The sequence below is a fragment of the Scyliorhinus torazame genome, chromosome 27, assembly GCF_047496885.1.
Source record: "Scyliorhinus torazame isolate Kashiwa2021f chromosome 27, sScyTor2.1, whole genome shotgun sequence".
Lineage (NCBI taxonomy): Eukaryota > Metazoa > Chordata > Chondrichthyes > Carcharhiniformes > Scyliorhinidae > Scyliorhinus > Scyliorhinus torazame.
In genome coordinates this window covers 5416192-5487349 of record NC_092733.1, presented here as the reverse complement: position 1 = coordinate 5487349, position 71158 = coordinate 5416192, and the positions used below count along the sequence as shown (strand labels likewise).

Sequence of the window (71158 nt, the reverse complement as noted above, 5' to 3'; positions counted from 1 at the left end):
TTTTCAGTTGTCACAAAGGTGAAGACATCACAAAGGAACTGACTGAACTCTGCACCTGATGTGTGCTTAGACCTCTCCTGTGAATCTGATTGGAGTGAGGTCATGAGGACCAAGCAGGCTCACCAGTCGTATTAAAGGCAAGATAAAATGGTGGGTCGCAAAGGTTGGCTGATGTGGGTCGCGAAGGCCAGTTGGCATGTGTCGCGAAGGTTGGCCGGCATGGGTCGCGAAGGTTGGCTGGCATGGATCGCAAAGGTCAGCCAGCGTGGGTCCCGAAGGTTGGCCGCTTGGTAAAAATGGGTCCCAGGCAAAAAAGTTTGAAAAACACTGCTGCACGCAGTTGTAGTCCTTTCCCATGATGAGTCGGTGTGAGTCTATGACGGGGATTTCCGCCATGGTTTTCTTCATGAATTCCTTGTTATCCTAGTTGGGAGCATACATGTTTACAAGGGTCACTGGTGCCCCTTCCAGGACACCATTAACCATTAACCATCCTCGTTGATGTAAATGCTGTCCTCTTATTAAGCAGTATGGCCTCACCTCTAGCCCTCGTCCCATAGCATGATTGCTAAGTCTGTCCCACCCAACTCTTTCTTATCCGCATTAGGTCCTTCTCCCTTGGGTGAGTCACCTGGTGGAAGACTATGTCGGCTCTCAGACTTTTCAGATGGGTTAAGACTCTGGATCTTTTCTCCGGGCTGTTAAATCCCCTGACGTTCCAGGTGACTATTCTAATGGGTGGTTTCTGCCCCCACCCCCACTCCTGCGCCCTTGCACTCTGTGGTTTCTCTTCGTTTGGGGGACATCCAATATGACCGTGGCCACCGTACTCACCATGTGACTGTGCCCCACGGTTTCCCTCTCTCCAGGGGCCACCCAAGATGGCCACCATGGTTGTGTATGCTATGTGGATGCTCCTCTGCACTCCAGGATTTCCCTTTGTCCTTTGTAAGGGGGCCTCTAAGATGGGTGTTTGTGATGTCCTTGTTTTTGTTGTTGCCATGTGTGAACTGTCATAGCCAGTCTTCTACCATGCCCCCCCAGCTTTTGACTTTCCCCCTGGGTTGTCCACCTGCCCTTTGCCCCAGCCAGTGTTTTCCTCCATTTCCCCCCCACTATTTTCGCTCATCTAGCATTCTCTTCTCCCCCTCCTTCCATTGCCAGGTACTTGCTCCCCATTGGGGGCTGTGCCACAGCCCTCCCCTCGCTTGCACTTCCCTGCGCTAGCTCATCCACGAGTGTGGTGCCCCCCACCCCGGGAGCGGTCTTTACCTTCCTCGACCCATTGTGTTTCTCTTTCCCCCTTTCTCTCTCCTCACCCCTTTCTGTGTTCTCATGCTCTCACTCCCTCCTTCCCAAGACTCATAGTCAGATCAAAGACGAAGCAGAGCTGTCCCACGCAAATAGTCTCTTCCTTTTAGACTGATGAAACTAGAGTTCTGCTTCACTGCTGGTGTTGTTACCTTCCAGCCCGTGTTTGTGCACAAATTTGTCTGCTTCTGCTGGTGTGTTGGAGTAGTATTCTCTACTCTGGAAAGTCACCCAGAGTTTGTGGCCTCTGTCCACTTCTGGGAGCTCGGGGCAGCTTTCCCCTCCAACAAGTTTGCCTCGCTTCTGAGCCATGTACTCTTTAGAGTTCCTGCCTCTGGTATCCTTCAATGGGGCCACAATGTTGAGGTTTTGGTGGCGCGACCAGTTCACTTGGTCTTCGACCTTCCCCCTTAGTGTCCCATGTGTTGCCGCCAACCTTGCCCTCTGTGTGTCCAGTGAGGCGATTTAGTTGCTCTGCTTGGTCGCGGCCCACTCCAGCTCTCTGATCGACACCTCCTGTGTCTCCAGTCGCCGCTCCGTCTTATCCAGCACCGCTTGAAGGGAAACGAGCGCCTACACTACTGCCGTCTTCACCATCACCATCATTTTACCTTGATGGCATCTCTGAGCGCTTGGAGCTCCTTTGTTAGGAGGTCCCTCCATTTACTTATTGGGGGGTTATTGAGGGGATGGGGCAGCCTGTGTCCTGGTGGCCTTTCCCATTTGGGTGTGGCCAAATCGTCGTTGCCACCCATGTTCGCCATCGCCTTAGCCTTTCTAAGCTTTTGCTGATTCTGCCGTCCTTTTGGCTCCTCAGATTGTTGCCTAGCATACCTCGTTCGTTGTAGTGGTGTTGGAGGAGGGCGGAGTCTTTTCACCTGGGTTTAGGGACCTATTTTTGCTTCCCCTTTGGATTCCCCCTCCAGTTATTTGCTGTTCTGAGAGCGATAGCTAGTGGTTCGATCACTAGGGCGAACAGCAGTGGTGATAGCGGGCATCCCTGCCTGGTACCCCTGTGCAGCTGGAAGTTGGTGTTGTTTGGCTAAATGCTCGCCATGGGAACGTTGTATAGGAGCTTCACTCAGGCGGTCAACCCTGATCCGAGCCTGAACCACACTAGTACCTCTATGAAGTACTGCCACTCGACTCTGTCGAAGGCCTTTTCTGCGTCCAGGGAGACTATCACCTCTGGTGTTCTCTCCGTGGATGGGGTCATTATCACGTTCTGCAGGTGCTTGATGTTCGATGTTAGCTGTCTACCTTTGACAAAGCCCATCTGGTCCTCTGCGACCAGATCTGGAAAGCAGTCCTCCAGTGCTATCGCAAATGTTTTGTAGAAGTCCGCCAGGAACCCGTCCGGTCCCGACGCCTTCCCTGCCTACATGGAGCTAATACTCCCCATGATCTCTCCTAGTTCTAGTGGTGCTTTCAAGCCCCGTTTTCTGTCCTCCCCCACAACTGGCATGTCCAGTCCATCGAGGAACCATTTAATCTCCGATTCCCCTGCTGGGTGTTCCGAGGAGTACGAAGGTAAAAGCCCTTTTCTCGGTCTGTTTCTAATGTGTCTCTGTTGTCTCTGATTTGTGCAATCTCTCTAGTGGCTGCCTGCTTTCTCAGCTGGTGTGCCAGCAGGCGGTTGGCTTTGTCTCCGTGTTCGTATTGTGTCCCCAATGCCTGGCGGAGTTGGTGCACTGCCTTCCTCGTGGAGAGTAGGTCAAAGTCCATTTGTAGTTTTTTCCTCTCCGCCAGGAACTCTACGGTCGGGGCCTTGGAGTATTTATGGTCTACCTCCAGTATGGAGTCGACCAGCGGCTGCCTAGCCATCCTTTGCTCCATGTCTCTTTGCACTTTGAAGGCGATAATTTCCCCTCTAATCACGGCCTTTAGCGCCTCCCAGAAGGTGGAGGGTGAGACCTTCTGATGCACAATCAATACTCTTGAGATCACGAGGAGTCATATCGATTCAGCTTTAATCAGATAGAACTGTACCCAGCAGCGATGTTACAGAAGTGAAGGCTGCAGGGACGGCATCGGTTCTTATACACCGCCTCTCAGGGCGGGGCTATGTACATTACCCAATAGTAGACCCCGCGGTCTAGCCAATGGTCATTCACCTCTCAGGTACTGCAATACCTGGTATTACCACATTCACCCCCTGTTAAAAAAGGAGCCAGCGGGGTGATGGCCAGTGTCACTGTCGTCTTTGCATGGTAGGACCAGGTATTGCAGGTACCATGGTGTCGAGGGTAATGGAGAAAGTTCTTGTGTTTTTTTTCATGGTGCTGCAATCAGACGATCGGGTGGCCTGGTCGTCCTACTGGAGCGTCTAAGTTTCGGCGGCGATCCTGGTGAGGGCCCCGGCGGTTCTGACTCCGGGAACGTGGTGTCTTCCTCCCAGGCAGTTTCGTCACCCCTAGACGACGCTGTAGGGGCGAAAAATGGGCAGGCAGGGGGGCGCCTGTAGGGGGCGTCGGTGCCTGTTCGGCGCAGGGTCGGGGTTCCGGCGGCAGTACTGACCCTCCGGCCAGGTGCTGCGGGGGGGGGGGGGGGGCAGTGGCGCGGGCGCGCGTGGGGCTCCGGCGGGCGCCAGGTCCCGAAGGGAGACCGTATCTTGGCGTCCGTCGGGGAATGCCTACGTAGGCGTACTGGGTGTTGGCATGCAGCAGGTGGACCCTCTCGACCAACGGGTCCGACTTGTGCGCCCTCGCATGTTTCCGCAGCAGGACGGGTCCAGGTGTCGTAGCCAGGTTGGGAGCGAGGTCCCAGAGGAGGACTTCCTGGGGAAAACGAGACGTTCGTGAGGTGTCTGGTTTGTGGTAGTACATAGCAGGGACCGAATGGAGTGAAGGGCCACTGGGAGGACTTCGTGCCAGCGGGAGACTGGGAGATTCCTGGACCGAAGGGCCAGCAGGACGGTCTTCCAGACCGTTCCATTCTCCCTTTCTACCTGCCCGTTACCCCGGGGGTTGTAGCTGGTCGTCCTGCTCGAGGCGATGCCTTTGCTAAGCAGGAACTGGCGCAGCTCGCCGCTCATAAAGGAGGACCCCCTATCACTGTGGATGTATGCGGGGAAACCGAACAGTGTAAAAATACTTTGGAGGGCCTTGATGACGGTGGTTGTGGTCATGTCTGGGCAGGGGATGGCGATTGGGAACCAGGAGTACTCGTCAATCACATTAAGGAAGTATGTGTTGCGGTCGGTGGAGGGGAAGGGGCCTTTGAAGTCCATGCTGAGGCGTTCAAAGGGATGGGAAGCCTTTATCAGGTGCGCCCTCTCTGGCCGGTAGAAGTGCGGTTTGCACTCCGCGCAGATTCGGCAGTCCCTGGTGACTGTCCTGACCTCCTCGATGGAGTAAGGCAGGTTTCGGGACTTAACGAAATGGAAGAACCGGGTGACTCCGGGTGGCAGAGGTCCTTGTGGAGGGCTCGGAGCTGGCCTACTTGTGCGGTGGCACAAGTGCCGCGGGATAGGGCATCAGGAGGCTCGTTCAGCTTCCCGGGACGGTACAAGATCTCGTAATTGTAGGTGGAGAGTTCGATCCTCCACCGCAAGATCTTGTCGTTTTCTATCTTGCCCCGCTGCGCATTATCGAATATGAAGGCCACCGACCGTTGGTCCGTGAGGAGAGTGTATCTCCTGCCGGCCAGTTAATGCCTCCAGTGCGCACAGCTTCTACTATGGCCTGGGCCTCCTTTTCGACCGAGGAGTGGCGAATTTCGGAGGCATGGAGAGTGCGGGAGAAGAAAGCCACGGGCCTGCCCACTTGGTTGAGGGTGGCGGCCAGAGCTACGTTGGACGCGTCGCTCTCGACCTGGAAGGGGAGGGACTCGTCGATGGCGCGCATCGTGGCTTTTGCGATGTCCGCTTTGATGCGGCAGAAGGCCTGGCGGGCCTCCGTCGACAGGGGGAAGGTTGTGGATTGGATCAGGGGTCGAGCCTTGTCGGCATAATTAGGGACCCATTGTGCATAGTAGCTAAAGATGCCTAGGCAGCGCTTTCGGGCCTTGGGGCAGTGAGGGAGGGGGAACTCCATGAAGGGGCGCATGCGTTCAGGGTCGGGGCCTATGACTCCATTTCGCACTACGTAGCCTAGGATGGCTAGACGGTCGGTGCTAAACATGCACGTCTCCTTATTGTAGGTCAGATTTAGGAGATGCGCGGTCTGGAGAAATTTATGGAGGTTGGTGTCGTGGTCCTGCTGGTCATGGCCGCAGATGGTGACGTTGTCAAGATACGGGAACATTGCGTGTAAGCCGTACCGGTCAACCATTCGGTCCATCTCACGCTGGAAGACTGAGACCCCGTTTGTGACACCGAAGGGAACCCTTAAAAAGTGGGAGAGCCGCCCATCTGCTTCGAAGGCAGTGTACTGGCGGTCACTATTACGGAGGGGTAGCTGGTGGTAGGCAGACTTGAGATCCACCGTGGAGAAGACCTTGTATTGCGCAATCCTGTTTACCAGGTCGGCAATACGGGGGAGAGGGTACGCGTCCAGTTGCGTAAACCGGTTGATGGCCTGGCTATAGTCGATGACCATCCTATGTCTCTCCCCGGTCTCTACCACCACGACTTGAGCCCTCCAGGGGCTGTTGCTTGCTTCGATGACTCAGCAGCCTTTGGACCTCGGACTTGGTGAAGGTCCGGTCCTGGGCGCTGTACTGTCTGCTCCTGGTGGCGACGGGTTTGCAATCCGGGGTGAGGTTCGCAAACAGGGAAGGCGGGTCGACCTTAAGGGTCGCGAGGCCGCAAACAGTAAGGGGGGTATAGGGCCGACAAATTTAAAGGTCAGGCTTTGTAGGTGGCACTGGAAATCCAGCCCGAGAAGGGTGGCTGCGCAGAGATGCGGCAACATGTATAGGCGGAAATTGCGGAATTGCCTGCCTTGGACGGTGAGGTTCGCGAGGCAGAACCCTTTTATCTGCACTGCGTGTGACCCGGAGGCCAGGGAGATCCTTTGTTGGATGGGATAGGTGACCAGAGAACAGCGCCTTACCGTGTCGGGGTGGACGAAGCTCTCCATGCTCCCGGAGGCGATGAGGCACGACGTCACGTGGCCGTTGATGGCGATCGTAGTGGTGGCCTTCGCTAGCGTTCGGGGCCGACTCTGGTCCAGGGTAATGGAGGCCAGCTGCAGCAAGGAGTTTAGGTCGGGCAGCGCGTAGTCAGCCGTGCTGGGGGCTTGAGGCCCCATCCATGATGGCGCCGGCCATGGATCGCGCATGGAGTCCGGGGACGGGGACTCCGAAGATTGGACCGGCGAGGGACAAAATGGCGCGCGCACTCCTCCAGCGTGGTTGCCGGGGGGCAAAATGGCCGCGGCTGTGACGCTGCCTGGAGGGACAAAGGCTGTGGTGTACGTTGGGCCGGCGGGGCTGGGAAAAAGGAGTGCGGTGGGCCTTGGACAGTTGGGACTTGAAAAAACGGCTGTGGTTGAACAGCAGGGGCCTGGAAAAACAGCTGTGGGTACTCGCTGGATACCGTGGCCACCGCGCGGGCTAGGCAGACCGCACCCTTTGCAGGTGACGGTGCGGGCCGGGCAGCGCGCGCGCAGGTGATTCGCCTGGCCGCAGAAGAAGCAGCGTTGGCCGGCGGCAGTAGCAGGGCGCCTTGCCGCGCAGGCCTGCGGAGTTAGCGGGTAAGTCTGGGGGTTAAGCGGGTAAGTCTGGGGGGCCCAGGGGGGCACGGTGCGCGCGGGGGTGTACGCAAGGGCGTTTTTGTACGCCACGTCCATGGACCCTGCCAGGGCCCGGGCCTCGGTGAGGCCCAGTGTGTCCATTTCGAGGAGCCTTTGGTGGATGTCGGGGGAAACCATACCTGCCACGAAAGCGCCTCGGATTAAAAGTTCAGTGTGCTCGCTCCTCGTCACTGCTGGGCAGCCGCAGTTTTGGCCCAGCACTATCAGTGCCCGGTAGAAGTCTTTGAGTGTCTCATCTGGGCTCTGCCGTCTCGTTGCCAGCAGGTGACGGGCGTAGACCTGGTTCAGTGGACGAATGTAATGTCCTTCCAGCAGCTCCATGGCTTTATCATAGTTTGCCGTCCCTTCGATCAGGGGGTAGATCGCCGGGCTGACCCGCGAGCGTAGGAGGTGCATCTTCTGCCTTTCCGTGGGGGTGTCGGCAGCCGTATCGAGGTAGCTCTGAAAGCATGCCAGCCAATGCTTAAAAATCGCGGTGGAGTTTTCTGCGTGCGGGCTGAGCTGAAGGCACGCCGGCTTGATGCGGAGATCCATCCTTCAAAAGTACTTATCTGATTAAATTGATGCACAATCAATACGCTTGAGTCCACGTGGAGTCATATCGATTCAGCTTTAATCAGATAGAACTGTACCCAGCAGCGATGTTACAGAACTGAAGGCTGCGGGGACGGCATCGGTTCTTATACCCCGCCTCTCAGGGCGGGGCTATGTACATTACCCAATGGTAGACCCCGCGGTGTAGCCAATGGTCATTCACCTCTCAGGTACTGCAATACCTGGTATTACCACACCTCACTGTTTTGGTTGTTCGCCGTGTACGCAGCTATGGCCTGTGATACCCTTTCGCTGAAAGCCTTGTCGGCTAGAAGGGCAGTGTCCAACCTGTATATGGGGCATTGGGCCCTGCCTGTCTCCAACCTCACATCTATATAATGTGGAGCGTGGTCGGAGATTCCAATTGCAGAGTATTCCATTTTGACCAGCCCTGGAAGCACCGCTTTACCCACCACAAAGAAGTCAATCCTGGTATATATGTTGTGTACTGGGGAAGAGAACTCCTTCTCCCCTGGGTGGGTGGACCTCCAAATGTCCACCGCCCCTATCTTCTCCATAAAACGACCGAGTTCCTTCGCCATGTTTGAGGTCTTCCCTGTTTTGGGGTTTGACTTGTCTGTCCTTGGGTCCTGTACACCGAGAAAGTCCACCCCAATGATCAGTCGGTGCGCCGCTATGTCGCCCAGAAACCGTACTGGGTGGTTGCTTGCAGTGCTTCTTTGCTCCGGGCCCTTGGTTGTGGCCCTTTGTAGCCTTATTGCTGCTCTTGTTCTAGTCCTATTTTTCCCTCCCTCCCTGTGCCCCCCCGATTCCTCCCCTCCCCACCTTATCTCCCCCCTTCCATGTTCCCCTCTTTTGTCCCCATTTCACCAGCTCCTATCCCCGTTTGCTCTCCCGTCCTTGTGTGTTCCCCCCGCCAGGCATCGCGGCCCTGCTCTGCTGCATAACCCCGGAGCTAGCTTTCCTGCATAATCCGATCACTCTGGCCGTTTGCAGCCTTTTTCAACTCTTTGTTAGTCGCCTCTTGGTATTCCAGTCTCTTCTCTCCGGTCTCTTCTCTGCTCTGCTTAGGGCAAGCTGTATTGGAGCCTGCCTTCACTGCGGCCTCAATGTCCGCTTTTACCTCCGCCTTTATCTCCTGCTGGTGCTCCCTCAGTGCCTTGGTGAAGGATGCCTTCCAGTTCCCCCTGGATGCAGGAGGCATTTGTTCCTGTCTGTCCTGCTCTTTTCGTTTCAGAGAAACTTGCTGCCTCGTGTGCCATTTGGATCATCTGAGTGTGGCCGCCACTGCGCTTGCGTGGGAAGCTGTCAGCGGCCGCTGACGCTCCTGCGCATGCGCCGCCCGGAGATGTCATTTCCACGCCAGCTGGCGGGGCACCAAAGGCCTTTTCCGCCAGCTGGCGGGGCGGAAATTCGTCCGGCGCCGACCTAGTCCCTCAAGGTTGAGGCTCGGCCCCCAAAGATGCGGAGCATTCCACACCTTTGGGGCGGCGCGATGCCCGTCTGATTTGCGCCGTTTTGGGCGCCAGTCGGCGGACATCGCGCCGTTTCCGGAGAATTTCGCCCCAGGTGTCTGTTCTGCCTCGAGCTTGGTTTCCTTCAGGCATTTTTGCTTCAGGGGCGAGATTCTCCGACCCCCCGCCGGGCCGGAGAATCGCCGGGGGCTGGCGTGAATCCCGTCCCCGCCGGTTGCCGAAGTCTCCGGCACCAGAGATTCGGCGGGGGCGGGAATCGCGCCGCGCCGGTTGGCGGGCCCCCCCGCGCGATTCTCCGGCCCGGATGGGCCGAAGTCCTGCCGCTAAAATGCCTGTCCCGCCGGCGTAAATTAAACCACCTACCTTACCGGCGGGACAAGGCGGCGCGGTCGGGCTCCGGGGTCCTGGGGGGGGCGCGGGGCGATCTGGCCCCGGGGGGTGCCCCCACGGTGGCCTGGCCCGCGATCGGGGCCCACCGATCCGCGGGCGGGCCTGTGCCGTGGGGGCACTCTTTCCCTTCCGCCTCCGCCACGGTCTCCATCATGGCGGAGGCAGAAGAGACTCCCTCCACTGCGCTTGCGTGGGAAGCTGTCAGCGGCCGCTGACGCTCCTGCGCATGCGCCGCCCGGAGATGTCATTTCCACGCCAGCTGGCGGGGCACCAAAGGCCTTTTCCGCCAGCTGGCGGGGCGGAAATTCGTCCGGCGCCGACCTAGTCCCTCAAGGTTGAGGCTCGGCCCCCAAAGATGCGGAGCATTCCGCACCTTTGGGGCGGCGCGATGCCCGTCTGATTTGCGCCGTTTTGGGCGCCAGTCGGCGGACATCGCGCCGTTTCCGGAGAATTTCACCCCAGGTGTCTGTTCTGCCTCGAGCTTGGTTTCCTTCAGGCATTTTTGCTTATAATCCCTCGCTTTCTTCCTTCCTCTGAACTTTAAAGGTTGGCGAATGGTTGCTGCGTCTTTTCGGCAAATTATGTTGAGAAGTGGCTGTTTTTCGGGTCCATGGGAGGAGGGCCACCTAATGTGCGACTGCTCAGCATATCGTTGTCACTGGACGTTTTGCTGGGCCACTATTGACTTTAATAGTCCTTACTGGCTAGTCACAGCACATTGCCAGAAGACATGAAAATGTTTGCGTTCGCATAGATATTATTTCAGCAGCTGTCTGTGGGGTAAATGAAGGGATGCATTACTTAGAAATTGTGGCGGCCATGCCTTGTCCTGTTTTGTGACCCAGTCATAACATGAAATCCATGGTACAAAGTTGCAAAGCAGTAATAATGACTGTAACATGTCTTTATTAGAGACAGTTTGAACCCTGGTTAACATTGAGTAGTTATTGTCATGACACAATTGCACGTTCATGCTCAATGCTTCCCTCAGCTCGTCCGCTAAGCAGAAAGCAGAACCGGATAGAAACTACCAGCCTGTAACGTTGAAGCCTGAGTTAGTTGGCTATGAACCCTTAGATATGACATTTTTCCAAAAGTAAAGTATAGGGTAAGAATATTTCACTGAATTATACAGCTGTTTACTTAGCAGTAACGCTGAGTGGTCTGGCTCATCCAGCAACCATAGCTGTTAGTTTATTACAAGGTTAAAATTATCTTTAAAATAACTCGCTAAGTCCTCCGCCCTAACCACTTTCTGATACAAGTTTTCATAAACTGATCAAAATCAACTTTCCTGTTCTAGCGCAAGCCCACAGTAAACAAGCCTCACCCTTGCAATGTATGAATTCTAGTTTCAGTTCCCTCAGGTGAAAAGAGCATACACTCAGAGTTTTACAGCACAGAAAGAGGCCCTTTGGCCCATCTATCTGTGGAGGCCATCAAGCACCTATCTATTCTAATCTCATTTTACAGCACTTGGTCAGTCGCCTTGTTTGCTGTGGCATTTCAAGTTCTCATCTAAATGCTTCTCAAATGTTGTGAAGGTTCCCATCTCTATCACCCTTTCAGGCAGCGAGTTCCAGATTGCCACCAAACCCTGGGTGAAAAGGTTTTCCTCAAATCCCCTCGAAACCTACTGCCATTATCTAAAATCTATGTCCCCTGGTTATTGACCCCTCAACAAGGGGGATAGGTTTTTTCCTATCTACCCTATCTTTCCATCATAATTTTGTACCCTCACTCCTGTCCCCCTTAGCCTTCTCTGCTCTAAGGAGAACAGCCCCAGCCTCTCATCATAGCTGATACTGTCTAGCCCAGGAAACATCCGAGTGAATGTCCTCTTTCACCCTCTGCAGTGCAGTCACATCCTTCCGATAGTGTGGTGACCAGGGGAGGGATTCTCCTTTCCGGACACTAATTCCCCACGCTGGCTGGAGAACCGGCGCCAACCACTCCGGCGTCAACAGCCCCCGAAAGTGCAAACTTCTCCGCACTTCCGGGGGCTAGGTGGACGCCGGAGGGGTTGCCGCATCTCCAATTGGCGCCGAAGGGACTGTGCGAGTTCGCGCTTGCGCGAAGGGCCGGCGTGATCTTGCGCATGCGTGGAATCGCCGGCGTGGTTCTGCGTATGCGCAGACCGGCCGGCGTATTCTGGCGCATGTGCAGGGGGTTGTCTTCTCCGCGCCGTCTATGGCGGAGCCCTACAGGGGCTGGCGCAGAAGGAAGGAGTGCCCCCACAGCACAGGCCCACCTGCAGATTGGTGGGCCCCGATCGTGGGCCAGGCCACCATGGGGGCCCCTTTCCCGGTTGGTTCCCCCCGCTCCCCCCCGAGGACCGCCCAGCCGGCTTTCCTGCCAGGTCCCGCCATGTGGGACCATGCCTAACCCACGCCGGCGGGACTGGCCAAAAATGGACGGCCGCTCGGCCCATTGGGGCCCGGAGAATTGCCAGGGGGGCGCTGCCAATGGCCCCCGACCTGGGTGCGTGAACCCTGCCCCCGCCCGAAAACCGCGCCAGAGAATACGGCAGCCGACATCGGGGCGGGATTCGCGCCGCCCCCCGGGGATTCTCCGACCCCGCAGGGGGTAGAAGAATCCCGCTGTAGAACTGCACACAGTACTTTAGCTGTGGCTCATCAAGCGTTTTATACAGCTCCTTCATAACCTCCCTGCTCTTGGATGTCCGGTGGCGGCAATGTAGTGATTGGTTGCACATTTGGCAGCTCCCGCTCAAGGCGGATATTTCGGATATTTTCCCCACTCGTAGGGTGAAAGTTTGATGAAAAAAGGTGCAGGAGTGATTAAAGAAAGCGAGACTCCAGTGGTATGGTTGGTGGATGGAGAAGTGGGACTGGGTAGCACGGTAGCAAAGTGGTTAGCACTGTTGCTTCACAGTGCCAGGGACCTGGGGTTGATTCCCGGCTTGGGTCACTGTGCAGAGTCGTTCTCCCCGTGCCTGCGTGAGTTTACTCCGGGTGCTCCGGTTTCCTCCCACTAGTCCCGAAAGATGTGCTTGTCAGGTGAATTGGACATTCTGAATTCTCCCTCTGTCTACCGGAGTGTGGCAACCAGGGGATTTTCACAGTAACTTCATTGCAGTGTTAATGTAAGCCTACTTGTGACACAAATAATGATCATTTTTCTAAAAAAGTGGGTCGAAAAGAAGGGAGCAGTTGGAGCAGGAGAATCTTTGTTCGCCACACGTCAAGATGGGCGAGGGTAAAGGGCCTGTCTTGCCCACTCAGTGGTCGACGGATCATCTGGTAGACTTCTTGACAGGGAAATTCTGCCAACAGAGGAGGGAAGCCCAGGAGAACCTAACCAGGGCGGTAGAGCCGCAGAAAGAGAAATTGACCCCGTGGAACAGAGGTTGGAATCCCAGGGCCAGGCGATTCAGAAAGTGGTGGAGACAGTGGAGGAGCACGAAGAGCAGCTTATCTCATTGGTGGCCGAGATGGGTGTGATGCGGGAGACCCAAAGTCGAGTGAAGGAGAAGGTGGAGGACATGGAGAATCGCTCCAGGAGACAGAATTTGCGAATCGTGGGGATGGCTGAAGGCTTTGAGGGAACAGACGCCAGCACGTCTGGATGCTGGAGACGTTGATGGGGGAAGAGGACTTTGACTGGCCCTTGGAGGTTGATCGAGTGCACAGAGCGCTAATGAGGAAGCTGCAGGCGAACAAGACGCCGAGGGTGATGGTGGTGCGGCTCCACCCATTCCTGGATAAGGAAAAGACTTTGAGATGGGCGAGGCAGATGAGGAGAAGCACCTTGGGAGGGAACGAGTTGTGGATATACCAGGACCTGGACGCGGACCTGGCGAAGAGTGCGAGCCGTGTTTAACCGGGTTAAGGCTGCCCTCTTTAAGAAGAGGGTGAAGTTTGGGATATTGTACCCGGCCTGCCTCTGGGTGACCTTTCCAATTGAGAACATTATTTTGGAACACCAGAGGAGGCGATGGAATTTTTGAGGGCCACGTGGACTGGCAAGAGAAGGAGGACACTGAACTTTGGAGGAGATGTGAGGAGATGTTTGATTTTCTTGCCTTCTCTTTTGATGGTTGTTGATGTTATGTTCTGTGTTATAGACATAGAATTTACAGTGCAGAAGGAGGCCATTCGGCCCATCGAGTCTGCACCGGCTCTTGGAAAGAGCACCCTACCCAAGGTCTACGCTTCCACCATATCCCCGTAACCCAGTAACCCCACCCAACACTAAGGGCAAATTTTGGACACTAAGGGCAATTTAGCGCGGCCAATCCACCTAACCTGCACATCTTTGGACTGTGGGAGAAAACCGGAGCACCCGGAGGAAACCCACGCACACACGGGGAGGATGTGCAGACTCCGCACAGACAGTGACCCAGCGGGGAATCGAACCAGGGACCCTGGAGCTGTGAAGCAATTGTGCTACCACAATGCTACCGTGCTGCCCTTTTGGCAGTGGTAAAGATCTGCACTGAACCTCTAGTTCTTTGACTAGTAAAATAGTTCATTAACAAGATGAACACGTGGAAAGATAACTAACAAAGTATAATACAAACGGTGACTCATAATTGAATTCAGTGAATTCTCCTGGAGCTACTTCTAGTGCGACTGTCCTCTAGTACGACTTACTACCAATCCTACCCAGACTTGGATTCACATCAGCTGAAAATGGGAGGTGATTTTAACTGTATGTTGGTCACTATGGTAGATAGGTCTATCACCAAGTCAATGGCCAGGTCGGGGATGGCAAAGAAGCTGGGGATATTTATGGATCAGATGGGAAGGGGGATTGATCATGAAGATTTAGGCATCTAGGAGAGAGGGAATATTGTTCTTCTCCCATGTACATCGGATATACTCCCGTATTGATTTTTTCGTGGTGAGGAAGTCGGTGCTGTAGGGGGTCGTGGGTGTGGAATACACAGAGATATTAATTTCGGACCACGTGCTACATTATGTGGATATGAGATTCGAAATGGGCTGGGCGCAGAGATCAGAGTGGAGGTTTGATTCAGTGCTCCTGGCAGATAAAAAGGTCTGCGAGAAGGTGTCATTGGCGATAAAGAACTGTGTGTAGCTTAATCAGAATAGAGAGGTTTCCTCCTCTACGTTCTGGGAGGCATTAAAGGTGGTGGCCCGGGACGAGGTTATTTCTTGTAAGGCCCACAGGGATAGAGTTGAGAGCAGAGGTCGGTGGATGGTATTGTAGACGTTGATCAGCAGTACTCGGTGGCCCTGACTAAGGAGCTGTTGGCTGAAAGGAAGAAACTGCAGGGGCAGTTTGATTTATTGACAACAGGGAAGGTGGTATGTCAGCTTTGCCGCTCAAGGGGGTTCAGTATGAGTATGGGGAGAAGGCTAGTTGGCTGCTACCCCGTCAGTTGAGGCAGCAAGTGGCTGTAGGGGAGATTGCAGGTGAGGGAGGCAGGAGGAAGGTTGGTGATGATGTCAGAAAAAATGAATGAGGCATTTGATGCCTTCTATTGAGGGCTGTTTAGATCTGAGCTCTGGGTTGGAGGACATGGATACGGGGCATTTTTTGGATGGTTGGTGTTTCCGGAATTGGAGAATAGGAAGAGACAGGGTTGGAGGCACCATTGGGGTTGCTCCTAATTTCTCCTCTCACCACCCGTCCGGAAGCAGAAAGGTGTTTTGATTTCTTTCCCTCTCTATATGCGGTGGTTTATTTCCCAACCTGTTGTTTTTTTGTGTGATCCAATTTTCTATTATTAACCCCAAAGCAAACTCAAGGGGCCCTAGAGTCAAAGAGAATCAGAGGGAAAAATCTCTGGTTGGAGTTTTACCTAAAAAAATAAGATGGTTGTAGTTGTTGAAGGTCAATCATCTCAGTTCCAGGACACCACTGTAGGAGTTCCTCTGAGTAGTGTTCCAGCTGTTTCATCAATAATCTTCTCTCCATCATAAGGGCAGAAGGGGGATATTCGCTGAGGATTGCACAATGTTCAATTCCAGTTGTGACTTCAGATACTGAAGCAGTTCATTCCCAAATGGAGCAATCATGGACAGTACCCTGGCTTGGGCTGAATGATCATCCCCAACAAGAGAGAATCTAACCATTGCCCTTTGATGTTCAATCATAGATTATCATAGAATTTACAGTGCAGAAGGAGGCCATTCGGCCCATCGAGTCTGCACCGGCTCTTGGAAAGAGCACCCTACCCAAGGTCAACACCGCCACCCTATCCCCATGACCCAGTAACCCCACCCAACACTAAGGGCAATTTTGGACACTAAGGGCAATTTATCATGGCCAATCCACCTAACCCGCACATCTTTGGACTGTGGGAGGAAACCAGAGCACCCGGAGGAAACCCACGCACACACGGGGAGGATGTGCAGACTCCGCACAGACAGTGACCCAAGCCAGAATCGAACCTGGGACCCTGGAGCTGTGAAGCAATTGTGCTATCCACAAGGCTACCGTGCTGCCCAATGACCTTACCATTGCTGAATTCCCAACTATCAACAGCCTGGGGGTTATCATTGATCAGAAACTGAACTGGACTAGCCATATAAATACCATGGTTACAAAAGCAGGTCCTAGGCTAGGAGTCCTATGGTGCATAACTCACCTGACTTCCCAAAGTCTGTCCATCATCTATAAGACACAAGTCAGGAGTGTAATGGAATACTCTCCACTGCAGCTCCAACAACACTCAAGAGCTCAACACCATTCAGGGCAAAGCTGCACGCTTGATTGGCACCTCTTCCAGTACCAAGGCACAGTGGCAGCAGTGGGATTCACTGCAGGAACTTACCAAGCCTCTTCAGCCAGCATCTTTAAAACCCTTGACCACTACCATCTGGAAGGACAAGAACAGCAGACACATGGAAACACCACTACCAAGGTGTTCCCCTCAAAGCAATATACCATCCTGATTTGGAAATGTATCACCGTTCCTTCACTGTGGCTGGGTCAAAATCTTGGAACTCCCTCCCTAATAGCACTGTGGGTGTACCTACAGTTCAAGAAGACAGATCACCACTACTTTCTCATGGGCAATTACGGATGGGGAATAAATGCTGGTTTAGCCACTGATACCTAGATCCAAAGAATGGATAAAAAAATAAGAATTCAGAGATGGCATAGAACTCCTGTCAGAAACAGTCGAGCATCCTGCCTGTGAAGCTGCTAATTCGCTAGTCAAAGGCAGACTAAGTTATGCAGCTCAGCAAGGCAATATTAGAACATAGAACATTACAGCGCAATACAGGCCCTCCGGCCCTCGATGTTGCGCCAACCTGTGAAACCACTCTAAAGCCCATCTACACAATTCCCTTATCGTCCATATGTCTATCCAATGACCATTTGAAAGCCCTTAGTGTTGGCGAGTCCACTACTGTTGCAGGCAGGGCATTCCACGCCCTTACTACTCTCTGAGTAAAGAACCTACCTCTGACATCTGTCTTATATCTATCTCCCCTCAATTTAAAGCTATGTCCCCTCGTGCTAGACATCACCATCCGAGGAAAAAGGCTCTCACTGTCCACCCTATCCAATCCTCTGATCATCTTGTATGCCTCAATTAAGTCACCTCTTAACCTTCTTCTCTCTAACGAAAACAGCCTCAAGTCCTTCCCTCATAAGACCTTCCCTCCATACCAGGCAACATTCTGGTAAATCTCCTCTGCACCCTTTCCAATGCTTCCACATCCTTCCTATAATGCAGCGACCAGAATTGCACGCAATACTCCAAATGCGGCCGCACCAGAGTTTTGTACAGCTGCAACATGACCTCATGGCTCCGAAACTCAATCCCTCTACCAATAAAAGCTAACACACCGTATGCCTTCTTAACAACCCTCTCAACCTGGGTGGCAGCTTTCAGGGATCTATGTACATGGACACCGAGATCTCTCTGCTCATTCACACTACCAAGAATCTTACCATTACTCTGTCTTCCTGTTATTCCTTCCAAAATGAATCACCTCACACTTTTCTGCATGAAACTCCATTTGCCACCTCTCAGCCCAGCGCTGCAGCTTATCAATGTCCCTCTGTATCTTGTAACATCCTTCCGCACTGTCCACAACTCCCACCGACTTTAGTGTCATCTGCAAATTTACTCACCCATCCTTCTACGCCCTCCTCCAGGTCATTTATAAAAATGATAAACAGCAGTGACCCCAAAACAGATCCTTGTGGAACACCACTAGTAACTGGACTCCAGTCTGAACATTTCCCATCAACCACCACCCTTTGTGGTGCCAATTTCTGATCCAAACTGCTAAATCATCCTGAATCCCATGCCTCCGTATTTTCTGCAGTAGCCTACCGTGGGGAACCTTATCAAACGCTTTACACCAGATACACCACATCAACTGCTTTACCCTCATCCACCTGTTTGGTCACCTTCTCAAAGAACTCAATGAGGTTTGCGAGGCACGACCTACCCTTCACAAAACCATGTTGACTATCTCTAATCAAATTATTCCTTTCCAGATGATTATACATCCTATCTCTTATAAACCTTTCCAAGACTTTGCCCACAACAGAAGTAAGGCTCACTGGTCTATAGTTACCGGGGTTGTCTCTACTCCCCTTCTTGAACAAGGGGACAACATTGGCTATCCTCCAGTCTTCTGGCACTATTCCTGTCGACAAAGGTGACTTAAAGATCAAAGCCAAAGGCTCAGCAATCTCCTCCCTAGCTTACCAGAGAATCCTAGGATAACTCCCATCTGGCCCAGGGGACTTATCTATTTTCACACTTTCCAGAATTGCTAACACCTCCTCCTTATGAACCTCAAGCCCTTCTAGTCTAGTAGCCTGAATCTCAGTATTCTCCTTGACAACATTGTCTTTTTCCTGTGTGAATACTGACGAAAAATATTCATTTAGCACCTCTCTATCTCCTCGGACTCCAAGCACAACTTCCCACTACTGTCCTTGACTGGCCCTACTCTTACCCATGTCATTTGTTTATTCCTGACATATCTATAGAAAGCTTTAGGGTTATCCTTGATCCTACCTGCCAAAGACTTCTCATGTCCCCTTCTGGCTCTTCTTAGCTCTCTCTTTAGGTTCTTCCTAGCTAACTTGTAACCCTCGAGAGCCTTAACTAATTGGGGCAGCACGGTAGCATTGTGGATAGCACAAATGCTTCACAGCTCCAGGGTCCCAGGTTCGATTCCAGCTTGGGTCACTGTCTGTGCGGAGTCTGCACATCCTCCCCGTGTGTGCGTGGGTTTCCTCCGGGTGCTCCGGTTTCCTCCCACAGTCCAAAGATGTGCGGGTTAGGTGGATTGGCCATGCTAAATTGCCCATAGTGTCCAAAATTGCCCTTAGTGTAGGGTGGGGTCGCTGGGTTATGGGGATAGGGTGGAGGTGTGGACCTTGGGTAGGGTGCTCTTTCCAAGAGCCGGTGCAGACTTGATGGGCCGAATGGCCTCCTTCTGCACTGTAAATTCTATTCTATCTATAACTGAACCTTCATGTCTCATCTTTACATAAGCCTCCTTATTCCTCTTGACATGTGTTTCGACTGCTTTAGTAAACCACGGTTCCCTCGCTCGACCACTTCCTCCCTGCCTGACAGGTACATACTTATCAAGGACACGCAGTAGCTGTTCTTTGAACAATCTCCACATTTCCATTGTGCCCATCCCCTGCGTTTCCTCTCCATCCAATGCATCCTAACTCTTGCCTCATCGCATCATAATTGCCTTTTCCCCAGATATAACTCTTGCCCTGCGGTATATACCTATCCCTTTCCATCACTAAAGTAAATGTAATCGAATTGTGGTCACTATCACCAAAGTGCTCACCTACCTCCAAATCTAACACCTGTCCTGGTTCATTACCCAGTACCAAATCCAATATGACCTCACCTCTCGTTGGCCTATCTACATACTGTGTCAGGAAACCCTCCTGCATGCATTGGACAAAAACGGACCCATCTAAAGTACTCGAACTATAGCGTTTCCAGTCAATTTTGGAAAGTTAAAGTCCCCCATAACAACTACCCTGTTGCTTTCGCTCCTATCCAGAATCATCTTTGCAATCCTTTCCTCTACATTTCTGGAACTTTTTGGAGGCTTATAGAAAACCCCTAGCAGGGTGACCTCTCCTTTCCTGTTTCTAACCTCAGCCCATACTACCTCAGTAGACGAATCCTCATCCTCACCGTAATACTGTCCTTGACTAACAATGCCACCCCTCCCCCTCTTTTACCACCTTCCCTGAGCTTACTGAAATATCTAAACTCCGGCACCTGCAACAACCATTCCTGTCCCTGCTCTATCCATGTCTCCGATATGGCCACAACGTCGAAGTCCCAGGTACCAGCCCATGCCGCAAGTTCACCCACCTTATTCCGGATGCTCCTGGCATTGAAGAAGACACACTTTAAACCACCTTCCTGCCTGTCGGTACACTCCTGCAACTTTGAGACCTTACTCATGACCTCACTACTCTCAACCTCCTGTATACTGGAGCTACAATTCAGGTTCCCAATCCCCTGCTGAACTAGCTTAAACCCTCCTGAAGAGCATTAGCAAATTTCCCCCCCAGGATATTGGTACCCCTCTGGTGCAGATGTAGACCATCCCGTTTGTAGAGGTCCCACCTACCCCAGAATGAGCCCCAATTATCCAGGAATCTGAAACCCTCCCTCCTGCACCATCCCTGTAGCCACGTGTTCAACTCCTCTCTCTCCCTATTCCTCGTCTCGCTAGCATGTGGCACAGGTAACAACCCAGAGATAATAACTTTGTTTGTCCTAGATCTAAGTTTCCACCCTAGCTCCCTGAATTCCTGCCTTACATCCCTATCCCTCCCTATGTCGTTGGTACCTATGTGGACCATGACTTGGGGCTGCTCCCCCTCCCCCTTAAGGATCCCGAAAACACGTTCCGAGACATCACGGACCCTGGCACCTGGGAGGCAACACACCAACCGCGAGTCTCTCTCGTTCCCACAGAATTTCCTATCTATCCCCCTAACTATGGAGTCTCCAATGACTAATGCTCTACTCCCCTCCCCCTTCCCTTCTGAGCAACAGGGACAGACTGTGCCAGAGACCTGTACCCCATGGCTTACCCCTCGTAAGTCCCCCCCCTCCCCCAACAGTATCCAAAGCGGTATACTTGTTACTAAGGGGAACGACCACAGAGGATCCCTGTACTGACTGCTTCATCCTAGCCCCTCTCACCGTCACCCATCTATCTTTATTCTTCGGAGTAACTACATCCCTGAAGCTTCTATCTATAACCACCTCTGCCTCCCGAATGATCCGAAGTTCATCCAGCTCCAGTTCCCTAATGCGGTTTCTGAGGAGCTGCAGATGGGTGCACTTCCCACAGATGAAATCAGCAGGGACACTGACGGCGTCCCTCACCACAAACATTCCGCAGGAGGAACATTGCACTGCCTTCCCTGCCATCCCCTCTAGGTAAAAAAAAGAAAAAGAAAGAAAGAGCTTACCTGTTATTCATTCTAACCCTCAGGTTAAAGGAGGTGGAAGAATGGGGGACACTACAAGTGTAGTGTCTAGGGTTTAGAAACTGCCCAACTTAAATACAGGTAAAAATAAAACACTTAACCAGCAACCACTGCGCCCCACACGAAAACAGCAATCAGCTGTTTGGGCTTGCGCAAACAATTTAAATCTTTACTGCTTACCCAGCAGTCACTCTGTCCTCACTCTGACTGGATTCAGCTGGAAACTCCCTCCAGTAAGTTTAAAAAATATTTACTCCCCTTCTCAGCAAGCACTCACTCAGCAACCACTGTGCCCCGCACGATAACACCTCAGGAAAAAGAAAAACTACTTACCAGTCATCAGTCAATCACTTACCTGCAGGCTGTGATGTCACGGTTCAACTGCTTTCTACTTCTACCTGCCCTCAAGCCTTCCTCTCGGCTGGGATCCTTACAACGGTTGTTGTTTTTTTGGTTAGAGGAGGGGGTAGGGAGGGAAACACTGAAGAAGTGTTTTGGGTTTAAGTGTCACTTGACAACAGCTCCTCCACAGACCACCTTCAAGTTACGGTGACCACAATGCACGTATGCAAATTTCCCCCGCAACAGCCAATCACCAGCTCCACTCTACTGCCCTCTGCTGGATGATATTACTTTTTCCACAAGCCAAAGGCCCATGTTACATGACTCCTCGCTATCAGGTCTTTGACATCCATTGTCTGGATTCCAGAGACTTAAACGTCTCAGCCATTTGGAATTAAAAAGCAGGGTATGGGCCCCTTTCTCTTATCAGACAACCCATCTCCTTCTGGCCTGCCTGCATTTTTAAATGCAGATTGCCTTTATATAGCTCTTTTTGAAGTTGGGCTGCACAGTCCTCAGAGATAAGAAACTGTAAGTTTTCCTAACATTGCCACGTGACTTCCTTTGTGTTCAGGGTTTACAGACATGATGGTTTCAGCCATTTTAAAGGTTTTTGTTCAGGTTTTAAAATTTTTGAAATAACTGCACATATCCATATTATATACAGTGGTGATTGTTATCAGTGTGTTTAAGGGAAAGCTAGATAGGTACAAGAAGTTAAATGAATTGAAGGATATGTTAATAAGGTTAGATGCAGTAAAGCAGAACTATGTTCTTTGGAGCATAGACCTGTTGCACCAGCTGGCCTGTTTCTGTGCTGTAAAAGTTCAATGATTTTTGGACTTTTAGAACCAACAGAGAGAGGAGATTTGCACCATAAATCAAAACTGGGTTGGAATTGGGATCCCGAAGATGAAAGCAGTATAAGAAATAAAAACAGAAAATGCTGGTAATGGACAGCATGTGTGCCAGCACAGATTAAAGTTTTTGAACAGATCCATCCCTAGAACTCAGGAAAGGAGTGTGCGCATGTCCATTGGCAAGAAATTTTAGATATGAATAGTTAGTGGAGCAGCACTGTGTGCAAAAGTCTGACTTAGTCTGTAGTTATTCCTTAATAGAACTGTAATATTTTGACTTGCTGTTGATGTTAATAAGCATATGCATTCCGAATGGGGTGGGGTAAAAGCGGAATCAGAGATCAGGGTGCATAGTGAGACTGGCGTGGGAGAGTGGAGGAACTAGAACCCTCACAACATTCCACATGTGCCTTACTTAGTCTGTATTTTCGACACCGTCCATGTTCCATTCACTGCTTCCTAGACACTCTGTATTGCTCCTCCCCTCATACATCCCCTCTATCCCATAAGACCATAAGACATAGGAGCGGAAGTAAGGCCATTCGGCACATCGAGTCCACTCCACCATTCAATCATGGCCGATTTCAACTCCATTTACCCGCTCTCTCTCCATAGCCCTTAATTCCTCGAGAAATCAAGAATTTATCAACTTCTGTCTTAAAGACATTCAACGTCCCGGCCTCCACCGCCCTCTGTGGCAATGAATTCCACAGACCCACCACTCTCTGGCTGAAGAAATTTCTCCTCATCTCTGTTCTAAAGTGACTCCCTTTTATTCTAAGGCTGTGCCCCCGGGTCCTAGTCTCCCCTGCTAATGGAAACAACTTCCCTACGTCCACCCTATCTAAGCCATTCATTATCTTGTAAGTTTCTATTAGATCTCCCCTCAACCTCCTAAACTCCAATGAATATAATCCCAGGATCCTCAGACGTTCATCGTATGTTAGGCCTACCATTCCTGGGATCATCCGTGTGAATCTCCGCTGGACCCGCTCCAGCGCCAGTATGTCCTTCCTGAGGTGTGGGGCCCAAAATTGCTCACGGTATTCTAAATGGGGCCTAACTAATGCTTTATAAAGCTTTAGAAGTACATCCCTGCTTTTATATTCCAAGCCTCTTGAGATGAATGACAACATTGCATTTGCTGTCTTAATTACGGACTCAACCTGCAAGTTTACCTTTAGAGAATCCTGGACTAGGACTCCCAAGTCCCTTTGCACTTCAGCATTATGAATTTTGTCACCGTTTAGAAAATAGTCCATGCCTCTATTCTTTTTTCCAAAGTGCAAGACCTTGCACTTGCCCACGTTGAATTTCATCAGCCATTTCTTGGACCACTCTCCTAAACTGTCTAAATCTTTCTGCAGCCTCCCCACCTCCTCCATACTACCTGCCCCTCCACCTATCTTTGTATCATCGGCAAACTTAGCCAGAATGCCCCCAGTCCCGTCATCTAGATCGTTAATATATAAAGTGAACAGCTGTGGCCCCAACACTGAACCCTGCGGGACACCACTCGTCACCGGTTGCCATTCCGAAAAAGAACCTTTTATCCCAACTCTCTGCCTTCTGCCTGACAGCCAATCGTCAATCCATGTTAGTACCATGCCTCGAATACCATGGGCCCTTATTTTACTCAGCAGTCTCCCGTGAGGCACCTTATCAAAGGCCTTTTGGAAGTCAAGTTAGATAACATCCATTGCTCTCCTTGGTCTAACCTATTTGTCATCTCTTCAAAGAACTCTTAACAGGTTTGTCAGGCACGACCTCCCCTTACTAAATCCATGCTGATTTGTCCTAATCCGACCCTGCACTTCCAAGAATTTAGAAATCTCATCCTTAACAATGGATTCTAGAATCTTGCCAACAACCAAGGTTAGGCTAATTGGCCTATAATTTTCCATCCTTTTTCCTTGTTCCCTTCTTGAACAGGGGGGTTACAACAGCGATTTTCCAATCCTCTGGGACTTTCCCTGACTCCAGTGATTTTTGAAAGATCGTAACTAACGCCTCCACTATTTCTTCAGCTATCTCCTTTAGAACTCTAGGATGTAGCCCATCTGGGCCCGGGGATTTATCAATTTTTAGACCTCACAAACCTGGCAGTTCCTAGCCCCAAATCCCTCTCCCAACTTGACTGCCAGAACCCTGCCAGAGACAGGCTGCTTGATGGACGTCCTGCCCAAACCTGGGTCTGCCTGACCCTCCACCCAAGACTCCAGGCTTACCTGACTCTCTGCCCCACTGCTGGGCCTGCCTGACCCTCCACCCAAGACCCCAGGCTTACCTGACTCTCTGCCCCAAGACCTGGGCCTGCTTGACCCTCCACCCAAGACTCCAGGCTTACCTGACTCTCTGCCCCAAGAGCTGGGCTGCTTAACCCTCCACCCAAGACTCCAGGCTTACCTGACTCTCTGCCCCAAGACCTGGGCCTGCCTGACCCTCCACCCAAGACTCCAAGCTTACCTGACTCTCTGCCCAAAGAGCTAGGCCTGCTTGACCCTCCACCCAAGACTCCAGGCTTACCTGACTCTCTGCCCCAATGCTGGGCCTGCCTGACCCTCCACCCAAGACTCCAGGCTTACCTGACTCTCTGCCCCAATGCTGGGCCTGCCTGACCCTCCACCCAAGACTCCAGGCTTACCTGACTCTCTGCCCCAAGAGCTGGGCCTGCTTGACCCTCCGCCCAAGTCTCCAGGCTTACCTGACTCTCTGCCCCAAGATTTGTGTCTGCCTGATCCTCTGTCCTGAGACTCTTTGAAGTCACAGAACCTGCCACACCCTTCGCCAAGTTGTTCCAGTACAGCTCCACGCTGGCTTCTAACCGACAATAAAGAAATTGCCCAGATATGTCCTGTCCACAGAAAACAGGACGAATCCAACCCAGCCAATTACTGCCCCATCAGTTTATTGTTGATTATTAGCAAAGTAATGGAAGTATTATCAGCAGTGCTATTGAGCAGCACTTCCTTAGCATTAACCTGCTCATTGGGTTCCGTCGGCCACTCAGTTCCTGACCTCATTATAGCCTTGGTTCTAACATGGACAAAAGAGCTGAACTCCAGAGGTGAGGTGACACTGACTGACATTCGGTCTACAAAATTATGAGGGGCATAGACAGAGTGGATAGTCAGGGGGTTTACCCCAAGGTAGAGGGGTCAATTACTCGGGGGCATAGGTTTAAGGTGCGAGGGGCAAGGTTTAGAGTAGATGTACAAGGCAAATATTTTACACAGAGGGTAGTGGGTGCCTGGAACTCGCTGATGGAGGAGGTGGTGGAAGCAGGGACGATAGTGACATTTAAGGGGAATCTTGACAAATACATGAATAGGATGGGAATAGAGAGATACGGACTCGGGAAGTGTAGAGGATTGTAGTTTAGTCGGGCAGCATGGTCGGCACGGGCTTGGAGGGCCGAAGGGCCTGTTCCTGCGCTGTACTTTTCTTTGTTCTTTGTATTAAGCACCATGTGTAGATGACTGATATACATTATCGCTTGTGACTTCTTTATTTCCATTGCTCCCTGACACCTTCTGAATTGAAGACAAGTGACTCATATTTGGATAAAATTGAACAGATCCTTGCAACTCTCTGGTTATCCATTACAGTGGCCATTCACCAAGGGTAAAACTCATTGAGTTAATTTATAATAATAGCAAGGACCACTATTCATGATCAGGGGTGTCAATTCTGATTGTCATTCCCTATTATCCCAGTATGTGGAACCTAAGGCTGCTCAAATGAGATTTGCTAGCTCAGCACAACCAAGGATTCAGTAAGGACTTTCTTGGTCTGTATGGCTGAGTGCCACACCACAGGGTGCATTAACCCACTAAACCAATTGGGAGGGGAGGAAGGCTGTGAGGGATTTACTGTGCTGCAGCAATGTTAATTTGAGGTGGGTCACATATTAGTTTAATTACTGCTTGCTTTATACTGCTGTGACTTTTTAAATGATATTTGTCTCAAGGCTATAAGAATCTTAAGTGGATTTTGTTGGCTAGATAAATGTCTTTGATGTTGAACAAAGCCATCCCACTGGTGATGTCAATGCTCCAAATTTATAGCTAAATGGGCACACCAATATTTTAAAAAATCTTTCCCAGTTACCTGTGTATCTCTCAGCTACTCAAAGCTGACAAGCATAATGAAAGGTGTCCGCCCTGTGTCTAGTTCAAGAGTTTATCTGTTGTTGTAAATCAGGCAATGTCTGTAAACAAATGCATTTTTCTATATTTGCAAATATTGTGCACAAATATTATGAAGTTTACTTGATAATAAATCTCTGGAAACTTTAAACTCCTGACAGACGTGTTATTTTGCTGTTGATGCTGCTGCTTGAGCATTTAGAAATATGAAGCTGTGTTTGAGATGAAGCAGCTGACAAGAGTTGTTTTTCCATAATGCCTCTGCATTAGTGGGAAAGGATAAATTAGATGAAATGAAATGAAATGAAAATCGCTTATTGTCACAAGTAGGCTTCAATTAAGTTACTGTGAAAAGCCCCTAGTCGCCACATTCCGGCACCTGTTCGGGGAGGCTGGTACGGGATATCCCATCTGGAATATGTTTAAGTTTGTGTTTCTTGCTTTTGAATATAAAAAAAGACTAACATATTAAATATCAGCAGATTCTGCTGAGGAAATGTTTAATAATACAATGATTTAAACGTTGCTGCTAAGTAATGGATTCAGATGAATTAAATGTCTCAGAATTAATTTTGTGGAAATTAATGACTATCCTGGATTGTGCTAAAATATTATTTGGTTTTTTTTCCTGATTTACAATATCACTAATAGTCATGCCTAAGTGCTCTGTCTACTGTATAGGAACACTGTGTTCAAAGAGAAAATGTTTGCAAGTTGTTCCAAAAATTAACTAGAGACTTTGCATTTGCAATGTGAATGCCTACACAGTAGCTGTTGCCATATAAGTGTCAGCCTTGGGGAAGAGCCTGGCTATGGATTCTAGTTTCACACCAAACATTTTGATACTGATACTTTAATGCAGGACTGAAAGGGTGCTGTCATTTGAGGTTGGATGTAAATGATCCTGTGCTACCTTCTAAGAAAAGTAGGGGAGTTGTTTCAGTGTTCTGGTTAATGCCTATCTTTCAACCTACATTGCCTAAAACAGATGATGTGGTCATTTAATTCATGGTTGTTTGTGGGTCCTGGCTGCATTCTCATAATGACTCCATTGACTGCACTTGAAAAAGCACTTAATTGACTGTGATGTGCTTTGGTTGTCCGAAGATTATGAAATGTGCTAAGTACTGAAGCAGAAAAGAGGAATAGAGTATGGTAGTTGGCATTCATTCAACATTGAATAAATCAATTCAAGGGTTTGAGCCTTATTGTGAATACATTGCAGAACAGGGAAAGAAACAGATCGAAAAAGAAGGCAGTTCTCTGAAGTAGATTCTCTGGAGGATGGGTTATAGTTGAAAGGATTCAACTTGACTTTTATGACACAGCATGTTGGCACGTTATGTATGAATCTCTTAATTTTTGGAACTGAGAGTAAGGTTTTCCTGGGGTCAGTATCCCTTCCTGCTGCTGCAAACAGTGAGAATGTGAAAATGATCACATTGTATAGCTACCACTCTCATTTACTCCCATTACTTTCCCTTTCCTGTTGTGGATAGAAGGTGTTGACTTTTTGGGAGTTGGTTCCAGGGTTGCCATGCAGCCTGCCAGCATTTCTCAAAAATGATTATTCTTCATGTATAAACCTGCTGGCTGTTTCCCTGCAGAGATCATCACAGCCAACTTTGATTCTGTCCTTACTTGCCATCCCCATATTAGGATGTTCCAGCAGGGATCACTCAATATTGATTTGGAACAGGATTCCTGGGTAATTCCTTCCCTTCCTTATTTGTGTGAGATACAAATGCCAATTCTTTCACCCAGCTGCTTCCTGTCTAACTGAACAAAGTTTTTATAAATTTAGAGTACCCAATTATTTTTTTTTCCAATTAAGGGGCAATTTAGCATGGTCAATCCGCCTAACCTGCACATCTTTGGGTTGTGGGGGTGAGACCCATGCAGACATGAGGAGAATGTGCAAACTCCTCAAGGACAGTGACCCAAGGCCGGGATACAAACCCAGATCCTCAGTGCCGCAGTCCCAGTGCTAACCACTACACCACATGCCGCCCTCCTAACTGAACAAAGTTAAGGATTGGACTGGAGTCTTCTGTCTTGTATATTTTGGATAAACACAACATGGTGCATTGAGTCATCAAGAGAACTGTGGAATTTCTATGGAAGAGCTTGCTAAGATGTATATATTAATGGAGATATCAGTATTCTCTCCTGTCTGCAAATTTCTTTTCTATGTTTGTTGAAAGTGGCTTGACCTACATTTACAGATGATGACCCTAACTGACATTCAATGCCATACTACTCTTTTTAGTGTTATGTAACCCCTATTATTTACAATGTTAATATAGCGAATATAATAAAAGCACTTGAGTAATAAAACTTTATTCAAAATTTCAGAGCAAAGCATTTAAGTTAAACATTCTCATCAATGATTCTCACAGCTGAAACACCGTTTATAGCTAAACAATCACTTTATCGTATTGAACTTAGAATCAGCTTTGGAAGAATTCAAACTGTTCATTCCTCCCTGGGCAGTGCATCTGAATTGCTTCAATGTGCAAGATACAATAACAACAGAGTGACTACTTCCACACAGAAAATGGGATGCGGTGATGTGAAGGGATCAATATGACTCAGTTGCTTGGCTTTTCCCATCAGAAGTGAGACATTTTAGGTGCTGTCAGTCGGGCAGGGGGGCATACATCCTTAGAGGGCCCAACATTATATAATGCTTTATTCTGTCTTGCAGAATTGCAGACTCTACAGTGCCACTATAAACTTCCTTTCTTTTGCAGCGACCTCAAAGTGGGGAAATATCAGACCACACACAGTGTTAGCAAGACATCACTTGTGCTCTGTGTGACCCCACCCAAGCGGAGCGATATGATCAATTGCTGGTCTGTGTTGATGATAGGTGAAGAGTAAGGTGGGGAGTACAGGGTTACAGAGAGAAAGAGGGAAGTGGAGCATAGTTGGGGAGGGAAAGAAGGTGGTGGGGTAGATTCACAGAGTGAAGGAGGGAGGTGGAGGAGTTGGGGAGGGTTACAGTGGGAAGGAGGAAGATGGGTGTTGGGGTTACAGAGGGGATGAGGGAGGTGGGGGAGTTGGGGAGGGTACAGAGTGAAGGAGGGAGGTGGGGGAGTTGGGGAGGGTACAGAGTGAAGGAGGGAGCTGGAGGAGTTGGGGAGGGTTACAGAGGGAAGGAGGGAGGTGGGAGAGTTGGGGAGGGTACAGTGGGAAGGAGGGAGGTGGGGAGTTGGGAGAGTTTCACAGGGAAGGAGGGAGGTGGGGGGAGATGGAGAGGGTTACAGAGGGAAGGAAGGAGGTCGGGGAGTTGGGGAGGGGTTCAGAGGGATGGAGGGAGGTGGGGAGTTGGGGAGGGTACAGAGGGAAGGAGGGAGGTGGGGTGTGTGGGGGGTTACAGTGGGAAGGAGGAAGATGGATGTTGGGGTTACAGAGGGGATGAGGGAGGTGGGGGAGTTGGGGAGGGTACAGATGGAAGGAGGGAGGTGGGGAGTTGGGGAGGGTACAGAGGAAAGGAGGGAAGTGGGGGAATTGGGGAGGGTATAGAGGGAAGGAGGGAGGTGGGGAGTTGGGGAGGATACAGAGGGAAGGAGGGAGGTGGGGAGGGTCCAGAGGGAAGGAGGGAAGTGGGGGAGTTGGGGAGGGTATAGAGGGAAGGAGGGAGGTGGGGAGTTGGGGAGGGTACAGAGGGAAGGAGGGAGGTGGAGTTGCGGAGCGTACAGAGGGAAGGAGTGAGGTGGGGAGTTGGGGAGGGTTACAGAGGGAAGGAGGGAGGTGGAGGAGTTGGGGAGGGTTACAGAGGGAAGGAGGGAGGTGGAGTTGGGGAGGGTACAGAGGGAAGGAGGGAGGTGGAGGAGTTGGGGAGGGTTACAGAGGGAAGGAGGGAGGTGGAGTTGGGGAGGGTACAGAGGGAAGGAGGGAGGTGGGGAGTTGGGGATGGTACAGAGGGAAGGAGGGAGGTGGGCAGTTGGGGTGGGTACAGAGGGAAGGAGGGAGGTGCGGGAGTTGGGGAGGGTACAGAGGGAAGGAGGTAGGTGTGGAATTGGGGAATGTACAGAGGGAAGGAGGGAGGTGAGGAGGGTACAGAGGGAAGGGGGGAGGGAAGGGGGGAGATGGGAGAGTTGGGGAGGGTACAGAGGGAAGGAGGGAGGTGGGGAATTGGGGAGTTGGGGAGGGTTTCAGAGGGAAACTCGGACAAGCTGATTTCTATCCGGTGAGCCCTAATATTACATGAAGACTGAGTCAGGTTGACTGAAATGTCCTGTCATTGTCCAAACTGCTAACATTCACCAGGAGAAGTTAAGTTTGGGATGAGGTCTGGTGGGTGCCCAGCTGGCACGGAACCAAACTAGCAATGAGTGGACACCTACAGGGGGGGAAACTGTTAATAAAAAATCCGCTACAAAACCTCTACATCAGCTACACAGTGATGTGACAAGGCAGCTCTGTCTTTCCTCAGCACTGTAACCATGCACTTTATTCTGTACCTCCACCAGGAGCTTGGTGCAATCTGGCAACAACTACAAATGGCTTCATCTGTCCCTGAGCTGGAAGATGCGACTTGAATTAACCGGTTGTAAAAAGAGAGGTTGTTCGCTTCTGATGTATTTCAATTATCTGAAACTGAAGCTTTCCTCAACTTACCTGCCCCAAGTTGACAGGTACAGTCCTGACTAGCACTATTCCCTCCACTTCCACCCCGTATTGGGAGCCCCTGCTCGGGGTTACTGTGAAGCAGCCAATTTACTGCAGTGAGCTCAGATAAACGCGGAAAGGCCACAACAGTTCAACGTGGAAATGTCGGAATGAGCAGTCACGCTGTCCATGCGTAATGAGGAGGCAATGGATTTAACTCCTATCCTGATTATGCACATGGGCGACTTCAAGCGTGACCCTCTGGCACAGTCACCTCTTTTGACTTTGGAACATTACCTGGATACCGAGCACAGCAGTTAGGCGTGTCTACAGCTCGGAGCATATGTCAAGTGGCACTGCTAGCAGAATAATAGCATCACAGTGTGGGATTTACTCAAAATCGCGGCATAAATACATTCAATGCACATTATTTTCTAGTTAATACAATGGACCAATGTGATTTTGCCAGAAATGTTTGATAGTTTGCTGTTGCCTTATTTTCAAAGCGTTTTGGGTCTATTTCAGTCCCAGTCTTTCCAGGACCTTGTTCATGTATTTTGGGGTATAGCTGAGTTTGAAATCTATACCCACTGTCCTGTCCCGCTGCCAGCCAAATGTTAGTGCATTTACTCAGCAGCCCAAGCCCTCTCCCGGAGAAGGCTCGATTGCAGAGAGACTATCTAATCGTCTAACAAGACTGAACAAAGGCCATCGCTTTCGAGGTCGAAGGCTGTTTCTCGCCCAGTTTAAAATGTACAACATCAATGGTTCTTATTGTGCAACTTCTGGTCTTGCGACACGAAGGTGGGGCCACAGATAACTTCCTTTTACATCGAAAATGGAATTTTGGGTGATTTTTTTGTGCCTGTTTGGTTGTTCCTATTTGTGGATTGGGTTGCTGCAAGGTCAGCACCAGTCTGTGCTGCTGATATTACCAAAAGCGTTTCTATTAACAAGGTCCAATTGTCCTTTTGATGCTACATCAATTAAAGTCCATCTTAAAGCAAGCAAGCTGCAAATGGCTGATGTTGTAAATATCCAACATTGACCCTGGGGTTTTTGATGCCAATTGGAAAGCAGGCTGTGGTATGTGGCTAGGCACGGATACTGTTATTGTTCTGTTACTCTGCCAACATCACCATTCCCTCCATTGGGCGCCAGGGCGCTTTGCGTTGCTTGTTTGACTTGCATTAGCCTGCGCTCATTCCCCACAAGGAAAGAATGTGCAGTTCCCCAGACGGCTGAAAGACAAGGTGTGAGCTCAGTGTCACCCTGGACACTGGTCATCTTTCAAGTCAGGCCAGTGAGGTTCTGGTGGGTGATTGGGGCCCATTGCCAGAGGACAGGGTTGTGTGGAGAAGCTCGTGTCTGTGGGATGACCTGTCCATCTGACTGGTGCTGCAATCGGAGATTAACGCCCCGCAGCATTTAGCCTGTTCTCCTTCTTTGGTCAGACACAAGAGGCGCACGATGGCCCGGCGCATGTCTCTGCTGGTCAGAGTGTAAATGATGGGGTTTAATGCTGAATTCATCATTGCCAGTGCCAGGAAATAATCAGCCTTGTAAAGAATCCTGCAAGTCCCCACCGCACATGAAACGTCCAAAAGCAGCACAATGAAGAGGGGTAGCCAGCAGGCAATGAAGGCGCCCACCACAATGGTCACTGTTTTCAGTAATGCCAAATCTTTCTGACAGTTCCTTCTCATCGGGCTTCCCAGGACAAGGCTGTTACACTTCACTAAGCGATAAATCCGAACGTACAATATCACGATTGCAAACAAGATTAAAATAAAGATCAGAATGCAAGTCAGGATGTAGTTCTTGCAGTACAGTGGCAGCACGGTGGAGCATGCTAACAAGTTCCCAATACAATTCCACCCTAAAATCGGGAGACTTCCCAGAAACACTGATAATGCCCAGTCTGCAGCCACAAAGAGACGCGTCCGGCACATCTTATCTGCGCTGTGTAATTGCATCCTCACCATGGTGACATGTCTCTCCACCGCAATGGCCAGCAGACTGAAGACCGAGGCTGTGAGTGTGATAAAAACGCCCCCCTCTCTCAGGAACCACAACACCGGGGTCAGCTTCAGAGTGTTGGCACCGGACAACAATATGTTGACCATGTAAGTGACTCCTGCCAGCAGGTCTGATAGAGTCAAGTTGGCCAGCAAGTAATACATCGGCTTGTGGAACTTGCTATTCTTCCAAATGGCCACGAGAACCAGCAAATTCTCCAAAATGATAAAAATACAAACTATTAAAAAGACGATAGCGTGAGCCTTCAGCCCCGCCTTGTAGCGGCTGGGGGTCAGTTTGCCAGTGTAGTTATAGTGCCGGGCAACTGTCTCATTGCTGCAGTATTCCAGGAAAGTGGCGCCCAATGTCTCCTCAGCCCCTCTGGTCTCCACATCCATTCCGCCTGCTCCTCAAACCACTTCACCCCTTCAACAACTTCACAATGACGAGAATAAGATCAAAGCAAATTACTGCGCACCTGGAATCTGAAACACAAACAGAAAATAGTGGACAACCTCAGCAGCCTGTGTGGAGGGAGGAGGGAGCTAACGTGTGGAGTCTGGGTATGCTCTGTCAGAATGACTAGTCGGTCAGATAATAGAGCTGGACATCGGCTCCTGGTAAATTCATCGGGTTTAGCTGCTGAGTGGATTATTGATCTTTGATCGTTGCTGTCGTTGGAGCAGTTAATGCCGCAGTTTGCATTGAATGCAGTGTTAATTCCTCAGTCACTTCCACAGTCTGTTCTCAGGACTGGGCGCGGTATCCTGTTTGGTGCGGGATTGTCGATGCTTTCTGCACAAATCCTGCAACTGACACCAAATGGTTCGGGATGTCTGAGCGTCCCCCAAATCACCAAGAACCTCCACATGCGAAAATCGACAGCAGCGTCCCAACGCCAGGAACAATCTTTAATACACAAAACATCATTCTTATTAAAATTCAGAACCGCCAAATGTTTGTGCTTTTATGTCCTGATAGTGTTTTCCGGTAAAATGGAAAGTCTCCAATAGTTGAATTTGTAATCTATGTCAGGAGAGGGTGTGGGATATCGGCCTCCTGTGGAGTGTGTGTGCCACTCGGGAAGAGCCTTGGCAAGTGACTGAGCTCGGGAGCACTTGCCACACTTTAAAAACACTGAGCACTGGTTCTAAGCAAAAATACAATCCGAAAACACTTACTGTACCAGGTAGAAAATCTCAGCGGTGGCAGAACTCTTGGTCCACTTGAGCAAACTTTAAGCCTCCCTGTGGGGACAGGAGTGTTGTTAACAGCTGGCAGTGTTTAAAGTGCCGGCTTGATCGGAGCCAGCCGAGCTCTCAGGGGCGGCCCTAGCGCATGGTGGGAGGGTTCAAACTCCTACTGTCAGGGCAGGGATTAAAAAGACAGCATCGGACAAAAACTAACATTTCAAATGAAGGGAGTGGGTCAGATCTGTTTTGGAAGCTGCCTCATTGACAAAACATTAAATCAGATGAGAAGGGAGTGAAGCTGAGAGCAGATGTGTTAAGTAATGGTGCAAAGATGTGAACAGAGTGAGGGGGGGTGGGTAGACCCGTGGCGATTCAACCATCCAAGGGAGAAGAAGTTCTCCATCGTCTCCCACGTGCACAAAGTCTATTCACACAGTCTTCATTATGGGAGAGGAAATGGTGCATCCTGTGGTAGCTGGGCCGAAGCCCCCCCACGCCCCAATGGAGGCTGGAGGCAGCCCGCCTCGCTAACAAAGCGTTCTGTGAAAGAAGAGGACAAGCCTGCCATGGATATGTATCCTGCAACCAGAACGGGGAGGTCTCACCTTCCATGTTCTGGGAGGCACTGAAGGTGATGACCAGGGGGGAAATTATAGCTTATAGGGCCCTTAGGGGCAGGAAGGAAAGGGTATCTAGACAGTGGCTGATCAGCTCCATGTTGGTGTGGATGGGCGGTAGGCCTGGGGCCTGACCATGGAGCAGAGAGGAAAAATCTGCAAATTGAATTTGACCTGCTCTCCACTGGGAAACCAGTGTACCAGCTCTGTCAGTCACGGGGCCTTCTACGAACATGGATACAAGGCCAGCTGCTTGCTGGCACACCAGGTAAGGAAACGGGGAAATAGCACAGGTTAAGGACGGGAACGGTAGGATGGTCACAGCCCAAGTGAGATCAACGGGGCCTTTGCCAACTTTTACCGGGGACTGTACACCTTCGAGTCCCCGAAGGGAGACTCGGCGATGAAACAGTTCCTCGACAAGCTGGACATACCAGTGGTGGGGGAGAACAGGAAACAGGGTTGGAAGCACCGCTAGGGCTGGATGAGATCATGGACTGCATCAATTTCATGCAGTCAGGGAAGGCACCGAAGATGGGTTCCAGGTGAACCTTTACAAAAACTTCACGGCGGCACTGGCCTCGCACATGTTGGGGATGTTCAATGACTCTCTGTCGAGGGTTGCCCTGCTGTCCACTCTGACACAGGCCGTGATCTCACTGATCCCCCAAAAACCTCTGTGCAGTGCTCCCATGTCGAGTGTGCGGACAAACACCACCAGCTCTGAATATTTCTGGCTGCACAGGGGAACGAGGCAAGGCTGCTCTCCGTCCCTGCTGATGTTTGCACTGGCAATTGAGCCACTGGCCATCGCTCTCAGATCAGTGAAGGAGTGGATGGGCATTGGGAGAGAGGGCAGGGAGCACAGAGGTTCAGTCTATGCGTGTGAAACCCCCTGTCCAGTGTGGGCCACATAACGGAACTCCTGAGGGAGTTTGGAGTCTTCTCAGGTTACAAATGTAACCTGGATAAGAGCAAAATAATCCTGGTGAACCCCCAATGGTGAGAAGCGGAGCTGGAGGCATTACCGTTTAAACTTACCCAGACCAGATTCAGGTACCTGGGGATACAGATAGTTCACGACTGGACACAGCTCCATAAGTGGAACCTGTCCAGCCTGGTGGAAGAGGTGAAGATGGACCTGCGGAGATGGGATTCACTCCCACTATCCCTAGCGGGAGGGTGCAGACAATAAAAATTAACCTACTGCCAAGGTTCCTCTTCTTATTCAGAACACTCCCGACCTTCGTCCCTAAATCCTTCCTCTCCAGGGTTGACAAACTAATCATAGCCTTTGTTTGAGGGGGGAAAGAATCCTAAGATACGGAAAGCCATCTTATAATGAGGGCGACACATGGTAGGCCTGACCCTGCTGAACCTCCTATTCTACCACTGGGTGGCAAATGCAGAGAGAGAGGGGGTGATTGGGAGAGCCAGAGTGGAATGGGTCCGGATGGAGGAGGCCCCTGCACGGGGATGTCTCTCTGGGCACTGGCCACCGCCTCACTCCTGGCTCCCCCAAACACATACTTGAGAAGCTCGGTGGTAGTAGCCACATTAAGGACCGGAAACCAGTTCAGGCACCAGTTTTAACTCAGTTGCAACCGCCATCTGCAACAACCATTAATTTACACCGGCAAGGATACCTGCCACATTCAATACATGGAAATAGGACAGAGGGGATACTGACGGTGAGGGACATGCACATGGATGGTAGAGGTAGCGACCCTGGGGGAACTATCCGAGAAGCTCCAACTCCCGTTAGGGAACAAGCTTCGATACCTGTAGCTGCAAGAATTTCCCAACAAAGAAACCAAGACTTTCCCCTGTTACCCGGAAACACCTTACTTGACAGGATGTTAGCACTGCACTGGCTTGGGGGAGATAAATGTGGCAACGTCTATGGTCGACTTTTGGAAGAGGTAAGGGCCCCACTGAATGAAATGTGACAAAAGTAGGGGCAGCCTCCCCGTAACCCTCCCCGAACAGGCGCCGGAATGTGGCGACTAGGGGCTTTTCACAGTAACTTAATTTGAAGCCTACTTGTGACAATAAGCGATTTTCATTTCATTTCATTCAGGAGCTGGGCATAGAGATAAGGGGAGGACTCTGGATCAAGGCACTGCACAGGATCAACTCCACCATCACATGTGCAGGGCTGAGCCTAATGCAACTAAAGGTGGTGCACAGAGCGCACCTAACCAGATCACGGATGAGCGAATACTCCCTGGAGGTGGAAGATAAGTGCGAGCGGTGTCAGGGGTATCCGGCCAACCACACCTACATGTTCTGGTCCTGCCCTAGACTCGACGGGTTCTCGACCGCCTTCTTCCGGGTCATGTCCATGGTGGTTGGGGTGATGATGAAGTCATGCCCATGTGTGGTGGTCTTCGAAGTATTGGAGCATCCAGAACTCTTCACGGGTTGAGGGGCTGCGACCTAGCCTTCGCATCCCTGATCGGTTGGCGTCAGCTTCTGCTTGGACGGAGGTTGGCTGCACCATCCAAAGCCTCAGACAGGCTCTCCGACCTAATGGAGTTCCTTAAATTGGAAAAAATAAAATTCGCAATTAGGGGGTCTGAGGAAAGACACTACCATATGTGGGAACAATTCATCAGCCTCTTCGAGGACCAGTTCGTGACCAGCGACTTGGGGGTGGAGTGGGGGAGAGAGGGAGGCAGGTAAGGTGAGAGTGAGAAAGGGGGGAGAGAGCAGGGGGAGGGGTGAGGGACCTACCAACGACCAAAGAAAGGGGGAGGGAGGAGCACCCACACCATTGAGAGGAAAAAGGGAAATAGGTCTTACATACTGAAGGGTGCAGGCACCCACATATGAAAGACCGGGACAACATGGAAATGGTGGTTGCCCAGGAAACACTGAGAAATGAAAGGGGGCTCAGAGAACAAAACCAATTACCTACTCTTGCACTGTAACCAACTGAGGTAATGTAAATAGACCACCGGTTACTCTTTACTGTAGTAGCTGCATTGATATTTGTATGTTAACTTGCTAGCTTATTTAATGTGTTTTTTCCATTCTTTATTATTTATGGTTAGTTTGTTATAATGTTTCTCCATTATTATGTTGTCATGTTTTTCCATTATGTTCCGTATACACTAATGTAAATAATGAAATACAAAAACAATGTAAGATACTCATCGTCGAACAGTACAACAAAAGGTCAGTTAATTTCCTGTGCAGTTTGGGCTGGTACAGGATACTCACCCACCCTTCCCCACAGTATCTGGAGTAGTAGTAGCTTTAAAAGGGGAGCGGAATGTCCATTCGCAGTACAATCGGCCTTCTGTTCACAACATAAAAGGAAGAAGAGAAATAATAGGACAGCACCTTTTTAAAAAAAAAATTTGGAGTACCCAATTATTATTATTTTGTTTTCCAATTAAGGGCCAACTTAGCGTGACAAATCCACCTAACCTGGACATCTTTGGGTTGTGGGGGTGAGACCCACGTAGACACGGGGAGAATGTGCAGACTCCACACGGACAGTGGCCCAGGGCTGGGATTTGAACCCGGGTCCTCAGCGCTGTAGTCCCAGTGCTAACCACTGCGCCACATGCCGCCCCAGGACAGCACCTATTGAAGTTACAGAACTTGAGGTGCTTTTCAGCAATCCTAATAGAGATACCAATAGTGAATGGGAAGAGGAGGCAGTGGTTGAAAGGGTGAATATTGTCTCCCCATATCCAGAAGTCATGGGAGTAAATGCTGATGGAGTTTAAAACAAAAGCAAATACAGTGGATGCTACAAATTTGAAATGAAACCATAAAATGGTGGTAAACACTGAGCAAACCAGGTGGTATTTGTGGAGAAAGAAACAGAGTTAATACTGTTTGACCTGTTGAGTGTTTTCCAGAACTGTTTGACACTTGCCAGCCTCAAGAAGGCAGTCAAAGCAAAACATATGCCCAAATTACTTATAACTCAGAGAATTCACTTCCTTAAGCTCTCAATGTTCAATGACACATAATGCAAATTATGAAGGCAACCTTTCACCATTTTTATACAAGCTCGTACATGCCCTTGTTGCTATATTATTGAACTTTGTAGGTGGTACTAAAATATCTGACAGAGAAATTAGCAATTAGACACTCCTTTAACATTCCCACTCATAACACACATCTTTAACAGTCCTAATCTTGAAACACATCTTTAATAGTACCAGTTCTGACAGACATCGTTAACAGCTCCAATCCAGACAGACATCTTTAACAGTGCCAATCTTTACACATGTCTCCAACAGTCCCAATCCTAACACACACCGTTAATAGTTACAATCCTAACACACAACTTTAACAGTGTTGCTAACTTTTGGTTGGTTCAATTGGCTCTGTTTTATAACCTTTGCTCTCGAGTCGCCAGGTATCTTTATGATACCGCCACGAGGTTCAATGATAGTAAAAGTTTCTTTAAATACATTAAAAACAAACGGGAGGCAAAAGTAGACATTGGGCCGCTCCAAAATGACGCTGGTAATCTAGTGATGGGAGACAAGGAAATAGCTGAGGAACTAAATAAGTACTTTGCGTCAGTCTTCACAGTAGAAGACATGAGTAATATCCCAACAATTCAGGAGAGTCAGGGGGCAGAGTTGAATATGGTAGCCATCACAAAGGAGAAAGTGCTAGAGAAACTAAGAGGTCTAAAAATTGATAAATCTCCGGGCCCAGATGGGCTACATCCTAGAGTTCTAAAGGAGATAGTTGAAGAAATAGTGGAGGCGTTAGTTATGATCTTTCAAAAGTCACTGGAGTCAGGGAAAGTCCCAGAGGATTGGAAAACCGCTGTTGTAACCCCCCTGTTCAAGAAGTGAACAAGGAAAAAGGATGGAAAATTATAGGCCAATTAGCCTAACCTTGGTTGTTGGCAAGATTCTAGAATCCATTGTTAAGGATGAGATTTCTAAATTCTTGGAAGTGCAGGGTCGGATTAGGACAAGTCAGCATGGATTTAGTATGGGGAGGTCGTGCCTGACAAACCTGTTAGAGTTCTTTGAAGAGATAACAAATAGGTTAGGCCAAGGAGAGCCAATGGATGTTATCTATCTTGACTTCCAAAAGGCCTTTGATAAGGTGCCTCACGGGAGACTGCTGAGTAAAATAAGGGCCATGGTATTCGAGGCAAGGTACTAACATGGATTGACGATTGGCTGTCAGGCAGAAGGCAGAGAGTTGGGATAAAAGGTTCTTTTTCGGAATGGCAATCGGTGACGAGTGGTGTCCCGCAGGGTTCAGTGTTGGGGCCACAGCTGTTCTCTTTATATATTAACGATCTAGATGACGGGACTGGGGGCATTCTGGCTAAGTTTGCCGATGATATAAAGATAGGTGGAGGGGCAGGTAGTATGGAGGAAGTGGGGAGGCTGCAGAAAGATTTAGACAGTTTAGGAGAGTGGTCCAAGAAATGGCTGATGAAATTCAACGTGGGCAAGTGCGAGGCCTTGCACTTTGGAAAAAAGAATAGCGGCATGGACTATTTTTTAAACGGTGACAAAATTCATAATGCTGAAGTGCAAAAGGACTTGGGAGTCCTAGTCCAGGATTCTCTAAAGGTAAACTTGCAGGTTGATTCCGTAATTAAGAAAGCAAATGCAATGTTGTCATTTATCTCAAGAGGCTTGGAATATAAAAGCAGGGATGTACTTCTGAAGCTTTATAAAGCATTAGTTAGGCCCCATTTAGAATACTGTGAGCAATTTTGGGCCCCACACCTCAGGAAGGACATACTGGCACTGGAGCGGGTCCAGCGGAGATTCGCACGGATGATCTCAGGAACGGTAGGCCTAACATACGATGAACGCCTGAGGATCCTGGGATTATATTCATTGGAGTTTAGGAGGTTGAGGGGAGATCTAATAGAAACTTACAAGATAATGAATGGCTTAGATAGGGTGGACGTAGGGAAGTTGTTTCCATTAGCAGGGGAGACTAGGACCCGGGGGCGTAGCCTTAGAATAAAAGGGAGTCACTTTAGAACAGAGATGAGGAGAAATTTCTTCAGCCAGAGAGTGGTGGGTCTGTGGAATTCATTGCCACAGAGGGCGGTGGAGGCCGGGACGTTGAGTGTCTTTAAGACAGAAGTTGATAAATTCTTGATTTCTCGTAGAATTAAGGCTATGGAGAGAGAGCGGGTAAATGGAGTTGAAATCAGCCATGATTGAATGGTGGAGTGGACTCGATGGGCTGAATGGCCTTACTTCCGCTCCTATGTCTTATGGTCTTAAGTTCAAGTAATGATCAATAACTCAATACACCAATTAGTAAGATTCAAATCAAAGCACATTTATTCTACACAGTAATCGCTACTCATGCATAAATTCTACTTCTAAGCTACTTCTACAACTAACAGGCCGATACTTAGCTTCGGACTGGCCCACCAGGTCAGGGGAACAAATGGCCTTTCGTTCGGGTTCTGAGTCTGTGGGATTCGAAGTTGGTATGGATTGGTAGCTAGGAGCGCCTATCTCGTAGCGAGCGTTGACTTAAGACTCACTGGATATCGGCGGCAGTTGCACCGGTCACTGGCAAGGGTTGGTTCGCGTTGCTGAGTGACCCGGTCAAGAAGAACGATTTGAACTTGGGGGCTTAACTTTATAGTCCCCAGGGGCTTCCCGTCTTTCGGGGCGGACCCTGTACCTGGTTCCACGTGATTGGACTTCGTTCCAATCGCTTGGTTCGATTTCTCCAATACTGGAGCGGTTCCCTGATCGATGGGCGGTTTTAAGGTGCCCGTTAACCTCTTTTGTGTTGGCTCCTGCTGGCGCCGGGGAGTCTGGCTTAGCTTTGTTTATCCCAAATGTTTCGATTGTTCCCGGGGATCGCTCATTAGTATGTAGATGGCTGCTACATTATTATGCAGATGGCTGCTTGTATCGATGCTGTCTGGGCTTTTGCAGAGTTTAATACACAGTAACTTGCACCTGCTAGTTTCTGCCTGTGTTGGCTGAATTTCCCTTCAGCCTTTGCTGTTCTCCATTTTAAATCGGGACTTGGCCAACCCAGGTGGCTACACACCCTCCTTGTGATCCTAACGCGAAGCGTGAAGGATCACATAACTGCGTTGTTTTTCATTCCCTGACCCGGCGAGCACTCTTCAATGGCCTCTGCACTGACCATAACTATGCAAAATTTTTTTAACTGACAATTCTGAGGGGCGCTATGTCAAACAGGGACATGCATTACAAAACAAGAAAATCGGAACCTCTAACTATCCGTAATAAACTACACTCACTCAAACATTTCATCACACTAAGTTCCGAAACCATACAAACAAAATCATAGCAGTATTATACACATTTTCTGGCTTGGCAGTCAAGCTCAGGATTGTCGAATTGCTCATGAACATTTCTTTATTTACAACAAATCGCAAACGAATGCTCTTTATTATAGATCGCAGGGGTCAGGGGTCTGGTCATATCCGAAAATAGGGGATCTGATCCTATATACTGGGGTTCGAGCGCAGTAGGCTCTCCTTCTCCAGTTTCTCAGACGAATAGTCTGCACGATGCAGCAGAGTATCGCCAATACTAATAGGGATTCTATCAGGTAGGACAGGGAGTAACCAGGTTATAAACCTGTCACACCAAGATGGTGTGGTGTCGCTTGTGACTGGGCTCTGGGTACTGTGGGGAAGTGAATCATTCATGCGCAACCAAATGTCCATTAGGGTTATGAGCCACACGGAGGATGTCCTCATGGTTCTTCTTCTTTCACTCTTTTCTTCTCTTCTCTTCTCTGGTCCTCGAGCTTCTGGAGTTCTGTGTGATCAAGCATAGTGTCTGTTACTATCTTGGTTTAATATCTTGTATGATATCCTGTCTGTCCTTTAGTGCTAATTACTCCCTTTATAATTGGTCACTATGTGTGACTCCCTCATTTTTTTTTCAGAAATCCGAATTTCAGGACAAGACACACTTACAAATGCTGAACCAGTGTGAGCCATCTCGCAGGCTGTGCGATTTACCATCCAAATGTTTAAGGATGTAAATAGCATAAGGTTGGCAACCTAAGGGTCACCTGAAAACAAAACAAAACTTTTTGAACAAAACTTGCCGAAATGAGGTGTGTATGGGCACGCGGGTACGATTTGGATGGAGTCCCCGGGTAGGACGGCGACCAATGCCGTGTGTGCCCTACCCGAGCGTAGCTGACCAGAGGGGGGTTCCTAGGCAGGGCGGGTCCCAATGCCGTTTCTCCACTGCCTGAGCAACCGACAAGAACGGGCAAGAAGTGTAGTCATCGTGGGGGGTTGCCGTATTGGTTCTCCCCTTGAACCAGAAGGGCAGTAATGAACAGGGGTCTGTGTATCTGTCGACAGACGAGTTCCGCTGAACTGGCGTCTGGGACATTAACAAATCTCTGCGGACAAGTTCTCAGAGGTTTCGGCCAAAAGGGCGTGGGGCTGTGGGGAAAAAAAATTCCGGTCTAACATACAACATTGAACAGTACAAGTACAAACAACATCAAACATGCTGCAGGTTCCATCAGAAAGGACACCGTTTTCTCCCAAGCGGTTCCTTTTAAAACATCATCTGGACACCTCAGTTATCGGTTGCGAACAGGGTCGCAAAGGGGTTCTCGTTTTGGAAGTCAGACTCAAAGTCATCATCTTCTCCTGGATGCCAAACTCTCGAGTGTATCAGGGCTGATAGGGCTGCATGGTGTGATTTTGGATCGCTCTCGTCGTTCCGGACGAGTCTGTACGAATTATCCCGGTGCCAAAAGGTGGTGTCTAGTTCTGTGGGGACGGAATCGGGGTCGTCATTGTAGGTCGGTGGTCGGTATTGGGGTCTGTTTAGGAAAGTGATCGTGAAGGGATCACTCGAATCGTGGTCGGATTCGCTGGGTGTGGGTCCGGTTGCATGGGGATAGTAGGGAGGCGTGCTGTGGCTATTGTCCGAGTCACAGTCGTTGTCGCTGCTGCTGCAGTCTGTGGGCGTTCCGGGGCGGAGTGTATATTTCGGGGGTGGAGTCGAGGTTGAATCCGTGGCTGGGTTGGACGTGTTGGGGGATGGTAGGGTTACGTTGGCTGTGGGCGGGGCGTGGTCTGCTGCGTCGAGCATGACGTGGTGTGCGTGGTTAGACTGTGTTCCATATGCCTTCAGCTGGTTGATATGGAACCACGCAGTCTTTCCATTAGGGTACTTCATTTTGTAGACGGAAGGGCTTACTTTGTCCGTAATGGAGTACGGACCCGAATACTTTGGTGACAGGAATGTGCTGGGGTTGTATACGGAGAGCATGACTTGCTGTCCTACACTGAACTCAGTCGCATGCACTGTCTTACCGAAACAGGCCTTGCTCTGTTACTTTCTTGTGCCCAAATTTCACTGCGGCTGCCAGCTGAGCTGTTTTAACATTCTCCACTAATTGTTTGACTGCGTTCTCGTGTGTGAGGGCCGTCACTTTGGGGCTGGTCAAATCTAATCCTAATAAAAATTCTGTACCTTTCATGGGGCGTCCGGTCATGAGAGTGTGTGGGGTGTAACCTGTAGATGTGGAAACCGTATTTCGCAAAAACATCAGCGCAAAGGGGAGGACTGAGTCCCAAGTGGTGTTGTTTTGCTGGACCATTTTTCTGAGGGTGGATTTTATGGTCCGATTCATGCGCTCCACGATACCACTTGACTGGGGGTGGTATGCAATGTGGAATTTTTGGGTAATGCCAAATATTGTGAGGACGTTCTTCATGACACGTCGCGTAAAATGGGAACCTTGGTCTGATTCAATGCTACGGGGGAGTCCCCATCTCGTGAAGATGTGGTGGGTTAAAATCTTGACTGTGGTCTTTGCCGTGTTAGTTCTGGATGGGAATGCTTCCACCCATTTTGTAAACGTGTCTATCACCACGAGTACATATTTATAACCATTCCTGCAAGGGGGCAATGGTCCTATATAATCAATCTGGAGGTTAGTCCAGGGGCCATTAACGGGTCGGGTGTGACGGAGCTGAGCCTTTTTGGCGTACCTGTCCGGGTTGTTCTGGGCACAGATAAGGCAATTCTCAATGTAGTGATTTACATCGTCCTTTAAACTCGGCCACCAACAGAGCTGCCTGAGGTGGGATGCAGTGGGATCGATTCCCTGATGTCCATGACTGTCATGGAATAAACAAATTAGTTGATTCCTGTCCTGTTCAGGAACCACATAAAGAGTGTCTTTTGACACCACACCGTCATGTGTGGTCAGAGCATTTTTAAACCTCTCATAGGGGGCTGGATAGTTTCCTTTCAAAATCTCCCTGAGATTGCTGTTCTGCTTCTGGGCCTGCATTAAATCCTCGATATTAGTCTGCGAGACCTGAACTGCATTCACTGGTGCGCTTTCGGGGGGTGTCCAAAAATATCCGTGCCTGGAACCTGCTTTAGCCAGTGCGTCGGCCTTTACATTTCCAGGGGAGGAGGAACGATGGTGACTACGAACTTTGACTATTCCAAAAGTCCTGTTCTGTGCTCTCTCTAAAATGTGACGGAGCAATGGGGCTGAAGGGAGGGGCTTTCCGTCTGCGGAAACAAATCCTCTTGCTTTCCACAGCGGTAGGAATTCCGTAAGGCTGTTGCAGACATAGAGGCTGTCCGAATATATGTCTGCTGGGCTGGGGAAGGAATCTGGGTGTTCCACTATGTATGCGATGGCCGCAAGTGCTGCTGCCTGCGCGCCTAAGTGTCCTGGAAGTTTTATTGCTATTTCTTCTAGGGCGCGTCCCTGCACGTCCTCAATGTAAATACCGCATCCTGTTATGCGTTTCCCTTCTAATATTGTGGAAGATCCATCCACATATATCCTAATGGGTTCGCATGTGTCTGTGTGCTTGGGGCTCTGGGGTGAACTCCCTATCTTTCTGGGGGGTGTTTTCGCAATAAAGGGGCCTGTGTTGTGTTGTGGAGAGATAATTTCACATTCATGGGGTGTTCCGGGGTACTGTAGGTTATCGGCTAAAAAAGTGTGGGCCTTTGTCCTTTTAACAGTGATGTCCCGTCCCTGCAAAAGAAGGGTCCATCTGGCTGCTCTTATCTGACTAACTTTACTGTCCTTGAGTCATCCGTCCAGTAAAAGTTGGGTGGGGGTGTGTTCTGTGAGGATTGTGATGGGGTTCACTCCGGTTATGTACAAAAAATACTGTACTGCCCAAAAAACTGCGAGCAGGTGCCTTTCACAGGCTGAAAATCCCTGCTCCACAGCATCTAAAACTCTGGAGGCGTAAGCCACGGGCCTTAACTGTTTGTGCCGTTCCTGAAGGAGCACGGCCGAAATGGTGCGGTCTGTGCTTGCTACCTCTATCGCACAGGGGGAAAGCGGGTCTGGAATTTGTAGTGCGGGGGCTGCTATGAGTGCTTGTTTCAAAGAGTCCATAGCATCCGTATGCTGCGGAAGCCATTCCCAGGCGGCTCCTTTCTTTAGGAGGTGAGAGGGGTGCTGCCTTGCTGGCGAAACCGTCAATGTGGTTTTGGCAGTAGCCAACCAGTCCTAAAAACGACCGGAGGGCTGAAACGTTCTGGGGGAAGGGGCAATTTAGCGATCGAGTCAATCCTTTTGTGCTCGATCTCGCGTTTACCATGCGTTATAATTGTACCCAAATATATCACCTTATTTTCCAGAATCTGGGCCTTTTTGGGGTTAACTTTACATCCAATTGCTTGTAGGAGTTCCAGGAGTTCGGACAGAAGCTCAATGTGCTCTTCCTTGGTGTCTGTCTGCAGTAGTAGGTCGTCTACGTACTGGACCAGACATTTGGGGCGAGAGAATTTGGCTAAACCATTTGCCAGCTGTCGGTGGAAAATGGAGGGGGAGTTGTGGAATCCTTGTGGCAGGCATGTCCACGTGTACTGCTGTGCTTTAAAGGTGAAGGCAAATTTGTCCTGGCACGCCTTTGCCAATGGAATGGACCAGAATCCATTACTGATATCCAAAACCGTAAAGTATCGGGAATTGAGTCCCTGCTTGAGCATGATCTCGGGACTTGTGGCTACTGTGGGGGCTGCTGCGAGGTGATTTTGTTGAGTTCCCGATAATCAATGGTCAGTCGCCATGATCCATCGGGCTTTCTCACTGGCCAAATCGGGGCATTATTAGTGGAGGCTACTGATCTAAGTACGCCCTGCTCTAATAAGCTGTCGATTACTTTTGCGATTTCTCCCTCTGCCTCTTGGGGGAATCCATATTGTCTTTGGGGTCTAGGGTCAGGTCCTGTGATTTGTACTGAACCAGTCATCCGGCCACAGTCGTGTTTGTGGGTTGCGAATGCTGTCCTGTTCTTTTGTAACACTGCCCTAACCTGCTTGTCCGTGCTAATTGTCGTCGGGTTAAACCAAAATTTGCCTATTGCGCTAATTTTGTTGGCGTATTCTCCTATTGTGAGCGTTGCGGGGGCTCTTGCAGATTTTGTCATTTTCCAGACACACTGGTTGACTGGATCAAATGATAGGTTGTGGGAACTCATAAAGTCTACGCCCAAAATGTGTTCTGCTGTGTGGGGCAGGTCGACTAAAACTATGGGGTGCTTGGTGGTGATGTTGCCGATTTGAATGGGTACAAGGGCTGTGATGTGTCCCTGCTGTGAGTGGCCTGTAAAGCCGCTGAGGGTGATAGTGACTGTAGTGGGCCACGTGTCCTTTTGGAACATGGTGGAGGAATTTATTGAGGTGCGGGACCCTCCTGTGTCCCAGAGAAACTCGATGGGCTGTCCCCGTATTTTTGCTGCGACTACCGGTCGTCCGGACCTATCCCAAAGGGTGTCGCAGACCCAACTGGGGGAGCCCGAACACCGTCAGTCTTTTTATGGGCTCTGTCTGATTTTTACTTAGAGTGCCCGTCTGCTGGGCTCTCTGTGGCTTTCGTGGGGCATTGCACTCTTGCAAAGTGTCCCAACTGTCCACAGTTGTAACACTCCTGTGACTTTTGTGGGGGGCTGTTCTTGCTTTCATTTACCCATGCGGGGTTCTGGTGTGTTTTAACTGCTTGTATGTCTGCTTCTGCCTGCTTTTCTTCGGGATTTTTAACTGCGGGTTTGTTTTGTACAGACTGCTCCCAGGCGCGGGACAATCTTTTTACTACCCATTTCTCATTATGAGCCTCCTCTGAGGGATCATAATTCGCACAAGCTTTTTGTCCTGTTTTTGTGGCATGGGAGATAAGGGTGCGGGTCCATTTGGCCATGTTGTCTGGGGACAAATGGGCGCGGTCTAAGTCTCCAAAAACTGCTGCAAAATGGATCCACAGGCGTCCAGCAAACGCTGTGGGGTGCTCGGTTTTCTTTTGCTTGCATTTATTGAGGCCATCTACGGGGACACCCCGGTTATACCCGATCGCGTCTAGGACCGCGGTATGCATTTCTGCAAGGGTGCCTCCTCCTACATTCTGTGGGTCGGGAAGGGCTGCTACGACCGAAGGGTCTAAACTCAAAACTGTGAGCTTTACGTGCTCTCGCTCATCCAGGCCGTACATGGTCGCCTGCTGCTTTACTCTGGCAAAGAAGTGGTGGGGGTCTGAGGTGGGAAGGAACGGTGTGATTTTTTTCGCATGCGTCCCGTAATTGGGTCACTGTTAAGGGGGTGGTGTACAGAAATTCCGTATCATCCGATGTGGCTGTGCGGTGGGTGGTTACTGGATTCATTGGAGCCTGAACTATCTCCTCTGTGGGGGCTTGGGGCGCTTTTGCTTTTGGGGCTTTCCCTGCGCACATGTTCCCTGAACATATCTCTGCGCTGTCTCATCCAACTCTTCCCAATCAGAGCCGTCTTCCTCATCTAATTTTGCTCCAAAGGTTTCCTGGAATTCTTTTTGAACTGAAAGCAGATATTGCAGTTCTGCAATCTGCTTCCGGCACTTTGCGTGGTCTAGTGAGCTTTGTCTTTGTTCCGTGGTGGCAGCATGGAGTGCTCTTAACGCTGCCTTCAGGTCACTACACTGCCTCTGCAATGCTTCTACCTGCTTCTCGGTTTCTTCACGTACCAGGACTGCACGTTGCGTGTCCTGATAGGCCTTTTCATACTGGGACTGGAAGTTGCTTAAGTGCGCCAGATAAGACTGGTGTGCCCGCGTGGCATCATCTACCTCTCCGTCTTTTGCTGCCAACTTCGTCCTTAACTCTAAGTTCTCTCTTTCTACCTCACTAACACCGACCTTGCTCATTCGATGTATGCCTTCTATCTCTTTCCGGAGCGTCCTAATGACCTCCTCTGTGCCTCACAATTGTGCCAAGCAGGACACGATTGCCATCGGCTTGCAAGCTTTTCCTAAGCTCTTCTTGTGAATCTCGCTCAGGTTCTCCCACCAAGTATGTCCTATACTCCCGGGACCTGTTTCCTCGTTGTTACAGAATTCGCTCCAAAGGGGCCATCCTTTCCCTTTGAGGTACTTCCTGATTTCTTCCCATATGGGACATTGTCCTACTCTACTGCTGCTGGTCGCTGTGACCGCAAATTCTTCTGGGTTCATGAGGCATTGCATTGCCTGCATTGCCATCTTTCTTATCTGAATTCTTCTTTTAAATTTGGAACAAGTACACTAAGGCGGTGCTGTAGTTACTGGTACGGCTTTCGCTAATTTCCGAAATACAAACTCCCGACAGTTTTGTCGCAACAAAAAAAATCTATCAGTTTTACCTTGTAGCCCTGTTAGTTACGCACACATCTAACACACTTCCGAATTATGAGGATTGATCAGAACTGCTTGAACACTTGTGGTTTTCTGTTCCCAATTGGATCTCTAATTCAAATTTCTGGGTTCTCCCGGAGTGGTTAAGCCACTTCTAGTTCGGGTCCCGTCAGATGTCGCCAGTAATATGTTGCTAACTTTTGGTTGGTTCAATTGGCTCGGTTTTATAACCTTTGCTCTCGAGTCACCAGGTATTTTTATGATACCGCCACAAGGTTCAAGTAAATTGTGAACAGTTGTGGGCCCAACACTGATCCCTGAGGGACACCACTAGCTACTGATTGCCAACCAGAGAAACACCCATTAATCCCCACTCTTTGCTTTCTATTAATTAACCAATCCTCTATCCATGCTACTACTTTCCCCTTAATGCCATGCATCTTTATCTTATGCAGCAACCTTTTGTGTGACACCTTGTCAAAGGTTTTCTGGAAATCCAGATATACCACATCCATTTGCTCCCCGTTATCTACTGCTTTGGATACTGTTGGGGGGGAATGGCCTCTCAGGTGACAGCAGCAACAGCCAAATGTGTTGCACCACAGTTGGTTCTACTGCACAGGGGAGGAGTAAAAACTGTGGGAATACAATAGTTGTAGGGGATTCAGTTGTAAAAGGAATAAATAGGCATACCTGTGGCCGCAAACGAGACTCCTGGATGGTGTGTTCCCTCCCTGGTGGTAGGGTCAAGAATGTCTCAGAGCGGCTCTGGAGGGGGAGGGTGAACAGCCAGTGGTCGTGGTACACATTAATACAAACAACATAGGTAAAAAAGGGGATGAGGTTCTAAAAGCAGAATACAGTGAGTTAGGAAGTAAGTTGAAAAGTAGGATTTCAGGATTAGAACATAGAATATAGAACATAGAACATTACAGCACAGTACAGGCCCTTCGGCCCTCGATGTTGAGCCGACCTGTGAAACCACTCTAAAGCCCATCTACACTATTCCCTTATCGTCCATATCGATTTTCACACTTTCCAGAATTGCTAACACCTCCTCCTTATGAACCTCAAGCCCTTCTAGTCTAGTAGCCTGAATCTCAGTATTCTCCTCGACAACATTGTCTTTTTCCTGTGTGAATACTGACGAAAAATATTCATTTAGCACCTCTCTTACCTCCTCGGACTCCACGCACAACTTCCCACTGCTGTCCTTGACTGGCCCTACTCTTACCCTAGTCATTCTTTTATTCCTATATATCTATAGAAAGCTTTAGGGTTATCCTTGATCCTACCAGCCAAAGACTTCTCATGTCCCCTCCTGGCTCTTCTTAGCTCTCTCTTTAGGTCCTTCCTAGCTAACTTGTAACTCTTGAGCGCCCTAACTGAACCTCTTGACAAGTGTTTCAACTGCTTTAGTAAACCACGGTTCCCTCGCTCGACCACATCCTCCCTGCCTGACAGGTACATACTTATCAAGGACATGCAGTAGCTGTTCTTTGAACAATCTCCACATTTCCATTGTGCCCAACCCCTGTGTTTCCTCTCCATCCAATGCATCCTAACTCTTGCCTCATCGCATCATAATTGCCTTTTCCCCAGATATAACTCTTGCCCTGCGGTATATACCTATCCCTTTCCACCACTAAAGTAAATGTAATCGAATTGTGGTCACTATCACCAAAGTGCTCACCTACCTCCAAATCTAACACTTGTCCTGGTTCATTACCCAGTACCAAATCCAATATGACCTCGCCTCTCGTTGGCCTATCTACATACTGCGTCAGGAAACCCTCCTGCACACATTGGACAATATCGGACCCATCTAAAGTACTCGAACTATAGCGTTTCCAGTCAATATTTGGAAAGTTAAAGTCCCCCATAACAACTACCCTGTTGCTTTCACTCATATCCAGAATCATCTTTGCAATCCTTTCCTCTACATCTCTGGAATGTTTCGGACGCCTATAGAAAACCCCTAACAGGGTGACCTCTCCTTTCCTGTTTCTAACTTCAGCCCATACTACCTCAGTAGACGAGTCCTCATCAAACGTTCTTTCTGCCACCGTAATACTGTTCTTGACTAACAATGCCACCCCTCCCCCTCTTTTATCACCTTCCCTGACCTTACTGAAATATCTGAACCCCGGCACCTGCAACAACCATTCCTGTCCCTGCTCTATCCATGTCTCCGAGATGGCCACAACATCGAAGTCCCAGGTACCAACCCATGCCGCAAGTTCACCCACCTTATTCTGGATGCCCCTGGCATTTAAGTAGACACACTTTAAACCACCTTCCTGCCTGTCGGTACACTCCTGCAACTTTGAGACCTTACTCATGACCTCACTATTCTCAACCTCCTGTATACTGGAGCTACAATTCAGGTTCCCAATCCCCTGCTGAACTAATTTAAACACTCCCGAAGAGCATTAGCAAATATCCCCCCCAGGATATTGGTACCGCTCTGGTCCAGATGTAGACCATCCCGTTTGTAGAGGTCCCACCTACCCCAGAATGAGCCCCAATTATCCAGGAATCTGAAACACTCCCTCCTGCACCATCCCTGTAGCCACGTGTTCGACTCCTCTCTCTCCCTATTCCTCGTCTCGCTAGCACGTGGAACGGGTAACAACCCAGAGATAATAACTCTGTTTGTCCTAGATCTAAGTTTCCACCCTAGCTCCCTGAATTCCTGCCTTACATCCCTATCCCTTTTCCTACCTATGTCGTTGGTACCTATGTGGACCACGACTTGGGGCTGCTCCCCCTCCCCCTTAAGAATCCCGAAAACACGATCCGAGACTACCAGTGCCACATGATAGTCAGAGTAGAAATAGCAGGACATATATCGGATGAATACACGGCTGAAGAGATGGAGTGAGGGAGAGGATTTCAGATTCCTGGGACATTGGGACCAGTTCTGGGGTGGTTGGACGAGTACAAATTGGATGGGTAACACCTGGTCAGGACCGAGACTGATGTCCTAGGAGGAGTATTTACCAGAGTGATTGGGGAGGGTTTAAACTAAAAAGCAGGGGGTGGGAACTAATGCAAGGAGTCATAAGAAGTGAAATCAGGGACAAAATCAAAAGACAGAAAGGGGAATAAGAAAAGTGATGGGCAGAGAAATCAAGGGCCAGAATCAAACAGGGCCACAGTAAAAAATAGTGGGAATGGGGCAAGAAATATACAAAAGTCATGCCTTAAGGCTTTGAGTTTTAATGCACAGAGTCTTCACAAGAAAGTGGATGAATTAATCATGCAAAAAGGTATAAAAAGTTGGCATTTCAGAGCTATGGCTTCAGGATGTTAGGAAAGAATTAAAGTTCCCTAGTGCTCAATTAGAATTTTAATTTTAATTATTGAATAGATCACACTTATTATTTGATAGACTGTTTATGGGGTGTATATGGCAGATGGTGGAATTTGAATTCAATAAAAATCTGGAATTAAAAGTCTAATGTCGACCATTGTCAATTGTTGTTATAACCCATCTGGCTCACTAATGTCCTTTAGGGAAGGAAATCTGCCGTCCTTACCTGATCTTACCTGATCTGGTCTACATGTGACTCCAGACTGATTCTTAAATGCCCTCAGGGATGAGCAACAAATGCTGGCACAGCCAGCGACGCTCACATTCTATGAACAAATAAAGAAATATATATTATATATATAATACCAACCTTGTAGAGTGATTTAGATAATCTTGGAAAACAAATGGCTGAATCCACGTGTAGATTGTCAAGATTGACTACCCACCATTGTGTTACCATGGGGATATGGTTTACGTCCTCGCCGAAGAAAAAACAAGGAATGGCCCTGGCATCTCCGCTCCCATACAAAAGCAAGATAAGATGCAAGGTATTCTCGGAATTGGATTTGGATCAGTTGGACTCAGATGAAGATTTGGATACATTATTAACTTTCATGGATAAAATTTACCAAAAGGATGACTTATTAAATGCATATGAGGCCTGGTCAGATTTTGACAGATTTAGAAAATCAGAGGATATCTCCATAGAAGAGTATTTAATGGAATTCAGCAAACTATATACTAGACTGCAAAAATTCTGCCTAGAAATCCCTCAATCCGTTGAAATTATTGGACTGTGCCACAGTCACAAATATGGATAGACTTATGGTTTTGACGGGAGTTATTTTGCAGAAAGTCACATCCTGTTAGAACAAAAGTCACAGGCTTTAAACAAGTTCCTGGGCAAACATTCCTTCCAGGCAGCATTCACGACATAAGTGGACTGATCAGCGATAATAAACACTATGGAAGACTTATGTTAATAGGATGGCGAGGTGGCATAGAAACAGGTTGCAAGTGTCAATACGAAAGAACATTTATAACTAAAAATAATGAGGATGACATGGGATTGCATGGTGGCACAGTGGTTAGCACTGCTGCCTCACAGCGCAAGGGACCCGGGTTCAATTCTGGCCTTGGGCGACTGCTTGTGTGGAGGTGCTCCGGTTTCCATGTTCAGACTAGGTGGGGTTTGAATAGGGTGTTTGAAACCAAAAATTAGACAGAAAACTGAAGAAGACGAGGGAGATATTGACGAGGGAGATATTATCGGATATTTTCTTAGTAATGAGAAGTTTCAGTCCAGTGATGAATGTGTTGGTTGCAGAGTCCTTCAATTGTGCCATATTAGACAGCATCAAAAATGTACATCGAAAATATGTGGAATAAACTGGTTGAAATGTTGCCTATTCTATAAGTGACGATTGGAACAAAGTTAAGGGTTTCACGGATTCACTGTTTCTGAGACTGTGGTGGACTGATGACTTGTTGGTACTGTAAAACACTACCACTGTAAAGACTGAGTCCAGACTCAATTTGTGGACTGTAAAAAGTTAAAAGAATTGTTAACTACTGTACAATATCAGTACTCAATTGCATGTAAAACCTTACAATGCTCTTACTATAATACATGTTTGTATTATAGTAAGGGAACCCGGCCCATCGGCGACGGTGAATCGCGGAGGCCCCGGAGAATAGAGGGTCAGGCCCGCTAATGATATGCCAATGGTGCTTAAACACCGCACGGCGAGCAACGCATTTATGCCATTTTCGGAGTGCCGGAGGATCCTGATCTGGTGTCAAACCGGCACCTACCGCGATTTTGGCATTGGAGGCTATTCTCCACCCAATCGCGTTTTGCGATTTCGGCATCAGCCAACGGTGAATCCTGCCCAAGGAATTTGGAAGTTCCACGAGTTTCAGATTTGATGGTAATATCCTTAAATCGCTGAAAAGAGTGACTCCTTGTAAAATCACTGGAAGCAATCATTTTATTAGCACGGATGTTGTATTCAGTGAAATACCTTTACTATTAAGCCAACCATCGATGAAGAAAGCACATATGAAACTTGACATGGAAAAAGACGAGGCCCTCTTTTGTAAGGGCCCCGAAGAATCCAGTTTTAAGGATACAAAATAATAACGTTTATTTACTATAACAATATATACATAACAGTAGCAGTAACTTCCCTTGCTACCTTCTCCTTCCTCCTGGTTCCTGGACTGGCCAGCTTATTTATAGTAGGAGTTTCTCCGCCCCCCTCATTGGGGAAGTTCATACTCCCATAGGATTGCGGGATAGTCATTGGTCCCCAGCCAATCGTCAGTAGGCAGGTTATAACAACCCTCCCCCCCAAAGTCCAAGGAATCCACCGTAGGCCCTGGCGAAGGAAGGCGTCGAACTCGTTTGGCCGCAGGCCGGACGCCATTTGCATGCGGCGCTGGATCAGGCGGCGTATAACGAGACGGAGACCGGCGCTTCCGTGATGAATGGCGCGGTTGTACATCCACGGCCTGTGGACCTGAGGATTCCCACTCTGATTCATCCTGTGTCTCCATCTCGGAGTCAGAGTCTGCTGCCTCCGTCATGTCAGCGTCTCGATCCCCATTCGGTCCCGTCACGACCTGCGCAGGCTTCGAGTTAGGCACCAGTGGAAGATTTGGAGGACTACCTTCCCTTGTTTCTGGTCTTTGCCGCTGTTGAACTGAGCTCCGGGGGCGGGGAATCTTTTGCGGGGATGATCTTCTGGACCGGACGTGGTCTACATGTTTTCGCTGGAGATGACCCTGGGCTTGCACTTGGTACGATATAGGGCCCGTTTGGCGAAAGATTACACCAGGAACCCATTGGGCACCACCAGCAAAATTCCGCATGAATACTGGGTCACCGGGCGCAAACTGCCGAATCGGACGATGCCGAGACAATCCCGGTCCCTGCCGTTCTTGTGTGCGGCGTACTTTTGCGCCAATGTCCGGGAAGACCATACTAAGGCGGGTGCGAAGTCTCCGGCCCATTAGGAGTTCTGCGGGAGCTACCCCAGTCACCGCATGGGGGGTGGTCCTGTACGTAAACAAAAACCGAGCCAGTCTCGTGTCCATTGATCCGGAAGACTGCTTCTTTAGGCCTCTTTTGAATGTTTGCACTGCACGCTCTGCCAACCCATTTGAAGCCGGGTGGTAAAGGGCAGTGCGGATATGGCGGATGCCGTTCGTCTTTGTAAACCTAGCAAACTCCTCACTCGTGAATGGAGTGCCATTATCCGTGACCAGCACCTCGGGGAGGCCATGCGTGCTAAATGATAAACGCATTTTTTCAATTGTTGCGCAGGACGTTGTCCCCTGTATCTTATGCACCTCCAGCCATTTGGACTGGGCGTCAATTAGTAGAAGGAACATGGATCCCTGAAAAGGGCCTGCAAAATCTGCATGTAAGCGTGCCCAAGGCCGCCCTGGCCATTCCCAGTGATGTAGGGGCGCGGCCGGCGGAAGCTTCTGATGCTCCTGGCAAATGGAGCAGTTTTGGGCCACCTTCTCAATGTCGGTGTCGAGGCCTGGCCACCAGACATAACTCCGGGCCAACATTTTCATCTTGGTCACGCCCGGATGCCCAGTGTGCAAGTCTGATAATATCAGCTCCTGGCCTTTTTCCGGGACAATCACACGCGTCCCCCACAAGAGGATGCCGTCTTCCACGCTGAACTCTGACAGCTTGGAGGAAAATGCCCGCAACTCGCCTGGGAGCTGTCTATGCTGCCCACCATACAGGACTATGTGCCGAACCTTTGACAGGACTGGCTCCGTCTGGGTCCACTCACGGATCTGTGATGCCGTGACAGGCAAGGTGTCCATAAAATTTAGGGTTGCGACCACCTCACCGGTCGTGGGGGTCGACATGGGGCCGGTTGATAAAGGCAATCGGCTCAGTGCGTCGGCATTTGCTATCTGCGTACCTGGTTTGTGCTCCAGAGAATACTCATATGCAGCAAGCAACAAAGCCCAGCGCTGGATCCGTGCAGAAGCAATGGGCGGTATTGGCTTATCCTCTCTGAAGAGTCCCAGCAGGGGCTTATGATCAGTCACGATAGTGAAATGGCGGCCGTACACATACTGGTGGAAGCGTTTCACTGCCAGGCCCTCCTTCTCGATCTGCGCGTACTTTTTCTCCGCTGCAGTCAATGTACGGGAGGCGAAAGCTATCGGTTGCTCGGCCCCGTTCTCCATCTTGTGGGACAGGACAGCCCCAATACCATACGGGGATGCATCACATGTGACGAGCAAAGGCTTTCCCGGATCATAGTGGGTTAGTAACCCAGACGACGACAATTGTTGCTTTACCCGCCGGAAAGCGGTTTCTTGCGGCTGACCCCAAACCCAGGTGTGATTTTTCTTTAGCAGCAGGTGTAAGGGGGCCAGCGTAGTTGCCAGATTGGGGAGGAACTTCCCGTAATAGTTTACGAGTCCGAGAAAAGAACGAAGATGCGAAGTGTCAGTCGGGGTGGGGGCATGTTGAATTGCACGCACCTTCTCTGCGACGGGGTGCAGACCCTCGCGGTCCACCCGATAACCTAGGTAGACTACTTCTTTTGCCTGAAATACGCACTTTGTGTGACGTAAACGGACTCCAGCCTCCGAAAGGCGTTTAAGAACAGCCTCCAGATTTTCCAAATGCTCTTGCTCCGACGTCCCTGTAATCAACACGTCATCTAGGTAGACAGCCACATGTGGTAAACCTCTCAAAATGCCCTCCATAACACGTTGAAAAATTGCGCAGGCAGAGGATACTCCAAAGGGCAACCGTGTATATTCATACAGGCCCCGGTGTGTGTTAATTGTTACATATGGTCGGGAGGCAGGGTCCAGCTCCAACTGCAGGTAGTCGTGACTCATATCTAATTTTGTGAATGAGAGTCCGCCTGCAAGTTTCGCGTAGAGATCCTCTATGCGAGGCATTGGGTATCGGTCGAGTCGGGAAACTGTATTCACTGTAAGTTTATAGTCGCCACACAAGCGAACTGTGGCATCTGGCTTCATTACTGGTACAATTGGTGCTGCCCAGTCAGCAAAACGGACGGGCCTGATAATACCCAAACTCTCCAAACGAGTGAGCTCCCCTTCTACCTTCTCGAGCAAAGCGTAAGGCATTGGGCGCGCCCGGAAATAGCGCGGCGTGGCTCCTGGTTCAACTTGGATACGGGCTACGGCCCCTTTTATTTTCCCCAAACCAGGCTGGAATACCTCTGGGTATCGTCCTAGCACCTCAGTCAACCCTCCAGAAACTGTTTGGAGGATGTGCTGCCATTGCAACCGCAAATGGCGCAACCAGTCCCGACCCAACAGGCTGGGCCCATGGCCACGCACTACGATAAGTGGGAAACGCCCCTCCTGGCGTCCATAAACAACAGGGGTCATTGTAGTTCCTGCAATGTCCAGTGGTTCCCCCGTGTAGGTGGCCAACCTGGCCTGTGAGTCAGTTAATGTAAGGGTCTGTATACCCTGCTTGATGCGGTAGAATGTCCTCTGGGCGATCACGGAGACCGCTGCGCCAGTATCCAACTCCATCTCCAGCGGGTGGCCATTGACCCATACTGTCACCTTAATGGGGGCCACACGGGGAGCTGCCACACAATGCAGCTGCAGGCAGTCGTCCTCCGTCTCCACGTCCTCAGGAGTGGTCGCCGCAGGTTCATCCACATGGAAGGTACGGCCTCTGGGCTGGTCCCAGTTACGGCCCCTGGGCTGGTCCCAGTTTCGGTCGGAACGACGGCGCCTCTGGCGTCCCCAGGACCGCCGTCCGCGACGGGGTCGGCGCCTACAAGTCTGACATGGACATGGTTCCTCATCCATTGGCTCTGGAGAAGGCTCCCTTCGGGGAGGAATGTCCGATGGCCACTGGCGTCGGTCCGGATGTTGCCTCGCCCAAGGTACCGCAGGAGTGCGGGGGGACGTTTTTGGGCGGAAAGGGTTGCGCCCCAAGGCATGCACTTCCATTCCCTGTAGCTCATGTACTCCTCGCTCTGTGCTCTCTCGGGACAAGACTATTTGTATTGCCTGTTGAAAAGTCAATGTTTGCTCCGCTAACAACTTTCTCTGGGTGGCCGCATTGTTAATACAGCAAACCAAACGGTCGCGTAACATTTCTGACAAGGTCTCACCATAGTCACAGTATTCCGCAATCCCGCGTGGCCTGGATAAAAATCGGCAAGGGATTCTCCAGGGGTCCTCTCAGCGGTATTAAACCGGTAACGCTGGACTATCGTGGACGGGGTTGGGTTAAAATGTTGCCCCACTATATTCACAAGTTCATCAAAAGTTTTGGTGTCCGGCGCAGCTGGGTACGTAAGGCTCCTAATCACCCCAAACGTATGCGGCCCGCAGGCGGTGAGCAATATGACCACCTGGCGCTCGTTTTCAGTGATATTGTTTGCCCGGAAATAGTAACGCATCCGTTGTGTGTACTGGTTCCAGCTTTCCAGCGCAGCATCAAAAACATCCAAACGTCCGTACAGAGGCATGGTATAATAGAAAACAACTTCCAACCTGTATCCAACAAAAATCCAGGGAGGTGGCTTCAGCAGTGTAGACAGCTATTCACTTTTACCTTCGTCGCCAGTTTTGTAAGGGCCCCGAAGAATCCAGCACGAGTTTTAAGGATACAAAGAAATAACATTTATTTACTATAACAATATATACATAACAGTAGCAGTAACTTCCCTTGCTACCTTCTCCTTCCTCCTGGTTCCTGGACTGGCCAGCTTATTTATAGTAGGAGTTTCTCCGCCCCCCTCATTGGGGAAGTTCATACTCCCATAGGATTGCGGGATAGTCATTAGTCCCCAGCCAATCGTCAGTAGGCAGGTTATAACACCCTCGTAGTTGAAAAAACTGTGGACTTATATTTAATAATCTTCATTGTCACAAGTAGGCTTACATTAACACTGCAATGAAGTTACTTTGAAAATCCCCTAGTCGTCACATTCCGGCGCCTGTTCGGGTGCACTGAGGGAAAATTCAGAATGTCCAAATTACCTAACAGCACGTCTTTCGGGACTTGTGGGAGGAAACTTGAGCATCCGGAGGAAACCCACGTAGACTCAGGGAGAACGTGCAGACTCCGCACAGACAGGGACCCAAGCAGGAATCGAACCTGGGACCCTGGCGCTGCAGACTTCAGGAAACCTCCCCCGAGAACGAAAGGGAGGGTTGACCACATTGCCAGATGTCTGGACGTAGACCACGTAGTAGTCAGGGCCACCAGAACCAGCGAAGAAAATGCCGTCCAAGGCAGCCGATGAGGTCACCACGAGCCAACTCCTTACACATGGCCCCATCAGAAGATGACAATATGATGTAGTTGAACTGCACCACGGCCCTGAAAGTGGCGATGATCTGGGTCACATTGCAAATGAATGGGCATCCTCTGGCGATCGAGATGAACACATAAGCTGCTGTCTCCATTGTGGACCAACAGACTTTTCGGCAGCTTCAAACAAGGATCTTACCACTAACACTGTGAGACACCAGGGCCAGCTTGGCAACCTATACAGCCGAACTGCTGAGCATTGTGACACACGGACAGCAATCGGTCAGGCTACCCTTAGTCGTGGTACAGAGATGGTGATGCAATGTATTAGAGCATGACTGGTTACGAGTCCTCCGTTTTGGTTAGCAACATATTTTCTGGTGGTCATCGGAAACTTATATGAAGTCCGGGCAAGTACCCTGAAGTATTTCAGGAAATCTGGGCAGAATAAAGGGGGCCAAAGCTCGTAAATACGTGGATCCAGAGGCTCAACCCAGAACATTTTGGGGAAAGGCCTGTTCCCTATGACTTACTCACCAAAGTTGATACAGAGCTGCAATGTCTAAAGGATCTGGGAATCATACGGCCAGTACAGTTTGCGGAGTAGGCCGCACCTGCAGTACTGGTTATGAAGCCAGACAAGTCTGTCGGGATTTTGTGGAGATTACAAACTCAGGGTGAACAGGGCTTTGCACCTGTTCCATGCCATGGTGGAAGATTTATACGTGAAGCCGTCTGGAGAGTGTTCCTTTACAAAGCTTGATGGGATCCATGCCTATTTGCAAGTGGAACTGGGTTCCGCATCCAGGAAATACACAGCTATAAACACAGATAGAGGGTTGTTTGAGTACATCCACTGCTGCTTTCTCACCATGGGAATTCTTATTCCATAATGCCCCTGGGGGAGATCAGTCAGTGATCCCCCGTGTTCTTTGTGAGGGTTAATATAGGTATGTTAACCTTTAATGAAGGGGATTTGAGTAGAGGAATAAAAGTATATTGCTGCAATTATATAGAGCCTCGGTCAGATGCACCTGGAATATTGTGCACAGTTTTGGTCTCCTTACCTAAGGAAGGATGTATTTGCCAAAGACAGAGTCCGAAAAAGATTCACTTGACTGATACCTGGGATGGTGGGTGAGGTTAATTAAACTGGGCCTGGAGTTTAGAAGAATGAGAGGTGATCTCGTTGAAATATATATATTCTTACAGGGCTTGATAGGGTAGACACAGGGAAGTCTCAGAATAAGGGGCAGGCCATTTGGGACTGAGATAAGGAGGAATTTCTTCACTCAGAAGGTAGTGAACTTTTGGAATTCTCTACCCCAGAGGGCTATGGAGTCTTAATCATTGAGTATGTTCAAGATAGTGATCGATCGATTTCTTGACAGAAATGACATCAAGTGATAGGGGATAGCACAGGAAAACAATGTTGAGGCAGAAAACATGATTTAATTGAACGATTTGAGGGGCTGGATGGCCTACTCCTATTTCCTATATTCCTATGAACTCTGTTGTGAAGCTGGAGTGCCAGAGGAGGTTTAATATGGAAAAGTTGGAGTAATAATGGGAGAGCGGTTAGTTGTTAGCCATTGGGAGCTTAGAATTATAAAAGAGCACCAATTGATCAGTAACTATTGAGCTTATGTCTTTCTACATTGTAAACCTGAAGGGTATTATCAAATTGTCTTTCCCTGAAGCATCTTAATTGAATAATTAGAACAGCCGAATAGGGTTGGAATAGTAATCTGCTGTTCCCTAAATTCAAACTGTTAGGATGCTGAATGAGAACCCTGCTATTTTCAATTTGTAAAACTGTGAGGAAATGTTACTGCACCATAGGAGTGATAACGCTGGCAGTGAGGTATATTTTATGTTAAAACAAACTTAAATTTAATCATAGAATTAACCACATTAACAACAAAGAAAATGCTTCAGAGTTAACAGTTACAACAGTTGAGGACTTCCGGTGGCACCCTCGAGGAAGCAGGTCGCAGGTCGGATCGCTCCCGCCGCGATGGGCAAACGAACCTGTTTCACAGGATATTTTCAGGGACCTGACGACCTGAATCAGTGGAGGAGATGAAAGGAAGAGGTTTTCCCCCCGGGGTATGGACAGTTGGACCAGAAGTGGTCGAGTGGAGCGGCAAAGGTCGAAGTAGGAGCAGCGGGGACCCCAGACCTGGTGGCGAAGCATGGTGGACGGCAGGGACCAGGGAGCGGAGGCTCACTGGCCAAGGGAGCAACAGATGGAGTTTTTTAGGAACTGCTTCACTGAACTGAAGACGGACACGTTGGACCCGATGAGGGCGGTGATGGACCGAATGGTCGAGGCGCAGGCGGTCCAAGAAAAGGCGCTAAGGGAGGTTGAGGTGAAGCTCTCCAGCCAGGCGGACACGGTAACGGAGCTGGAGCACGAGGTGGAGGAGCTGAACTCCCGCCAGAGGAGGATGCAGGAGCAGCTTGAAGAGCTGGGGAACAGAGCCAGGAGGCAGAACCTGAGGATCGTTGGCCTCCCCGAGGGCTGTGAGGGATCGGATGGGGGTGCATACATAATGGGTATGCTCGGGGCGCTGATGGGGCCGGAGACCTTCCCCCGACCCCTGGAGTTGGATGGGGCGCATTGAGCCCCCGCAAGGAAACCCAGGACGGGCGACCGACCGAGGGCCTTGGTGTTTCGCTTTCACCGGCTTGTCGACAGGGATCGTGTGCTGCGATGGGCCAAGGCGGAGAGGAGCAGCAGATGGGAGAACTGCGAGGTGCGCATCTACCAGGACTTGGGAACGGAGCTGGCCAAGAAGCGTGCAGGATTCATCAAGGTAAATGCAGCCCTCTACAAAAAGCAGGTGAGGTTTGGAATGCTGTATCCTGCGAAGCTTTGGGTTACGTTTGAGGAACTCCATCACTACTTCGAGACACCAGAACAGGTTTGGGCCTTCATTAAAGAGAAGCTGGGCTTGAACTAACGGACACTTAGTTTTTTCAGTGCTCTACAGTGGCGGCGGTCTAACCTAGCTTGTTTTGACTAGGAATGGACTTTTATTAAAAGAAGAAGCTGGACTTGAACTAAAGGACTCTGGGCTCACAGAGCTTTTGTGTGGCGGCGGTCTGTTAAATTATCCTGTACTGTAATGTTTTAAGATTGTTTTCAGCCTGGACAGAGAGCGGGGACTGGAGGGCGCACTGCTTAGGGTGATTTTGGGAGATTGCAACGAGGGGGGGGGGGGGGGCCCTGCAAGGGGGGCCCTGCAAGGGGGGCCCTGCACTTGGTATCTTTTGGCGGGAGATCGGGGCCTCTGATGGGGGGATGGGCTAGGGACTGGTTAAGGGACTTGAAAGGGCACAGTGAGATACAATCAGGTTAATGGGTCCTTGGTGTGTGGGGGGAGGGCCCGAGCACTCGGGCAGGAGACAGTCAGGCGCCAAGGGCAGAGGTCAGCGTAGCTAGCATAGGTCAGGGGGCACCAGGGAGAGTAGGAGAAGGGACGGGCTAGGGCCAAGCGCAGGGCGGACCTGGCAGGTCAAGCCGCCGGGGGGGGGGGGGGGGGGGGCAGCCGGGAAGGAGAGCAGAGAAGACTTAAGTGGGCAGGGGGGGCGGGGTGGGGTGGTGATCAGGGATCCCCCGGGGGAGAAAGTCGCTTGCAGGGAACAGCGTAGGAAACCGACAGCAGCAGCACCCGGGGGGGTGGGGTTAGAGCCACATTAGTTTAGTTGAACATGTGGGGCATGGGCAAACAGCTGATAGGGGAAATGCCTTATTAATATGTTTATTCTTTCCCACTGTTTGTTTTCAATATGGTAAGGCTTTTGTATATGGCCTTTTTTCTCTGTAAATGTTACAAATCTGTTTTAAATAAAAAAATTGCAAAAAAAAAAACAGTTACAACAGTTATTAAGTAAAAGAAGAAACATCAACTTACTTCCTAAACCTGCCACTATATTCTAATTAAGTGAGCCCAATATATATTAAATACCCCTCATGAATAAAGTTAATGACCAAGTTTCTAATCGCTTTTCTCTGTGCACAATCTTTGGAGAGGGAAACTTTCAGGACCAAATTGAAACACCTCTCTTCAGATTAGAGTTCTAGGACCTACTGACTCTTCAGACAAACCTGGCTCCTCCCATCGCCATCTGTACCCAAAGCATAAGGCATTCTTGCAAGATGTCCCTTGACTTGTTCAGCCAGGACAAAACACAATACCCCTCATAAATGATTTACACCCCAGGAGTCCATCAAACCTGAACAATATTCCAGTAGCTTGCTATCTATAAACAAGTAAATGGTTCACAAGATTTATTAGCAGAACACTTCACCTGCAAATCAATTATTACCTTGTTTTTATGACACCTCAAAAAGGGGAAAAGGTTAGGTCGGGTTGCTGGGTTGCGGCGATAGGGGGGGCCTGGGTTTGAGTGGGGTGCTCATTCCGGGTGCCATTGCGGACTCAGTGGGCCGGGTGGCCTCCTTCTGCTCTGTAGATTCTGTAACATTTTGGCTACATACGTGCCGTCCCCGCACCTTCAATACCTTTGGGCATTCCCACGATCCTCAAATTTTGCCTTCTGGAGCGGTTCTCCAGATCCTCCACCTTTTCCTTCAGCCTCTTCTGGGTCTTCTGCATCACCCCCACCTTGGCCACCAATGAGGCCAACTGCCCCTCGTGCTCTCTCACCACTTCCTCCACTTTCTGGGTCACCCAGCCCTGGGACTCCAATCTCTGCTCCACTCTCTCGATCCCTGCTTTAACCGGCTCCACCACTTTGGCCAGGTCTTCCAGGGCTTCCTTCCTCTGCTGGCTGAACTTAGCATTCAGAAATTCCACCAGCTGCACCGTTGACCACTGGGCAGGCAGAACAGCCCTTTTGCCCTCTGCCATCTTAACCTATGGTGCACCTCGAAAACTCACCTGTCCCAGCAGCTCTTTTCTTATCGTCCCAGTCCTAGTTTGTGGATCCCAGAGGAGTTACGCCTTCTGCACGTACTCCTACACCTCTTTCCATCCAAAAACTCATCCTTCAGATGGGAAAAGGACAGAAAAATACCACCTAGAGGGGGAGCCACCAAATGTGCGACTGCTCATGCTATAGCCGCCACCGGAAGTCCCCCTCTGCAAACTTCTGAGAATAATATTTTCTTTATGATTAGGTGACAAGAGGGGGAAATATTATTATCCTTGAAAGAATACACAATACCGTAGATGAGGTCTGACGAATACCAGAAAGAAAGCTGTGGAAGAGTGTTGAATGGGAAGAGGGATTAAGTAAAACTAATATGAAGTAACTCTTTAAAGAAGAGGGATGTCCTTGTATGACCTTTTGTCAATGTATACTCCTTTCTATATAAAGATACTAAGCTAACCATAAAAAGCAAATTCCCTTGCTGAGAAAGAGATTACCCCCAAAAATGCCCCTGGCCTGTAAGCAACATTTGCAATGTTAATTTCAGGGAGCATCCTAGAGTCACTCCATTTCAAACCATGAGAATGTAACCTCAACTCAGATTAAGATCTGCTTCTGAGTTGTAGTTTTCGGGGAACTGCAACTAGCTAAGATAGTAGTAGCCTTTCCAGTCTGTAGCATTGTTTCCTAGCAGGTTCAGGAGCAGCTCTTGGGCTTACTTGGCATCACATCCATCAATATTTTCAGGAAGCTGCTCTGGGTCTGTAAATCATATCATTGGAGTGACACAATAAGGAGCGAAACACAACTCAGGGCTTCCATATGGTGGTAAAAATTAATGCAAAACTAAAATTTCTCCCTGTAAAATTTCCTTTATTTATGATAACATAATTGTTACTTCTTTTTCACCAATTCTAACTTCCCATTATCATTTTGAAATGGTTGAGTACTTTCACACTTATTTGAAAAACTTTACTGGTATTTGGGATGTCCTCAGCAACGTTTGGGCCATCTACAATCCACAGGTTTAGAAGTTAGTGTTACGCCAGGGCCACTTTACAGAGTCTGAATTTGGAAGTAGATTGGGTGCCACAGCCCACTTGACTCTGAAAAGAAGACTACCCTCACCAAATCCTAATGCTGGATTTGGACTTTATTACTGTTGTTACTGTATGTGAGCAGAAGCCAAACACCACCACACCTTTGTTGCAGTTACAACAATTGAAAGCTTACATTCCATGATTCTGTTGGTTTTTCCAGTGATTTCCTACCTGTTTTTACTTGTCTTCAATGAATTCCCCTGCTGATCAGATTTAAACAGTTTTCAAAAGGCTCTGCATATTCTTAATGCTTCTCTCTGTAAACTAAGAGGGTAACAAACAGAGCAGTGTTTGATTTGGTGAGGGAGGAATGTTAGTCCAATATCAACAGACTGAATTCCAAAACAATCAAAGATACAATCAGTAAACTCTCTTATCAATATGTCTGTGTCCCAAACTCGAGTCATTTTCATAACTGTAAAATTACTAAGCTTGAATATTTCAGTGAAGTTTGAACAAATACATTGGCTTGTATCCAGAATGCTCCATACTTAATTCATCAAGAACCATGGATCTTTCTCCCAACAAATACATTAATGATACAGAGAAATGCCACTTACACTTAGGCTCTATATTTTGTAGATTGCATTTTTTCTAACGTTTCTTAAGCGTCACAAATCAGAGATGTATCCTATATTTATATTTAATAGAAATGTATTGATAGAATTGTTCTGCACTATACAGAATATTTACAGGTAATAAAGTCAAATACTGGGTTGCTGGAAATCTGAAATTAAAAACATAAAATGGAAATACTGAACAAGTCTGACAGCACCAAGAGTCATTGTTCTGGTTCATGCAGGAGAAATAACTGGTTGGTCAAGATACTGGGAGATGTTTAGCTCCAATGGTATTTCAGTAATAAAAACTGGCAACCAAAGCCTTGACTTCTTCAATTTCAATTTTACTGTGTTCTACAATCACTTCTCATTCAACACCACAGTTAGGTTTAGGGTTAGGGTTATATATGTGTGCAGTCTAGCACATATTTTAATAAAAATTGCCGTTATCATTTTTGATCCATGGATGATTAATGGACTTGTATCTTTAGGTCAAGCAGCAGAGAGAATGAGGAATTCAGAAGTTACAGGGAAGAATACTCTGTTAGCCTCTGCTAGTTTGAACAGCTTCAGACTTTTCGGCACCAGAGAGCGAGAGAGATGGGGTCGTACTTGGTTTGATTGATTGAACCAAAAGACCGTACTCTGCCCAGTAGCAGGTGATGATTGGATCCTATCCCAGGGGAATTATTTTCCGAGTCCCAAGGAGTTCAGTTTGACTCCTGGAAGCACAGGGACAAGGACTCTCTCGCTCCTCTGTGTTTTCTCCAGAAAGGCTGTGGGTGCTGTATTTCTGGACCTGCAGAGAACCTGAATGAATGAATGTACAGTAGAACCATTACAGGCTGCAAACAAAGACCAGGACCCAGTCTCTCTCTCAGAAAGGCTCTGAGTGCTGTATTTCTGAAAGCACGATTTTCATAGAGTGGAAATTCTCCTAAAGGGACTTATTGTCTATGTGACACTCTCCTGGGTGCCTTTAAAATTTCAGTTAGGATCCTGAATACAAAAAATGCAATATCTACTACCTCTACTAAGGCCAATGTCTCCGCTGCCAATGTACGTTTTACCATTCTTCGTATCCATTTAGTTTTCCATGCCAAAGGGCCACATTTGCATTTTTCCCCAGGAGAAAATTTATAAAACCTCCCACTCTCGAAAAGCCAAAACAGAGATAATCATAAGATGTGTCACTTAAAAAATCATTTTCAGTTGTCTAATATCACCTAAAGATGGGAATATCAAAACATGCTTCTCCAATTTTAATTTTGCGAATGTTTTGTTTTCTTGAACAACTTCTTCAACTTTGGGATTGTTCATTTTGGTGCTTAGTTCTAAAACATCAAAACTGGCATCCGGTCTTGTTTGTCTACCTAATCAATTCAGCAACCCAATTAAACTTCTTTGTCCCTTTCAGAAACCACTGTATCCTTTTGTGAGGCTCTACCAAGAGTAATTGCTATGGGGTTAATATTCTCCAAGTAATGCTGCTGATGTAAAGTGACATGTGAATCACTCTGCCTGATTTTTAACCCAATATATTAAATTCGCCAGAGGGCTGACTTCCAATCTTGAACTCGGTTTTAAGCCAGTTAATAAAAGTATTTTCAAATTTGCTACTACCACCCCACAAAAAAACTTTCACATGCATCATGAAGATCTCTGAAAGTTTCCCTCCATGGTGCCGGAACTTCCCAGTGCTTCCTGATCTCCGAGGACCTTGAAGCAATCCACAACCCCCACCCCAGTCCAAACACACTGTGGGAGGGTCCCCCCCCCCCCCAACACTGCACAGGGCACCCCTGGCCCGATCGCATGCGTGCACAAAATGCCAACTTGACACCTTGACCATGCCAACCTGGCACTGCCAATGCCAGCTAGCAGTGTCACCTGGGCACTGCCAGGGTGCCAAGCTGGCAGTGACAGGATGCCAGTGGCTGTGTGCCAGGCTGACACCAGCAGTGCCAGGGCACCACTCTGTCCAAAGGTCATGCAGCTGGGAGGCTCCGATACCCTGGGAGACCCCCACAAATGCCGTACCGCCTGGCCTCATTTGTGGGGACCAATGCTGAACGGCGCTCGCCCGAGCTCCCCGATGCGAAGGGGATGAATCCCAAAGCCTGTCAGGTACCTTGGGAATCTGCACATTAGAGTGAGACTTACTGGGCGAAATTCTCCCCCAACGGCGGGATGCCCGCCGACTGGCGCCAAAGCTGGCGCAAATCAGACGGGCATCGCGCCGGCAAAAAGGTGCGGAAGTCTCCGCATCTTTGGCGGCCTAGCCCCAACATTGAGGGGCTAGGCCGACGCCGGAGGGATTTCCGCCCCGCCAGCTGGCGGAAATGGCGTTTGTTGCCCCGCCAGCTGGCGCGGAAATGCGGCGCATGCGCGGGAGCGTCAGCGGCCGCTGTCAGTTTCTCCGCGCATGCGCGGGAGCGTCAGCGGCCGCCGAAAGTTTCCCGCGCATGCGCAGTGGGGAGAGTCTCTTCCGCCTCCGCCATGGTGGAGGCCGTAGCGGAGGCGGAAGGGAAAGAGTGCCCCCACGGCACAGGCCCGCCCGCGGATCGGTGGGCCCCGATCGCGGGCCAGGCCACCGTGGGGGCACCCCCCGGGGTCAGATCGCCCCGCGCCCCCCCCCAGGACCCCGGAGCCCGCCCACGCCGCCTGGTCCCGCCGGTAAATACCAGGTTTGATTTACGCCGGCGGGACAGGCAGTTTCTGGGCGGGACTTCGGCCCATCCGGGCCGGAGAATCCAGCGGGGGGTCCCGCCAACCGGCGCGGCTGGATTCCCGCCCCCGCCCAATCTCCGGGAGCGGAGACTTCGGCGGGGGCGGGGGCGGGATTCACGGCGGCCAACGGCCATTCTCCGACCCGGCGGGGGGTCGGAGAATGACGCCCACTGTCTCGCTCTAATATGGAATTTGCCAAAAAGTGATCCCGCCCACTTTGCAACATCCCCGGCTTTTATCGGCCATGCTGCAGCGCTTTTCAGGCGCAACGTGGCCGTTGGAACGCGCCCTTGGTCACCTAAGTTTTCTTCAAAACCTCCTGCCACCAGCCTGGCTTTGGCCTTATAGGTTCCATCAGGAAGCATATTTCTCGTGCATAAACGCTGTCTCGCCTCCACATCTTCCCCAAACCCAGAACAAACAACACCCAACATTAAAAAGCAAACAACGAGGAGATAATAGACAAAGGGAAAAAGAGAAACATGAATAAACAACAGCCGGACATATTTACAAAATCCCAATCTCCTGGTCACATAACAACTTGCTTTCTTCTTCTGGAGTGTCCAAATAATGCACCTGAATCCGGAACATGACTCACAGATGAGCCGAATAAAGTACCCTGAATTTTACACCTTCCTTATGTAGGATCATCTTCACCATATTGAAACCGGCCCGGCGCTTAGCCAGCTCCGTGCCCCAATCTGGGTAGACTGGGATCACTCTCCCCTCCCATGTGCTCTTCTTCATCTGTATGGCCCATCTCAAGGCGGCATGCTAGCACAGTGGTTGGCACTGTTGCTTCACAGCTCCAGGGTCCCAGGTTCGATTCCAGGCTTGGGTCACTGTCTGTGCAGAGTCTGCACGTTCTCTTCGTGTCTGCGTGAGTTTCCTCCGGGTGCTCTGGTTTCCTCTCACAAGTCCCGAAAGACGTGCTTGTTAGGTAATTTGGACATTCTGAATTCTCCCTCTGTGTACCCGAACAGGTGCCGGAATGTGGCGTCTCGGGGCTTTTCACAGTAACTTCATTGCAGTGTTAATGTAAGCCTACTTGTGACACTAATTAAGATTATTATTATCATTAAAGATTCTCTCCTTGTCCAGGATCGGTGCAGGCGCACCACCACCCCCTCGGCTGTTCGCCTGCCTTTGGCTTCCTTCTCAGCGCTCTCTGTGCTCGGTTGACCTCGAGGGGAGAGTCAAAGGCTCTCTCCCCTATCAATTTTTCCAGCGTCCTTGCAGCATATTCAGTGGCCTGTGAACTTTCGATCCCCTCCGGCAGCCCCACTATGCAAACGTTTTAGCATTGCTCGTGGTTTTCAAGTTTGTCCACCTTGTCACGCAGCTCCTGATGGCTGGGTAAGTTCCACTTCTAACATGGCCAGTTTATCCTTGAATAATAAAGATTCATGAACTGTTACATCAACATATTAATGAAATAATGTTTGAAAGTTGTTAAGATAGGCGTCCTCTGAAAGGATTTAATCAACTTCCTGTACACTTACAGGCTTCACGTATACTTTCACTAATCTCTTGGAGAATTGTAGCGAGGTTCTGCTCATGTTTGAACTTGTCTAATTCTCACCTGCTTTCTTACCTAAGGCAAAATAGTGTCGTTCAGGCTTCAATGAATGCCATTGTCTGACGGTAATAATAGTTTTTGATGCAGTCTCAGAACATGCCCACTCTATGTTTAGTCCTTGTAGCAGAGTCTTTTAACTCTTTCACCTACATCAATTTGTACCATTCTCTGTGCTCTATCTCAAGTAGCCCACCACATTTAGCTATCCTCAGATAACCTTGCATTGTCTTTGGCAATGTTACTTTAATAGACAACCTAAAACAGTCAAGGACAGTAGTGGGAAGTTGTGCTTGGAGTCCGAGGAGATAGGAGAGGTGCTAAATGAATATTTTTCGTCAGTATTCACACAGGAAAAAGACAATGTTGTCGCGGAGAATACTGAGA

The 71158-nt window shown here is 49.3% G+C and overlaps 1 protein-coding gene and 1 long non-coding RNA gene across 5 annotated transcripts; both read right to left on the bottom strand.

Annotated features, from left to right (window-relative positions):
- Positions 1–28552: 28552 nt before the first annotated feature.
- On the bottom strand, positions 28553–37235 carry LOC140403144 (sphingosine 1-phosphate receptor 1-like). Of its 2 annotated transcripts, none has more exons than XM_072490821.1 (2): positions 36959–37235; positions 28553–33773 (listed from the first exon to the last, which is right to left on the bottom strand). In XM_072490821.1, the coding sequence occupies exon 2, from the start codon at positions 33260–33262 to the stop codon at positions 32141–32143; it is 1122 nt and encodes a 373-aa protein (XP_072346922.1). In that variant the 5' UTR covers positions 33263–33773; positions 36959–37235; the 3' UTR covers positions 28553–32140. The 2 variants fall into 2 exon arrangements, with proteins under 2 accessions (XP_072346922.1, XP_072346921.1); XM_072490820.1 differs by lacking the exon at positions 36959–37235 and adding an exon at positions 34046–34173.
- A 3718-nt stretch (positions 37236–40953) lies between these two features.
- On the bottom strand, positions 40954–68173 carry LOC140403143 (uncharacterized). 3 transcript variants are annotated; one of them, XR_011938258.1, is made up of 3 exons: positions 66077–68173; positions 52830–52929; positions 40954–42449 (listed from the first exon to the last, which is right to left on the bottom strand). It is a non-coding gene; the product is annotated as an uncharacterized lncRNA (long non-coding RNA). The 3 variants fall into 3 exon arrangements; XR_011938260.1 differs by lacking the exon at positions 66077–68173 and adding an exon at positions 53050–53133; XR_011938259.1 differs by lacking the exon at positions 66077–68173 and adding an exon at positions 53050–53133 and having other exon boundaries at positions 52840–52929.
- Positions 68174–71158: the final 2985 nt, after the last annotated feature.

Excerpts from the sequence above, each read along its gene's own strand:
- LOC140403144 (XM_072490821.1), bottom strand. The coding sequence starts at position 33,262 with ATGGATGTGGAGACCAGAGGGGCTGAGGAGACATTGGGCGCCACTTTC.